Source organism: Primulina eburnea, chromosome 7 (assembly GCF_022965805.1).
Source record: "Primulina eburnea isolate SZY01 chromosome 7, ASM2296580v1, whole genome shotgun sequence".
Classification (NCBI taxonomy): Eukaryota; Viridiplantae; Streptophyta; class Magnoliopsida; order Lamiales; family Gesneriaceae; genus Primulina; species Primulina eburnea.
Window position 1 is genome coordinate 3,705,930 of NC_133107.1, and position 59,081 is coordinate 3,765,010.

The following is a 59,081-nucleotide window of genomic DNA, read 5'->3' on the forward strand; positions in this document are numbered from 1 at the left end:
ACTATCTATAAATTATTCTGTAAAAACTACACATGGATAACATTTTGTAAAAAAATTAATTTTTTTACAAAAATCATGTTTAAACAGATATTTTAAGTTTTTTCCATTTATAGAATATAAAAACATTTATAAAGTGATTGTCCGAACAGAATCTTGGTAACTTAAATAATCCTATTGACAACTGTGGTCTTTTTCCTGGACACAAGCATATTCATCTAGTTCTACCAAACACAATTCAACGATGACAAAAATTTATGTGAAACGATCTCACGTATCGTATTTTGTGAGATGGATATCTTATTTGAGTCATCTGTGAAAAATATTACTTTTAATTGTGAATATCTGTAGAGTTGACTCGTCTCACAGATAAAAATTCGTGAAACCATCCATACTCTTCAACGATTTACGTTGGCGTAATGTTGCGTTTTGTGTATAAAATAATGGATAAAATAAATTCGTATACATACTTTAATTTTTTAATAATATAAACTAAATTGAAGGAAAATAGAAATAAATAAAATAAATTTACGTAGAATTTGAAATAATTTCAGAAACAATTATTGAGCTTTATTTTTTGAAATAGTTTATCGCCTTAATAAATTGATTAAAGAATTGGGTTTACAGAATAAAAATTCCGGCAGTTATACGAGGAAGAAGTAAGTATGTTGGGCCAACAATTATCCGGACAGGTCCTTTTCATGATTAAATGACCATCAATGCTTCATTTATACACCACAATAATTCCATCTTGTTATAGAAAAGATATTATAGATGATTATTGATATTGTTACCTATTCAAGTTTGTAAATCTACTCTATAAATAGAGGTCTCCTATGATGAATAAAGTACACAAAAATCATTCTCTCTTCTCTATATTCTCTACTATTCACAACACGTTATCAGCACGAGTGCTCTTCAAGGTAAAATTTATAAATAATTTATTCTTATTCTTGTATGAATGCTCTTGAAGAAGCACAATATTTAGATTTAATATTGATGCTCCCGAAGTAGCACAAATTATAGATTTATGTTGATGCTCCTGAAGAAGCACAACTTTTAATTTTATGTTGATGCTCCTGAAGTAGCACAACACGACTTTATGTTGAAGATATTGATAGATCTATGAATAAAATATTAATGAATAAGATTTATCAATATTCCCGAAGAATCTTGATATAAAATCATAAAGATCTATCAATATCTATGAATAATATTGATATAAAATATAATGTTATCATATTCCTGAAGAATTTAGATAACTATCATATGTTTCGACAATATTCTTGAAGAATATTGATTATCAATGTATTGTTGTTTAAGATTTATATTATTTGGATTTTGATGTTTTTATCTTAGAACGATTTAATAGATTGATTTCAAGTTATCTCATCCCGATGCTATTGAAATTATTTAAATTTGTATAAAGTTCATTTGAAATTTACTTGGATTTTGTATATCTAATCAAATCTCTGTGATCAGTGACTTTGAAATTTACTTTGAAATTTGTATAAAGTTCATTTGAAATTTAGTTGGGCAGAATTCTGTGATATTTGTTTTACGTATTTAGAATTATTGTGCGTAAAAGAGTTTTATTTTCTTTAGTTTATAATGCTACAATTTGTATTTAGTGCAATTTGTAATAGATACATAAATTATTAATTGAGCACATCTCAATGTACACCTGCATCGATGTTAGTTTAACAAATAGAATAACAAAATTTCAAAATTGCATAGTAAAAGTAGTAACATGCATAATTTGTTATAATATTTATTTTCAATAATAGTAATGCAATTTTACTCTATTTATGTCATGATTCTAATTATATAATTTTTACTTTTTTTTTAAGTTGCAATGGCGAACATCACCAAACTTGAATTTGAAGCACTTGACTTGACTGGAAAAAATTATTTATCATGGATTTTGGATGCCGAGGTCCACCTTATCTCTATGAATTTAGGAGATACAATAAAAGAAGGAAATGAAATGTCCCAGCAGGACCGTGCAAAGGCACTTATTTTTCTCCGTCATCACCTCAATGATGGGTTGAAAGTCGAATATCTCACTGTGAAAGAGCCACGAGAACTTTGGAAAAATCTAAAAGAAAGATTTGACCATCAACGAACTGTAATTCTCCCAAGAGCCCGATATGAATGGATGCACCTACGGTTACAAGATTTTAAGTCCGTAAGTGACTATAACTCTGCATTATTCAAGACTAGTTCCACACTGATACTTTGTGGAGAGAAAGTCACTGATCAAGACATGTTAGAAAAAACATTCTCCACTTTTCATGCATCAAACGTGCTCCTGCAGCAGCAATATCGTGAACGTGGATTTCAAAGGTACTCTGAACTCATCTCATGCTTACTAGTTGCTGAACAAAACAATGAGCTGCTCATGAAAAATCACCAAATGCGCCCAACTGGATCCACACCATTTCCTGAAGCAAATGGAACTACATTTCCTGAAGAATATGAAATTGCATTTCCTGAAGTGAATGCTAATTCCACTAAAAATCATAACAATGAAAGTGGACGTGGACGTGGACGTGGGCGTGGGCGTGGGCGTGGCCAAAGAAGATACTATCAGCAACAAAATGGAAAGAAACATAAAACAAGCCACCAGCAATGGAATTCCAATAATGAAGAAGCAAAAGAAAAGAGTTCCAAAGTATATGAAGAAAAATGTTATAGATGTGGAATGGAAGGGCATTGGTCTCGTACCTGTCGTACGGCAAAACATCTTGTGGATCTATATCAAAAATCAATCAAGGAAAATGGAAAAATGGAGATAAATTTTGTGGACAATGATGATCCAATTGATATAACTCACTTGGACGTCTCTGATTTCTTTGCTAATCCAGATGGAAATATAGATAATTTGATTGGTGGTGGTGTGTTAGAAAATAATGAGTAATTACTTTCATTGGTCTTGTTCCTACTTTGAATTTCTATTGTTTATTAGGTTATCGTGGTCTCGTTTTTATTTTGATGTTCAGTTCATGTTTAGGATTTGTCATGGAGGTTTATTTTGTTATTCAATAAATGTTTTCATTATTCAATAAAATATTTCATTTGAAAGCTTTACACATTATTTATTGTATTTAGCTTATTGAATTATATTTTATTTTAGATTAACGATGATATGTCAGGATGAATGCTTAGTGGATAGTGGTACAACACATACCATTCTTCAAAATAAAAGGTATTTTTTGGAGTTAACATTAGCTGAAAATAATGTTACAACAATATCGGGTGCATCAAAAATTATTGAAGGTTATGGAAAGGCAAAAATTATTTTACCAAATAATACAAGTCTATATATTGAAAATGCCCTATATGCAAGCAAATCCAGTAGAAATTTGCTTAGCTTTAAAGACATCCGCCGAAATGGATACCATATTGAAACATTAAATGAAAATAATTTCGAATACCTTTGCATAACATCTATTATATCTGGCCAGAAGCAGATAAAAGAAAAATTATGTGCACTCCCTTCTGGAATGTATTTTACAACAATAAAAACAGTCGAAGCAAACATTGTCACAAACCAGAAGTTTTTTGACCAACAGAGCTTCAAATTATGGCATGATCGACTTGGTCACCCTGGGGCAACAATGATGCGCAGAATAATAATTAACTCACATGGACACCCTCTAAAGAACCAGAAGATTCTTTTACACAATGATTATCCATGTGTAGCTTGTTCACAAGGCAAACTAATTATAAGACCTTCCCCTATAAAGATTGATGTTGAAATCCCAACCTTCTTGGAGAGAATCCATGGGGATATTTGTGGGCCTATACACCCACCATGTGGACCATTTCGATACTTCATGGTATTGATTGATGCGTCTACTAGATGGTCACATGTTAGTTTGCTTTCAACTCGAAATATAGCTTTTGCTAGATTACTTGCGCAAATTATTAAATTACGAGCTCAATTCCCAGATCACTCAATCAAGACAATTCGTCTTGATAATGCTGCTGAATTTAAATCGCAGACATTTAATGACTATTGTATGTCAATAGGGATTTCAGTTGAGCATTCGGTTGCTCATGTCCATACACAAAATGGCTTAGCAGAGTCATTCATTAAGCGTTTGCAATTAATTGCTAGACCATTATTGATGAGAACCAAACTTCCATCATCTGTGTGGGGGCATGCCATATTACATGCTGCATCATTGATTCGTATAAGGCCAACTAATTATCACCAATACTCACCCTTACAACTTGCTTATGGTCGAGAGCCTGATGTTTCTCACCTTCGAGTATTTGGTTGTGCAGTACAAGTCCCTCTCCCACCTACACAGCGAACCAAAATGGGCCCACAACGTAGACTTGGGATTTATGTGGGATATGATTCACCATCTATTATTAGATTTTTGGAACCTTTAACAGGAGATTTGTTTACTGCGAGATTTGCAGATTGCCACTTCGATGAATTGGAATTTCCAAATCTAGGGGAAATAAAGTTGTGTCCCGAAGAACAACAAAAGATTTGTTGGAATGAGAAAACACTATCTCATTATGATCCTCGAAATAATCAATGTGAGCAAGAAGTTGAAAGAATCATTCACCTGCAAAGAATTGCAAATCAATTGCCCGATGCTTTTGTTAATACAAAGAATGTGACAAAGTCACATATACATGCAGAGAATACCCCTTGCAAAATTGATGTCCCCGTAGGACCAGCTATTATTCAACCTGCAAATGAATCTAAAATACGCCAGAAGCGTGGTCGACCAATTGGTTCAAAGGATATTGTACCTCGAAAAAGAAAGGTACAAGAGAAAGAAAATTCAAAAGCTCCCGAAGAAGAAATCTTGGATGATATAGTAAGAGAGATCAATGAACCAAACTTGGATAATATTATTCCTGAAGAATCAAATTCTCATGAAAATAATGAGATTTCAATAAATTATATATCATCTCGAAAATTGTGGGATCGAAATAACACAATTGTTGACACTGTCTTTGCCCTAAATGTCGCCCTTGACATCATACATGATGAAGACCCAGAACCACAATCCGTTAAGGATTGTCAACAAAGAGATGATTGGCCAAAATGGAAGAAGGCCATACAAACTGAATTAGACTCACTAGAAAAACATAAAGTGTTTGGACATGTAGTACGAACACCTAAAAATGTAATCCCAGTAGGATACAGATGGGTTTTTGTACGAAAGAGGAATGAAAATGGTGAAATTGTAAGATACAAGGCCCGACTCGTAGCCCAAGGTTTCTCGCAGAGACCTGGAATTGACTATGAGGAAACATATTCACCTGTGATGGATGCCTCTACTTTTCGATTCCTAATCAGTTTAGCAGTATCAGAAACTCTTGATATGCGACTTATGGATGTTGTAACTGCTTATCTTTATGGTTCACTTGATAGTGATATATATATGAAAGTGCCTGAAGGATTCCAACTATCGAAAGAAAATGGTGAAGCACCCAAAGCTATGTTATCAATAAAACTGCATAAATCCTTATATGGATTAAAGCAATCTGGTCGCATGTGGTACAATCGTCTTAGTGAATATTTGTTAAAAGAAGGATACACAAATAATGCTATTTGTCCATGCGCTTTTATAAAAAGAACAGATGAGGGCTTTGCAATTGTGGCAGTATATGTTGATGATCTAAATCTTATTGGCACTCCAGAAGAGCTTACTAAAACTGCCAATTACTTGAAAAATGAGTTTGGGATGAAAGATTTAGGAAAGACAAAATTTTGTCTCGGATTGCAAATTGAACATTTGCAAGAGGGAATATTTGTTCATCAATCATCATATACAGAAAAAATACTAAAGCGCTTTTACATGGACAAGGCACACCCATTAGCATCACCCATGTATGTTCGATCACTTGATGCTAACAAAGATCCTTTTCGACCACCTGAAAATGGAGAAGAAATCGTTGGTCCAGAAGTACCATATTTAAGTGCCATTGGTGCACTGTCATATCTCGCAAATTGTACTCGCCCAGATATATCATTTTCTGTTAATCTTTTAGCGAGATATAACTCATGTCCAACCCGAAGACATTGGAATGGTGTAAAACACATATTTCGTTACCTTCGGGGTACAATTGATATGGGATTATTTTATTCGACAAAATCAAAGTCTCCTTTAGTTGGATATGCAGATGCAGGATATCTTTCTGATCCACATAAAGCTAAATCCCAGACAGGTTATGTGTTTACACGAGGAGACACTGCTATATCATGGAAGTCGGTGAAGCAATCCTTAACAGCGACGTCTTCAAATCACTCTGAGATCATTGCAATGCATGAAGCAAGTCGGGAGTGTGTGTGGTTGAGATCTATGACACAACATATTCAAGAATCATGTGGACTCCCAACAGCCAAAGATGACCCAACAGTAATATTCGAAGATAATACTGCTTGCATTGCGCAGTTAAAAGGAGGCTACATCAAAGGTGATAGAACAAAGCATATTTCACCAAAGTTTTTCTATACACATGAGCTTCAAGAAAATGGTGATATTGACGTCCATCAAATTCGCTCAAGCGACAATGTAGCTGACTTATTTACAAAGGCATTACCAACTTCAACATTCAAGAAATTGGTGCACAAGATAGGGATGCATCAGTTGAAGGATCTCAGATGATTGAAATCAGGGGGAGTATCTATTGTTGTACTCTTTTTCCTTCGTTCAGGTTTTCCCATTGGGTTTTTACTGACAAGGTTTTAACGAGGCAACATTTGAACTCCCACATCTCTTAGAAGTAATTTAATGAGTCGATAATCATCTAAGGGGGAGTGTTATAGAAAAGATATTATAGATGATTATTGATATTGTTACCTATTCAAGTTTGTAAATCTACTCTATAAATAGAGGTCTCCTATGATGAATAAAGTACACAAAAATCATTCTCTCTTCTCTATATTCTCTACTATTCACAACACATCTTCTTTTTTGGCCTTTTGGAAGCATCTATGAATTTTTTTGGCAGCTGTTTTTAAATTATATTTCACGTCAATTATCTCAGCATTATTATTAGGAGAAAATATATATATTTTTCTTATTTTCGAAGTTCGCATCAATTTTATACTGTTATTTTTGTTTTTTTTAAATATTGGTATTTTTTTAATGACATTGACATGAGACCGATGACATTGATGATGTTGGCGAACATTTTTGTAAATGATAAAAATTAATTATATATATTACTAAAATTGAAAACTTTTCTTCTTTGGATCCATGGTTTATTAATTATTAAATTTTAAAATATAATAACAAATAAAATATCATTGCTTTGAGCTTATTTTGTTTAGCTTTTACAATAACATGGAGGGAGGATATACACTGATTTTTTTTATAGAGTAAGTCTATTATAAAATAAATTTACGTATCTTTATTCGTAAGATGGTACAGTAAAGTAAAATGTAGGTTTTATCATTAACATCTTATAAAATTAATATTTTTTTATAGAGTAGGTCTCTTCTGAGACGGTCTTACGAAACTTTATCTGTGAGACGGGTCAATCCTACTGATATTCACAATAAAAAGTAATACTCTTAGTATAAAAAATAATATTTTTTCATGGATGATCTAAGTAAAAGATTCTTCTCACAAAATACGATCCGTGAGACCGTCTCACATAAGTTTTTGTCTTTTTTTATGAGTGAGATCATTGAAAAAAAAAACACATAATTTTTTAGATAAATTAAATAGTCGAAGGGGTTGGTGGTTATAAAAAGTATTGGAATCACGAAAAAGAAGACATAATATGTATGATGAAAGTGATGAGTTTCTGGATAAAATTGTTGTCATGGAGCAGTAGATGGGGAAACCAATGTTCTCTACGCCGCCACTCTTCCAATCCAAGCTCTTCTGTTTCTCTTTCATCTACCTCTTCTCCGCCGTTTTCTTGGCCGGATACTCCGCCTTCTCCGCCACCAAATGCATTTTCCGCTCATCCCCTTTCGACCCAATCCAGGCTCCTCTCTTCTCCTACCCATCATCCTATGGTGAACACAAGTACGCCATTTCCACCACGCGTTCCTCCTGTGATTTCCCGGTCTACTTTTCCGGTAACAAAACAATGATTATGTACTCTTGTAGACCGAATGTTGATTTGGAATTCTGTTTTTTTTTTTGTTGATGGGCTTTCGTTTTTGTTAGATTATTGGGTGGCTTTGAAGGAAATTCAAGAATTATGTGCGAATTCGTCAGGTTTGTTGGGTAGGCATGGTCTGAAGTATACGCAGGGGAATGCAGAAACTTTTGGTGGGAATTTGAGCATTGACAAGAGATTATCTTATTTTGATAATAATCCTGACGATAGATTTGTAATCCCGTGTGGATTCTTTACACCATTTCCAATTACCAGTTCTGGTTAGTTCCATGCATTGGGATTGTCGAGACCCTTCTTTGTCTCTTCTCCTGTTTTTGACACAAAGAACAAATTTTTATCATGTATTTGATAAAATAAAATGACATAAGTTTTCATGACATGTAACTCTTACGACCCCCCACAGCCGAATTATCCGTTGGCTTATTATCAACAAGCCATTAATGCTGTATGATTGTTCTTTTACTCAACTGTTTTGGCTGCCTTTCATTTATGGTAAAGTCCTCTTCATTCATTGCATGTGAAACTATAATCTGTTCTCCATCAAGGGAATTATTCCAACCAGTATGTAAATTGTTGGGTTGTTTGATGTCTGCTAGTTTTATATGAATTATACAGTGGACGTGGAAACGCGGTACCGAGTTTGTGTGACACTGTGGAGATATATATAGTCGGGTCCTCATTGTTTTGGTTGGATTTTCAGATCGAATTTCCATGGAAAAGTGCGACGGAGTAGTAGTAGTCTCTGCTATATTCAATGACCACGACAAAATCCGGCAGCCGAAGGGCCTAGGATCCAAAACATTGAACGACGTTTGCTTTTTCATGTTCGTAGATGACACCACACACAGAAGACTAGACTTCCATAACTTGATTTCAAGAAAATCAAAGGAACACAAAATTGGTGCATGGAGAATCGTCAAGGTCTCGAATGAAGACTTATATCAAAATGCAGCCATGAATGGAATGATACCGAAGTATCTGATCCATCGCCTTTTCCCAAACTCCAAATACAGCGTTTGGGTGGACGCGAAGCTGCAGCTGGTGGTCGATCCTCTACTTCTGATCCACTCACTCGTGGTGAAGGAGAAGGTGGATATGGCGATATCGAAGCACCCCTATTTTTTGCATACGATGGAAGAGGCCATGGCAACCGCCAGATGGAGTAAATGGTGGGACGTGAATGGACTAAAGATCCAAATGGAGACATATTGCGAAAACGGCTTGCAACCATGGTCCTCAAAGAAGCCTTATCCCACAGGTATGGTGTGGATCGTTACTTCTACATGTGCACCCCGTGGTAAATCAACTGCTATATTAATTCTTACATTATTCAATACACAAACTTGCAGACGTGCCAGATAGCGCTCTGATCTTGAGGAAACACAGCTCGGCGACCAATCTTTTCTCGTGCCTCTTGTTCAATGAATTGGAAGCATTCAACCCAAGAGATCAGCTCCCCTTCGCATATGTACGGGACCGAATGAAACCAAAGCTAAAGCTGAACATGTTCGAAGTAGAAGTATTCGAACAAATTACAATGGAATACAGACACAATCTTAAGCAAGGTGGGGCCATTGCTGGAGGGCCCAAAGTAAAATGGGCAAGCTCGGATTTGTCATTATCTGTTAACGGGAGCTGCAGCAAGTGCGAGGGGTATCTTTTAAAGATGTGGGTTGAAACCCATGATTGATTTCTTTTCTTTTTTTAACAAAAAATTTAAAGGGTCTGCACAGAATTGGAGATTCATTACCAAGTTGATTGGTTTCATGGGACAGGGGAAAGCAGACAAAAGCTGACAGCTTGGCAGCTGTGGTTAGGTTTGTTGCCAGTTGCATATTAGCAAGCTGTACTTGGAATTGTTTCGATGATTGGAGATTCGAATATTTCCCATTGCAATAAATGCAAACAATTGGAAAGAGCCATATTTCACTTTTTGGTTAAAAAATATAACAATTTGGTCAAAAATAAGGGGAAAAAAATTTGTGGGTGACCTTGTTTATTTATAAATAAAATATTGAATCTCTTTTAGTTTATTTTCAGATGATCTTAGATTCTTTCCGCGAAAAAAAATATGAGCCCATTTATTTTCTTTGGTATAAAATTTATTCATCTAATCTTAAATATTTAGATTTTTTTATGATTTTAACTATTATTTTGTTCCAGATGATTTAAATTATATGGGTACGTTTTTACTTTTAAGTTTCGATGAAGCACACTTAAACTTGTAAAGATTAATTCTTAACCTCGATATTTTGGTATGTTTTGTGAGTTTTAGAATTAGTTCATTGGATGGAGCATCTACAAAATTATTAGATATTACTTTTTATACTAATAGTATTATTTTTTATTGTAAATATCGATAGAGTTGACTCGTCTCACAGATAAATGTTCGTGAGACCGTCTAACAAGAAACATACTCTTTTGGAAAATAACTCTCATTAAATATATTTGAGTATATTATTAAAAAAAGTTAAATAAATATTATTTTGCTAACTATCTCGTGATATTTGGTTTGGATTCATTTGGGTTTGGGTTTAATTCGATTTTTAGTTGTAAAAGTAAAAGCAAAGTAGGTTTGTGTTTGGGATGTGAAATTCATGGATTTTCAATTATAGTTTAATTATTTACAGTGAAATTATATATCATATCTTAAATCAACATAATATTTATTTATATATTAATAAGACAGAGTAGAGTGAATTTTTTTATTACATTATTATTGGTGAACTTGAATTCATTTTAATCAGTAATGAATGAATGAATATTAAATATATAGTCTTACTTCTCTAAACAACAAAAATACATTTAAAAATAAACAAACATGGTTTAAAACATATAGTAGTTGCTCGAGACCAATAATTAAAACAAATGCAAAACTTGTGGGAGACGGTCTCACGGGTCATATTTTGTGAGACTGATATCTTATTTGGATCATCCATAAAAAAATATTATTTTTTATGCTAAGGGTGTGTTTGGTTGAGTGGATTAAATAAAGATATATTAATAGTCCAATATTTATCGTTAAAATTTTAAGTTTTTTTAATAATCATTTTGACCCGATTTAAGATCCAATTTTATGGATAACAATTTGATTAATAAAATTGGATCTTAAACCGGGTCAAAATGATTATTAAAACATCTTAAAATTTTAACGATATATATTTGACTATTAATCTATCTTTATTTAATCCACTCAACCAAACACACCCTAAGAGTATTACTTTTTATTGTGAAGATCGGTAGGGTTGGTCCGTCTCACAAATAAAGATTCGTGAGACCTCTCACAAGAGACCTACTCTTAAAATAATAGATGAGGTTGTAAATAATTTTACGCATATTTTCACATCTAGGAAACGTATATCTAATTCTCATAGGAGAATTATTATTGGTTAAATTAAGCATATCGGTTAAAATTTTAACAGATTTAAAGGTAAAGTAAATATTCATATAGTGACAAAGTAATCCTAAATTCGAGTGTTAAAAGTCTGTTGAAAAATAATCAAATTATCATCGTTCGTCCAATTTATTTTCATTTTGATTATCCAATAAAAAAAATTGATTTACATGACATTGTGAATGATATGTTGAGATTACATTGTAGAAATTACAAAATGCATACTTATAGTCAAAAAAAATTTGCCAAAAGAAAAAATATCACAAGAATATAAATAAAGTAAAAAAGATGTAGAAATTATTAATGATGCCCAAGAACGTTCATTAATAATTGAGATTGAATATGATGAAAAAATATTTTGTTGGAGATCAATAATTGTCTCTGTTGGGAGAATAGAACTGTTGTGTTTGTGTTGTTATATAGTATAAAAGATTAAGTTGCACAATTATCATCAGCTATAAATTTTGGTAAAACGACAAACGATCGGTTCAACGATTGTTATCAGAGCCAAGGTCACGAGTTCGTTTCTTATTGATCACAAGAAGTGCAACTATTGAGATAATGATAGTCGAAATGAAATAATTGTCCTCGCTGAGAGAGCAATCGAGCTGTGGTGCTTATGCTGTTATACGATATAAATTTAAATTGCAACATTAAATAATTTTTGATAAATCGACAAACACTTGATCCTATCTACTTGTATTCATTCAATAAAAAAGGAAAAAAAATTATGTTTTTAAAAGTTAGTGATTTTTAAATGATTAATATGAATTATAAAAATATGCAATTGTTATTTTCACACTATATTAATTAATTTTTTCATTGGAATTGTCACGTGCAAATTTCAACTTACATTACATGCACTTGTATTTAATAAGAGTTGATCTTATGCGAGACGGTGTCATCGATCTATATTCATGAGATTGGTCGACTCGATCCATATTTAGAATAAAAAATAATAATTTTAGAATAAAAATAATATTTTTCATTAATTGGTAATCTCACAAACTAATTCGTGATACAGTCTCATATGAGTTTTGTGTAATTATAATTGACTTTACAATATTCATATGAATTGAGAAAACAAATTGAACAAGATGGGGAAAAATATGCATTGAAAAAATTATTATAAAAATCTATTTTTTATAATGTGAGACATGCAACTGTTTTCTTTCTGTGTATATTAGGTAAACTCACGTGCTAATACAAATAGTTTACAAATCATGCTAATCAGGTAATCCATATTGAACAAACCATGTGTGAGACTCATCTGAAAAAATATTTATAAAAAAATCAAATTTTTAACCATTGATCGATATTCACTTACTCTGTTATGCTTCAAAATGATATTTTAGATAATTGAAAAATTGAATAAAAGTTTCATTGGGATTGTCGATATATGGTAGGGTTGTGGGCAACATCAGCCCCAATATTTTCTCTAGCATGCCTGAAAAACTAACATTAGTTATAGCTATCTTCGCTAGCATAGTTAAGACTTTTTGGTTCCATTAAACATCTCGTATTTATATTAAAATTTGTTTTTTTCCCATTATTTTTTGAGAGAAACATACCCAATCTATTATAGAAAGAGTGAGTCTCATGTGAGACCGTCTCACGGACACTGATATGTGAGACGGGTCAACCCTACCCATATTCACAATAAAAATTAATACTCTAAGCATAAAAAATTATACTTTTTCATGGATGACCTAAATAAGAGATCCGTCTCACAAATTCGACCCGAGAGATCGTCTCACACAAGTTTTTGTCTTATAAAAATATGATCAGAACGAGTACATATCGGGGTGTGAATGGCATCCACAAAGTTTGGTGCCTCATCCCAAAGACAAGGATTAGCATAATACACTGCATTCTTAACCACCCAACTTTATATTCCAAAGTTTTATTTCCATTCTCTTTTCATCTACCATTTTAATTTTAAAAATCGAATTTTTTATTTAAAATTCGAAAAATAATTATTTTCTATTTTGTTTATCCAATAGGTATCGTGTGCGTCAATATCAGTTAGTATATGATAAGTGAGATGAAGTGAGAGATGAAGTTAAAAAAAAAATTACCTAGAAAAAAATATTTCATTTGTGATCATATTATTGGTCTTAGAATATCATGCATTTATCTTATGTATGTTTACCTATATAAATAACATATACTTATTCTAGTATTTTTAAATTTTTGTTTTGAAAATCATGATCATAAAATATAAAAACTCTTATGAGATCGTTTCAAGGGTCAATTTTGTGAAACATATTTTTTATTCAATACATGAAAAATATTATTTTTCACATCAAATATAGATTGAGTCGAATCTCACGTACATAGATCCGTAAGACATACTCCTTATAATATTATCAATTTTCTCATAACATAAACGGAGGAAGTTATGAAACCCAAGATCGAGTGCTCTTCACGATTACAAAGATATTCATGAATACTAGATATTAACTATATTACGTGAAAACTCATACGAGATCATCTGACGTTTAAAATTTATGTGACTGATCTTCGAATCGAATAATGAAAAAATATTATTTTTATATTAAAAATATTTCATGTAAATATGAATCAAGTCAACCCATCTAACTGATATATATCCGCAATACCGTCACCCTTGGATCTCTATCACTTTTCTATTTCTCGAAGGAGAATCATAACTGATCTAAAATTCTCTATTAATTAATGGACACATGTAATTTAACAACATATTATTTATTTATTTTTGGCTAAATAAAGCATTAGATTTAACACGAAATTGCCATAAAAGTTTATACATACTGTAAGGACGTGACATATAAAATGTGCGTGATCCATAAAAAAAAGAAGATGAAAATAGTGATTTTTTTTAACCTAAAACGAAAATTATCAATTTTGAAAAATAAAATATAGGAGATAAAGATACGATGAGAAGAAAAATATAAAAATATATAATTAAAAGGTTATAAAATATTTTTAAAATCATAATATTTTTTTTTATATATACATACGAGAAATTAGTTATGGCTGCGCATAAGAGTGGAAAAAAAATACCGAAATAGCATACCGAAAAAATCGAGATACCGAAAATTTCGATATCGGTATCGATACGGAATATATTTTTTTCGGTATTTCGGTAATTCTTTAAATTTAAGTTCGATATACCGATAAAATTTTCGGCGTCGGTACGGTACCGGTATGTACTTTTTTCATACCGAAAATTCGGTATACCGAAGGTTCGATATACCGAATTTCCAGTATCGGTATCGATATAGAAAAATTTCATACCGATATTTTCGATACGATATACAATACCGTAGTCGTACCGTACCCACCCTACCAACGATTACATTAATTTATCGGTGTACATGAATCCACCTCTCACGGCCCATCAGAGGATATTTTCGATACGATATACAATACCGTAGTCGTACCGTACCCACCCTACCAACGATTACATTAATTTATCGGTGTACATGAATCCACCTCTCACGGCCCATCGGAGGATATTTTCGTAATTACGGAGCCGTCTCTCCGTCTATAAATCCTAACCTCGACCCCTCCACGATCACTGCTCGAAATTTAACAAAAAACATATATTGTAGCAGGTGAATCGTCGAAATGTCGTCCCAGGTAATCTCGTCTCACCGCGAGAATGCGGAGGTGTACACCGGTGAGGCGATCTGCAAGCAGAAATCCAAGGAGCTGCTCGAGAAAATCCACCTCCCCAGAGGCCTGCTCCCCCTGGACGAGATCGTCGAAATCGGCTACAACGAGTCCTCCGGGTTCATATGGTTGAAGCAGAAGAAGAGCAAGACACACTACTTCAAAGGTATCAGTCGCAACGTGTGGTACGACACCGAGGTCACGGCGTTCGTGGAAGACCGTCGGATGAAGAGGCTGATAGGTGTCCAGAGCAAGGAGCTCCTGATCTGGGTCACTATCTGTGATATTTCGATCCAGGACCCCAATTCCGGGAAAATCACTTTCGGCACCCCTGCGGGGCTCTCCAGAGCGTTTCCGGTCTCGGCGTTCGAAGAGGAAGAGGAGAAGCAGAGTACTTAGGAGGCTAAATCGGGAAATCCCGCGTACGCTCCAGCCTCCAGTGAATAAATGCGGGAGTATCTTTGCGTAATATTCAAGCTGATGCCCATTAATTATATTATTATATCTATCTAAGTTCGGAAATTATATTACACACATATCTTATAAATAAATTGGTACAGCGTTAACGTATTATTTGTTGCTCATTCAAGCAACAACCAGGGCTGATAACTCTTGACATTTTTCAAAAATAATCATGTTAAAACTATAAAAATCATGAACTAATATTTTAATTTAGCCTCGGATCCTCACAATTCTTATATAATTCGTAAAATTAAACTAAAAGAAGGAAAAATATAATACAAACAAATCCTAACAAGGCCAATATGTGTAATGTCACGATCGAGATGGAGCCAATCTAAAAATTTACGAATTCTCTGTTTCTTTATGGAATCGTCCACTCCAAAATCCAAGAATCTTGTAGTCCCAAACAATCTTAGATACATCATCTTGAGGCAAACATAAACCTTGCCTTTTCACCGCTTTATTCAGCCCACAAAAGAATTTGGGGTCTTGTAAACAGATATACTCCCGCAACAACTCCTCGTGTCTAGGAACCCAATTCCTAGGAAAAGGAGTATAATCGCACGATGGAATCAAAGACATATGAGAGAACTGAACCCCCTCAATGGCGTCCACTACTCCCATTCTCAAAAGATCAGAATACTCAGGTGCTCTGTTGTTGCTACTTTCTCTCAGTGGATGGCTAAGATTGCGTGAAGCAATCTTGTACACCTTTGCGCGAGATTTCAACCTGTATCTTGCGGCGTATAGTTTAGCCAGGGAGCTGCGAACTACGTAGGCACAAAATCCAACTATTTTCTTCCGGTTATCCGCATATCTGTACCAATCTGCCATGGTTTCCAGCAACTTGTTCATCTGGGAATTTGTATGAGCTTGACCCGAATAGAGCATAGGCGTGCAAGGCAGTGGCTCCGGGTCTCTATCGCCTTTTAGGAATGCCATCTGTCTGAACTGGCGGATACAGTTCTGCACGCTGGCTGTAACTGAAAGCAAAGTTCCCACACCTTTCTCACTCACAATCTTGCCACCACTGGAAGTGTAACGAAGAGTTGGGTGTATAACTCTGCGACATATGATATGATCCAAGAACTGAATCCCTCTTGAGATATGCTCAATCTCGACTTTTGAATTGTCTAGCCTGATACCAAATTTTTTCTCACAAAACTCGATTATCTCCTTCCTAATTCCCACTGCTTCCTCTCTTGGCCCCCTGATACCAATTATAAAATGACCCGCAAACCGAATATAATCCATTTTTCGAGTCTTTTCCTTGCCACTTGAGGGCACAAACTCAGGCCAAGAAGGGTTGTGGCAGCCATCATCGATCTTATACTTCCATATTGAATCAGACTCACATGGCCTGAAGAACTCCGCTATCTTGTTCTCCATAAGATGATCAAGTTCATTAAGACAAACGTTCATCAGCAAAGGGCTTAGAATTCCACAGTATCCATAACTAGGCACCTTCGAAGCTTCTTCCGGAGCGAACCCAAAGAATGTTCTTAGCCAATACGGGTCGGGCTTAGGTTCATTATCACGCAAAATTCTCTTCTTCGTCTGCCCCTTTTTTCGTTTCCTTGCACTCAATTTCTTGCCTTTGTCTGCCACGCTCATACGATTTTCTCCTGGTCCTTTCAACCCTGATTGAATCAAGTCCAGAACTTTCTTATCTTTTATAGCTTTTTCAATACAACCCAGCACCACTTTTTCATCTGCATTTTCAAAAATCTCACTTATATCACCTCTGATAAACCACAAATACCCAGCAAAATTACTCCTGATGGTTCTAATAACAGTGTGAGGATTTCTACCCGGCCTAAAAGCATGGGACTTTGGAGAAAATCGCGGCTCAAAAACAGGTTCAATAATCATCAACAGCACTTCTTGAACAACCAGGTCTTGAAACGGAGGAGTATCAGACTTCAATATAGAATAAACTTTGCTTTTGGAGAGTAATTTAGGGATGGGTTTATCATTCGGGCTGCGTACGTATTGCTGCAACTGGGAATTCCACCTAAACTGGTTGTGAACGACGGCGTCTTTAAGTGAAAGGAGGTTGGAGAGTGTGTGAGAAGGCAGAGCGTTTTTGGAAGGGAAAGATCCGGTGGCGTGAGCGCATGCTCGCTGGTAAGCAAGCACCCAAAGATCGAGTTTGGAAAGGAAGCCGGTGAGGTTGAGGAAGGGTTTCTGTGGTTGGGAGAATGCTTTCACCCAGAGGTTTGAGAGGACTTGAACTGGGTCTTCTTTGAGCTGAGAATATGGGTCTTGTTGCAGTGCTGACACCGATGAAGAGCGGTGGTTTAAGTGATGGCAGAATCGGCGTATGGCCGCGCCGGGGAATGAAGCGCACGTTAGGTGTTTGACTTTTGTTCTCAGTGACATGTTTTCAATCACCGAAACTCGAACCTCCTGCGTCCCCACCTAGGCCATCACCAATGAAAGAGGTTGTGAAATCAGTGGCAACAGATTTCAAGTTGGTTGTTTCTAAGCTCGGAAACAAAATTGTTGACGAGTACATAATTATGACATTGAGATATATATATACAAGGTAATCACTAAAATGTTATAATTACTGCAACAAAAAATTTATTACAAAGCCTCGTAAATATACTACAATCGCATATTATATATTATGTTATATAACAAAGTGTTGTCTCTGCCTTAACATATAACTAGCATGCACACGTGCACGTGTTGTTAGCATGTACATCAACACAAATCTCGTTACAAAATTGTAGTTTTGAAGAGAAATCGAATGAGCGACTCAAATACGTACTAAAATTTGGATTTAGGGATGTTTGGTCCTCTTGTTCTTCACGCGAAACATCCACAGCCTATTCTTCATTTTATGTTTTATATGCAATTAGTAATATTTCATGTTAACAAGAGGTCGATGATTAATATATTTATTAAATCAAAGAAAAGCTTCATCCCAAGGCTAAAATTTATTTTTAAAAATTAATATTTTTGAATATATTAAATTAAATTCAAATTTCGGGGGAAAAGAGGTGTATTTGTAGTTTGTCCCTAGGCTAGAGTGGAAGAGATAAATGGGTAATTTCCGTCCGCCAAATGTATAAATACTAAAAATTCAACTCGTTGAACTAACGGCGTGGCAGGGCTGACCTTCACCCACAGGGTACGTACTTCTTGGTTCTTACCAAGAATCTGATCAGATATCAAGAATTCGCGGATCTCTGGATCCTCGGAAGCCAGAACTAGATTTTCTCTCATCGAAATTTTAATCCTCTCCATTTATTCATCTCAGTAGTCTGAGAATCGGCTCCAACCATGTCGAAATCGTTGCCTTATTCAATGAAAGATGTACAGTACGACAACGCCAAGTTTCGCCGCCGATCTCTTCTCAAGGTTCGTGTTTTCATCTTCCAACTCCCACGGATCAGTATTTCTTTCGAGAAAATGGATTTATTTATTTTCATCTTTTGGGGTTTTATTTGTTTTGTCAAGATCCCAATGAGTTCGGATTGGTGATCGTGTGATTTACTGTGATGACGTTTGACGCGTATTCTTGATTCTTTTTGTGTAATGGGTTGAAGATGTATTGATTAAGCCGAACTCGTTCGGTAGAATGGATATCCAACTGTCGGGTAAAATGTGAAAATGAATTTAGTGTTCCCGTTGTTCGTGAAGTTCTGATGTAAATTTTCTGTCAAAAACCTTTCTTTACTTTTTTTGCTAATTTAAGACATTTCTTTTAGTATTTGTATGTAACAGAGGTGAAACAGTCTTTCTTGTTTATGATAGGATGATAGCATAGATGTTCTGACTTCTGAGAAGTGTTCCTTAAGTATAGTAACGTTTGGTTTGTGGTTTTTCTATTTATGACTTTTTCGTAGTGGCACCGTTCTCACTTTGATATGAAGCTTCCAGTTATCATCCAGCATGCTTACCAAGAATGGATGAAAGTAATGGGGGAGAGGCTTGTTAAATAAAAGAAATTTAGATAATGAAATACTGGTTAACTAGCCTGTGCCTTTCCTGGTATGCCAATCGCCACATGCATGTACTGTTGATCATTTCATTTAATGGAATGATGTTATTTCCATTCCAATACATGGTTGTTTTTTAAAAACTTATTCACTCATTATTATATGTTTAATGAGCACTGTTTACTCTGCCCATTGTTATTCTATTAGAAGTTATAACACTTCTTGCCAGTATAAGTTGACTTAACTTTATCTTGTTTTCTTCCACAGGGGATCACTCAAAGCTTTTTAACCAGTAATGTGAAAAACGAATGTACAAAATGCAGTACAGGAAGGTTTCTTGTGTTATTAATGATGGGTGGTTTAGCATACGTTTTTCTGACACATACTAGCACCACCACTTCTTCGTTGCATGGTACAGCTAAGAATATTGGAACAGAGGAAGGAAATAATTTCTTCACTGATAAAAACGGTAGATTTCGAAAATTTTGGAGGAAACCACCAAGGCTTCCTCCTCGATTATCTCCTGATGAAATCGTTGCTAGGAATAAATCTATTCATAACTCTCATAAGATAGAATCTGGCCGTGATTGGAAGGCTTGCCAACAAAAGGTCAAGGCAGCATTTATTCATGCATGGTCTGGGTATCGAACTTACGCGATGGGTCATGATGAACTTATGCCAGAGAGCCGTAGAGGCGTTGATGGATTGGGGGGTTTAGGAGCCACAATTGTGGATGCCCTCGACACTGCGATGATAATGGGAATCAATGAAGTTGTGTATGAAGCTGGCTCTTGGATTGAAAAGCATCTTCCAGAGAGGATTAATGGAAGAGGCCAAGTAAATCTATTTGAAACTACTATACGTGTTCTAGGTGGTCTTTTGAGTGCTTACCATTTGAGTGGGGGCGAACATGGTAATAATGCTTCAACAAAAGGACCTGAGCCAAGGGTCTATCTTGAAAATGCTAGGAACTTGGCTGATCATCTGCTTGTTGCTTTTACATCAAGCCCCTCGGCTATCCCCTTCAGCGACGTCGTTCTACGTGATCGCTCATCACATCCTGCTCCTGATGGCTTAAGTAGCACAGCTGAAGTTTCTACTTTACAGCTTGAGTTCAATTATCTCAGTTCTTTGACTGGTAATCCAAACTACACCTTGGAGTCTATGAAGGTTTTGGAACACATGAAGACTCTACCAAAGTTCAAGGGACTTGTTCCTATTTACATAGAGTGAGGACAGAATTTTTTTTTTGCTTCTTTATTGTATTCATGGATTTGGAATTATATCGTGGAGTTCCTGTTCTTTTAAAAAAAAATGATAATCTAATCTGTTTTAAATTATGTGCTAGCTTGCCCTCGGAAAGCTGTATAATTTTCTTCTTCTCCCACCTGGTACATTAAAGAGTTCATCTTTGCATTTGCAACACGCATCGGATGATTGACAAAATAAATTTTAAAGACTAAATGCTGAGGTAAAATGCAGATTTATTGTAGCCCAGTACGACATGGGCATGGTTTTTTAACTATCTACTCCAACTAATAAATAATTGTACTATCAGTGCACTATCTGAAGCTGTCGAGGTTAAACCTGTGATTGCTGAATGTATTTCTCCAACATCTATCTTTTGTTTACTTTGAGTAGAACTAGAAAGAAAACGTAGAGAGACCACAAGTTGCATGGTATTAGGATTTCAGAAAGCCAAATCTCTCTTTCTATTACCCTTCTATCATTCACTGGAAATCTATGCATTTAATGCCGAGCATCCAACAGTTGTAATTAGGACTTACTAAAAGTCATTTCTTTTTAACGTCTATTCATCATTTTGTTACCTTTCATTGCAGCCCTCATTCTGGTGAGTTTAATGGGGAAAACATTAGACTCGGATCTCGTGGGGACAGCTACTATGAGTACCTCATCAAAGTCTGGCTTCAGAATCAAGAAAGTAACTTGACTTATTTGCATGATATGTATAAAGAATCAGTAAAAGGCATCAAGGAACTTTTAGTTAGGAAATCTACTCCCAATGGGTTGGTTTTTGTTGGAGAACTGCCTTATGGGCTGCACGGTGCTTTCAGTCCAAAAATGGATCATCTGGTATGTTGCCGCAGTATTTTAATATAGTTTACATAATTAACAGAATTGAGTGCGAATAAATTGTTTTACAAGACAGCCATTATATGTCTTTTACATGTTGGGATGTGTCCGAGAAACATGTATGCTTCTTTGTGAACAATGGCTTTCTCCATTTCCTCAATTATCAGTGCGAAGCTGTGACTTGATCATGTGTTCCACTCGTGTTTATCTAACATCATAGCACGCATATTTTGAGCTCAATATTTTCTTACTACCTCTTCTATGCAATTTTATGTGTAGGTATGTTTTCTTCCTGGTACTCTTGCTCTTGGTGCCACAAAAGGCATTGTGAAGGAAAAAGCTATGAGAGAAAGCTTGCTTAGCTTTGAGGATCTTGAAAACTTGAAGCTTGCTGAAGATTTGGCTAAGACATGTGTTGAGATGTATTCAGTAACTTCTACTGGACTGGCTCCAGAAATCGCATACTTCAATATGGAGGTCGGCTTGCTTAATAGTAATTTGTTTGTCTATTTTCTTTTTATCTTTGATGTGTCTGATAGCGGATTAGAGTAGTTGTTGCTTTATGGATATATGGGTTACCAAATCTCTCTCTTCCTGCAATCATACTGTTACAGACTTTAATATTGATAAAGGGTCCTGCAATATTGGGCCTAAACCAAACTGCAACTCAGAAGCCCTTGGAAGAATCTAGATGTGAGGAAGGGGGCATTAAGAACGGTTCTGCATGCTGTCATTTTTCATCTTGTTTTGTGAAGAATACTAGCAGTGGCTAGGGGAGCAGTTTTATTGCTTATATAGAGAATATCTCTGGGAAAACTCCTACAATATTGGTTTATTTTTGCTTTAAACAGGGAAAAGGAGAAGGTGGTTCTGGTGGTGGAAACAGAAATTCAAAATATGTGGATGACATAATTATAAAACCTGCCGATCGTCACAATCTTCTGCGTCCTGAAACTGTTGAATCACTGTTCGTCTTGTTTCGAATTACAGAAGATCCAAAGTATGTCAAGTTGTGTTGTTAAGGATAAAAATTAAAGCGTCTTCTTTTTTTCCCTCAAAAATTTTATGGTGTAACATGAACGTGTTTTTCTTCTTTATAGGTTTCTTAGTTCCTTGCCAAACTTTTTCAAATGAAGAAACCATGCCTTGTTGCCAGCTTTGTTTTAAGGAGCTACTTTTTCCTTTGAATAAAGAAACATATGATGCAGAGAACTTTTCAAAACTATTTATTTCTTTCTTGAGCTCAAAATTTCATTGTGATGTTTAAAATTGGTTTTGTTTTTCCATGCTCATAAGTCATAAGATAACATCTTGTAGAATTTCTCCGTTTCTTCATTTAGAGATCAGTTCGGAAGTGGATTTCGAAGCTATTTTACTGCATGGGTTCTTGGCCTTTTCACAGACTAGTCTGACTCTTGTCAATGCCTATTCAGGTATCGCGAATGGGGCTGGAAAATCTTTCAAGCATTTGAGAAGTATACGAAAGTTGATTCTGGTGGTTACAGCTCGCTAGATGATGTTACTGTGCTTCCTCCACGCAAAAGAGACAAGATGGAGACATTTTTCCTGGGCGAAACTCTAAAATATTTATATTTACTGTTTGGAGACAGTAATGCTATTCCTTTGGATGAGTATGTATTTAACACAGAAGCTCATCCTATTCCTATTCAACGAATTGCAAGCACGAAGTGATCTGATTCTTCTGCTAAGTTTACAATTTTAAGCGACCTGACAATATCAGGCGGCAATTCCCTATTGTTTTAGATACAGCACCTGAAAGACTATAAAGAATGGGTTGAGAAGTGCAAAGGTGGCTGAAGTTTTGCTCTCTTCTGCCCTTCTTCATCGGATTTTGTATTTATTTGTACTAAAAATCACTGAGAAAATTTTACATATTGATGCCCCAGATGATTGATTGACTTGCGAATATCTACCATTTTGTAGCTATGGTTATTCTGAGCGACATGATTAGATTGAGCTTAGGCAACCATGTAATGAGGAACCTTTTATCATGATTTCCTTTACAGTATACAATTATGGATTCAAACTATGTTTTGGTGTGACTATAGATTTGTTTTGTAATTTCTGGTTTCCCACGTGTTATAATTGTTAGTCCAAGTTATTGCACATCATTCTTTGCCTGCATCTTGACTTGGCAGAAAAAATAAATGATCACCATCTTGTATTACTCTTAGGTCATCTATTTCTGCATTCTCTGCATTTACTACCATTGTGAGCTTGTCATCCCCAAATTTTTTGCCTACAATTGCGCAAGAATGGGATGATCAGATATATCAGGTACAGTTCTAGGTACTGTAAGACTTAAACAACGCCATACCTGCTATTATGAACAGTTCTCTGAGCGAATCGGGTAGAATGATTAGCTTTGCGGGCTTGTTCTGTGGACGTTCTTCTTTCCAAACTTCAGATGTATGGTCACTCTTTTCCTGGCTGAATTTATATCATCTACTGAAGTAGGATAAATTGAATTGGTTGAGCTGACATATGTGTTACTATCGGCATGATTGGTGGCCCTGGTTGATTTCTTTTCATTTTCATGAAAGGACAGTGAGTGCACATCGATTTCACTTCTGTTGATGAATCTTGAATTGGAAATTTCTACTCTTGATTCAAACTTCGTCGTGTCTCCAAAGGGTGCGTGCTGGTCTCTGGCTTGACGATTGAGTTCTCCCGTTTCTCTGTTGGGCCAATTATCGAGGATCAAAGTCGCCTCTTGTTGGCCCTCAATATCGAAACTTCTCCGTGCTTTGAGCTTCGAAGAACCAGAAAGTAGTTTTGCGGATCAAGTGTCGATTCAAGAAAGGATATCTAAGCAATATAAAGTGCTGATGGTTATTAAGTACCTGAAAAAGATTGTTCATGACAATGCTTTCATCTACCGGATTTGCTCGAAGAATGTTGATAAATGTGGTTCTGTTCAGCCTCAGTATTTGCGAAACTTCAGTTGTTCGAACACCAAAAGGCCGAGGCATATTACATAAAATTCCTATTTCTCCGAACATTTCCCCCGTGGATGCCTTTCCCAGAATCTGTGTGTACGCATGAAAGTATTGGCTGTAATTTATATATGTAGTCAAATATATATATGGCAAATGAATTGGTTAGATGATTCTTACTTGATCTTGTCCATTGATCTTCGCAATCAAATCCTGCCAACCGCCACCATCAGAACATAAACATAAAGCAACAATTTTTGGTAATTTATATGAGATTTGGTAGCTTACCACTGCTCCCGAGACCATTATGTATGCATCTGTCGGACCTTCATTTTGTAGAATAACATCTTCATCAGGGGGGAAATACTCAGCTTCCATTTCCGGGACCTTTCAAGAAAATCCAGGATCAATATTTTTCCTTTGCTTCTTTATAAAGAAAACTGGACAATAATTTTACTGGTGAAAAAATGGTACCACTTGAAAAAGGAAGTCCTGTGAAACTCCATGAAAAATATAGGCATTTTGAACCACGGGATAAAACAAATAACGTGAGACGCTTGCCCGAATAGCATTTGGCACCCCATTTAAGGTCTCTTGCTGTTTCAATCCTTCTGTTTTAAATTTGAGACATATATGGGACAAAATTTGATCTTGAACTTGCGAAGGCAGTTGGTTTCGCTTCATGAATTCTGAAGCAGCTCTAACAGTATCTCTCTGCAGAATAGAAACAAATCTACCAAAAGTCGCTCCAAAAACACCCAAATACAGCACATATACAGATAGGGGGAACAGATCATACAAAGTTTCTAGTGCGGCTGGTCCAGGGAACTACAAGATTTGTCATGTTTCCGATGAGATAAGACGTCAATCCTAGGTTGAACAACATGAAGAAGATGGAGAACAGCATCTCTTCCGTGTTCTCAGCGTGTAAGTCTCCATAACCTGTTGTAGTTAGTGTTACTATAGACCAATACAGTGAGATGACATATCTGTCCCAATGGCTCATTTGTTTGAAATTTGGATATACTGCTCCAATCCAAGTTTTGCTAGGATCATGATATCTATGCGCTATCGAGTAGTTGAAGCATCCTGCACAATGTACCGCGAACAATGTCACCTGAATATGATCAAGAACAGTGACATTGTGTCAGTATGGGATATTTATGCTCCAGTGTGAGGATTCACTACACAGAAGTAATAGTCCCTTACAGATATGAGTTTAATGCAGCGAGTCCAGAAATAGTTGAACCGAATGTCTTTTTCAAGCCTGAATCGAGGAGAAATAGATATAACTTTAACTTCTTCTATGCTGTATCGACGATCCTAAAATTTTCAAGAAAATCGAAGGGGGCTAATTGAGAGTGGCGACCAAACCTTGCAAAAAGGGAGCTGACTCGTCTGAGACGCCAAAGTCGCAACATGCTCAACAGTTTATAGCCCAGTCCACCATTTTGATCTGTGAATAGAGCACTGAGAGATTGAAATGGTATGGTTGAGCAGACATCAAAAACGAACCAGGTCGACAGATACCTGTTAGTCATACAAAACGTGTGAACAATTATAGTTACAGATTTCTGGTCTCCATATTCACTATTTTGCGTGATGGATGCATGCTTATCTACCTTGCTGCTATTTTACCAGGATCATCAACGAGGAGATACGACTGGCTATCCAGGTATGCCACGAAGAAGGCGAGTACAATATCAACAGCGAAGAAACCATTGACAATGTTGTCAAATACGAGATGGGCATCTCTTTTGTAAGATACAAATGCAAAGTCAAATGGAGAAATCCAGGCCGAATAAATGACCAAAAGAATCAGAAACATTTCCCAGGTCCTGGAAAATAAGCAACAAACGGTATAGGAAATAAGTGTTAATGAATTCAAGCTTATTATATTCATATAAAACTCTCTTTTCCGAGGATTGAGAAATGAAGCAAGATATTCACCGATAACATGGATCGAATGGGGACACGATGTATCTTCGAAGTATGGTAGCTCTGTTGCTTCTATCTCCAAGGGATGGAAGGAGATCGCAAGAGAAGAAACCACTTTGGGTTCCTGTGCTGGATTGATAGTCCTCTACACAGAACCGTCTTATGAAGTTTTTCAAGTACGAAAATGACATTGTATTACGTGTAAGCTACAGAAGACGAAGACGATCTCTCAAAGCTTTCACACATGGCAAGAATTCTGATGAGATGTTTATATATAGCAAAAACAGTAGAGGGATGATTCCCACGAAGGCTCCTTTTCTCCTACTTTCCATTATAGGAAGTAGTCTTTTCCAAGATGCAGTGAGCTCACTTGGAATGTTGCTGCTGCCGCTGCTGCTGCAATGATTACAAGAGATATTAATAAAAAGGCGCAAAAGTAGGGATGTAATCGAGTCGAGCCGAGTCGAACTCTTGAATGTTTGAGCTTGGTTCGTTTATAATCGAGCCGAACTCGAGCTTTATTTAACGAATATATGCATGGCTCACGAGCTTATTCAAGCCTTTATCGAACCTAAACAAGCTTAATAAATATGAATTATACATTTAAATTTTCATTAAATTAATTAAAAAATAAATTATATATTTAAAGAAAAATATATTATTCTTATTAAAATTTATAAATTTAATAGATTTTTCTATATATTTCATAAATAACATGCAAAATCAATAAATCAAATATCAAAACTATTATTTTTTCATCTAAAAAAATTACTCTTGAACTTACCAACGAACATGTTCACGAGCTAACGAGCCGAATACTGTAAAGCTTGAGTTTGGTTTGTTTATCTTAACGAGCCTCATTAAACGAGCTCAAACGAGCTTTTATTGAATCGAGCTTCGAATAACTCACAAACAGTTTGGTTCGTTTACATCCATACGCAAAGGGTGTAAAACAAACATGTGAAATCCCAACATGTCGAAATGGTGGACAACATGTGTTCTTGGCTAAGGTTTAGAGCTGCAGCCTTCGTAGACGTACGTATAAATAGCAGTAGGGGTAGATGGATGATGGACTCAAGTAATCAAATGCTATATTCTCTATCATATTGGTCAGATATCTGATCTCAAATTTTACGCATTTATTGGACATTAGACTAACAATTTTATTATAAAGTCATGTACTTTAGATGGAAATGGGAAAATTCAATGCTGTCCTGCAGCATCAACGACCCCAATTGATTCGAGCCCGTAAGGTCTATACATTATCAAATGACTCGAGGCCGTTGGATCCGGAGTCAGTCCTAAGGCCAACGTCGAATTTCTCCGAGGAAATGTTGCAATAGAGTTCAGGGGATGGTCCTTGTTGATTGATGGTGGTGGCAAATCCAACTGGTGGGAACTCCATAACATGTACTAACACACACATGTGGATGAGTAGGAAATCTTAAATTGGACTAACCACCATGGTTGAGGATTGATGATCGGATGCTCCATAGACCATCATTAATTTAACGGACGATCAATTTCCTTTTTATATAGTGACGGACCAAAGGGGATACAAATGTATTCATTTTTATAATAATAATAATTCATTATTACATTATTGCTAATATTAATTTAAGGAGTATATATGTCTCTTGTGAGACGGGTCAATCCAACCGATATTCATAATAAAGAGTAATACTCTTAACATAAAAAGTAATATTTTTCATGGATGATCGAAATATGAGATCTGTCTCACAAAATACGACCCGTGAGATCGTCTCACATATGTCTCCTATAGTAACTAATTCGTATTCGTCCTCGCTTTACGGAAATGATTAACCCAAGTTGCTATAGAAATCCATTATAAGTCATTATAAACTCATTTTAAATCTTTTATTTTTAAGATGTGAGACAAAGATATTACAACATAAGTTTTTGTCTAATTTAAAATGTGGGAAAGGTAAGATTAGTTAATTTAAGGTGAAAAAAATTGGAGGGGTCAACTCTGACGATCCCAAATATCTTGGGAAAGTCGAGAGAAAAATTGTTGGTTTATTACACTCCAACACATGTTATGACTTCTTTGAAATGTCGACTTCGTACACTCTAGACTTACGTCAAATTAGAATAGATAATTGACTCGGTACTCTCAAATAATCGTGGATTAATTTTCTAATATACAAGCACATTTTACTATTATAAGATTTAATGTTTGTCGTTTTACGAAAAATTACTGTGATAAGTAAACATTTCGATCGTTCTCTCAGCATAGATAAGATCATCATATTTCGTCGCCTTATCAAATTTACCATATCTCATCATTTGAAACCCAAATTACAGCGATACAGTAACGTTTCAATAAGTTTTTAACAATCTATGTATAGGAGTATACTCCTTTTGCTGGAAGAAGATAAGGTAAAAAGAAGGTCACCAAAATCATAGATATGCATAATGATGTACGGCATGTTTGGACATAGATTCTACATGCACAAAGGGTTTCAAACTTTTTTTAAAAAAATAAAAATTGATGCAAAAAGGGCATGTTTTAAATGTGCACAAAAGGAATCGATCAGTGATTTTACTACTTGGTGGATGTGGTGCATTCCGTTAGTGCACAATTAATTATACTCTTGGTGGGGGCCTCCCTTGGCCAGTTGCCCTTACATTTATCTTATTTTAGTACCCATTTTAATCAAATTATCCAATTACATTCAAAACTATTGGAAAGTTTAATTAGATTCTTGCATGCTTCAACTATACAAGATATTTAGTTAATTTTTACGGTTGAGTTATGTTCAGATATCAATCTCTAGTTTTGGAGAATGCAACAATATACATAAATTCTATCACATTAAAACCAATATGTCACTATATTAAATTTACAAATTTTAAAAAATAACAAAAGATTTCTTATGTAAACATAAATTCCTAGAGAAAAAACATGAAAAGAACGAGCTTGTACCTATTTATCCCTCCACCAAATATATAAATATATATATGCAAAGATATCACATCTTACCCCAAATCAAGTGACCAGTGATATTCCCATCCAACTACTTCAAAAAAAAGCTATTGAGACAAGACATTTATAATATCCTTGAATTGATCTCATTAATCCATGTGCTCTATTGAATTTCTTTTCGAAGGGTCTCTTATTATTCTTATCCAAAGTTAAATCAAAATCAGACAAAATTTAGACTACTGATACGATCAAATGCTTGTAGGGTTGATTATGAGAATATTGTCCAAAAGAAGGCACTCGAATTACTTTTATAAATTTTGTTTTACAAACAAAAAACGAAATTAATGTCATATATTAAATTCACCGCATATAAATATTTGTTGCACAGCACAATTTATTCTTTTATTTCATGGACTCGTGCACTAATTGGGGTCGTGACCCTGTTTCCTAATGGTTGCGTGCCTTAAATTTATTGATTATATAATAAGAGCAAATATTTGCTTGGGATAAAAAAGGAATTCATGAAACGTGGAATTTGTTTTCATCGAAAGAGATTTTGGGATAGTTTCAGTTGGCGATAAAATCTATTTCTTGTTGGATAAACAATAATGGATAATAGGTAGAGTCCAATGTGGGAGTGGATAATTTCAAATAATAAATGATGATTCTCATCAACATTCCGAATTCATGAACAAATTGCCGACTCAAACACTTGATGCAGGCAGATCTAATTAATATCATATATATCCCACATGAACTACCAACGGAAATTATCTTTTGGTAGAATAAGATGAATCGACCCGATTTATATTTGTCATAAAAAATAATTTTTTTGACATAAAAAATATTTTTTTTAACATGAATCGGACTGAGTCGGAAATCCATTGAACAAAATGGACCAGTAAAATAATTCTAAAATAGTGTTTTTTTAAATTATCATTCTCCAGCTTATATAATATTTACATGATAAAGTCACTACTGATCCCAACTAAAATCCTAGTCAATCGCCATATGATTCAAAGGTAACTGGTAGATGGACAGTACTGTTGACCACGACCAACCACCAAGAAATGAAATAAAGACGGCAGATATAGCACGTTGCATAGGCGTTTATGATCAACTTGTCTCATAGATGTCACATAATTAAAATGCCTACTTATTTTTGCTTTATAAAAGATGATCGACCGAGGAAAAACAAAAAATGTAAAGTCCATCGATATTTTTTATTTAACATTAAGATAATCCACCGATCATCTTATACAAACATAACGAGAGTAACATAAACTCACCCACATATGAAAAGCCTGAAAAACCAGGCCAGTGATTTCCGACATCACTAAACTACGATCAATCAGTCGGATTAAGACAATATCCACCACTAAAGTATCAACAGCCAGGAGTAGCCTAAGGTTTTTGTAATGGAAGGCAACATGGAGTTCAACATACAAAAATGTAGAAAATGCGGTCCGAGTGACTTTAATTTTGCCATACAAATAATACAAATTGCATATGAAATTTGAGAACTATTTTACACAGGACCAACCTAAATTATGGTCAGCAGCTGTTGATGTCAAATTCAATATATACGCTACATAAAGGAAGAAAGATATACAGCACATGAGCAATAGAAAAAAAAAATTATATAATTAATTTGTAAAACAAGAAAAGTACGGAGCAACCAAAGATACAGTTAATTTTATTCTCCATGTTCCATGAGGAGAATATGATGTCACCAGAAGGAAAGATGTCCAAAATAATAAACTCCGGTATCCTATTTTCTTTGTTGGCTGTAGGAGTGTTTAAGTCAAACTTTATTTTGTATCTTCTAATTTAAAGAGCTAACGATATGGAGATCATCTCTGATATATTATTCCTTCTTATCATCAACCCAGCTTCATCTTAAAGCTTCCTTAATATTTTACATCATCTCTAATCAAAATCTGTTTAAACATCAACCATTATTTTGGAATCTAAGATAAGAACCTTGTGATGTTTAAAGCTACTGTGTTAAAACGAACAGAAAACTTTTATAAACATGCTAATATATATGTTCTACAAAGAAAAAACTAAATCTAACTGCTAACCTTTTGTTTCTATCAATGCATCACCAAATCGTGAGCACACCATCAATCAGTCATTCTCTTTAAGGACAAAATATTCATTTCTTGTATAATTTTATGTTCCTCCTCCCTAGAATCACGAAGTCACAACTCAATCAAAATTTTCTGTATGAAGCAAATCAGACCCTAAATTTTTTGGCAGAGGTATCTAGTTACTTCAATAGAATCAACACAAAAAAAATGACAAATATTAAAAAAAATTCAGGAAGCTCATTGAGTAACAACCTATTCCTGAATTTTCAGATTGATATTTATCCTGGTTATTTTTTTCAACTGGCATTCGGCTTATAAAGAAACTTTTAGAACTGAAAACCCCAAAAACCCTTCAGAAAATACTGATAACGATTCAAAAGAACAATCGTCTACAGTGAATAACATTCCAAAGATGTTAAGAGAGCGCCATCAAGAATGACCATACAAAGCATCAAAACCATTTCACAAATTATCAAGTACTACTCACCACTCGGTCATTTAATGGATGCAGATTGAAGTTCAATTATCATTAGTCACCTACAAAATGATAGTTCATTGCAAAGACAGTTATTCTAAAAAAAAACATCAAGTAAAATTTCACACCTAAACCCATCAATGTGGCAGCCACCATATCATGCCTGCTGATTCAGGCAAATCATACCTTGCCTTTTCCAGCTTGTAGAGATTGAAGTTTTTGTTGTACTTTAAATATCTGCATATTGAAAAGATGTAGAATGCATTAATGCCATCTAGTTCACGAGGGGAAAAACGAAACAAACTGAACAAAATAAGAGATGAATTAAAAATTTGGATTACATGAGCTCTGTCGTAATAAACTAGGTTTATTCAGCAACAGTTCAAAACATCAATGCAAATAACATTGAAGTAAAATTACAATGGGCTTACGAGGATACATACATGCATGCTACGTGAACTACATGTGATTTTGAATCGATAAATACAAAATTAACGATGTTAAATTTATGTGTTTACAAGTTACAACGAATTTTTGCGGGTAATTTGGGATGAAAAATTATGATTTTAAAATAAAATTTTTTTTGAACATATTTAATCTAGTCGAATTTCTTATTCACTCTTTACTAAACTACTTATTTTTTAAGCACTTGGGATAATCTTCGAATGCATCAGACGACTGCATCAGTATTTTGTACAAGCCCCAACAACAATGAAATACCAAGGTTCAATCAAACTCCAGATTAGAAAGAAGCCAAATCACATGTGACAAAAGGAAAATGATGTAAAACCACTCCTATAGAACTCAAATTAATTTGAAAAGGTACAAGGGTTACGAACGGCTTCTTTCTTGCTGTTTTGCTTTTCTTCTAAATCTTGGAGAGTAGAATCGAAGCGCTTCCTGCTCGAAGAACAGAAATTTAAAACCAAAAGTAGACAAAACAAGAGCAACAAACAACAGAGAAGAAAAAACCCGGCAAGAAATCTCTTGAGGCTCCAACTTTATTCGGGTGCAAATGCTCAAGTAACAATTGACTTGTACATCATGTGACTACTTCACAAGGACAAAAACAAATACGCAATTGATAGCCATGAATGACACTCACAGTCAACGCATCTCTGGTCAAGCATAACTTATAAACATAAAAGGAAATTATCCTCCATAAGGGAGACTTCAAAAAGTAAACATTTTCTTATCGCAAGAAAGTAATACCCTTCAACGGTAACACTTCAATAGTGCACAAAGAAGTTGTCCTCCATAAGGGAAACGGAAACTACAAAAAGTAAACATTTTCTTATCGCAAACAATTAATACCCTTCAACGGTAACACTTCAATAGTGCACAAAGAAAGTCAATATCCTCAGCACTTAAACCTCTACCACTCTGAAAAATCCAAAATTATGAGCAAAGGTGACAGCTTCCCTTCATCTTTAGTTTGTATCAGTAATATGACAGGAGATGTCCCCCTAATAAATTGACAAATGATAAGCTTTGCTTTATCCGAGCGAACTAAGGGATTCTTGTCCTCACATTATTTCACAACTCATTTGTTGTTATTCATTGGCCTCTTCAAAATTGAGTTATATGTCACCCAAAAATTTCGTCAAGCTAATGACACAAATTTGGGAGAAATCAAAACTGAATTTTCAAAAGAACGCTCTTTGAACTCATAGAAAGAGAAAAAAAAATAATATCTGCCATAAATGTGCATGTTAATCCCTAAATTTAAGCAAAAATTCAAGACACGGCTAGATTTTACACTTAGCCAGAGTTCTCCATTATCTATCACATGAAAATAGCGAGTAGGATAACAGATAGCACCTATAAAGTGATACTCATAAGCTTATTAAGCAACATAAAACAATCTCGAAGAAAAAAGTATAGCAAGGCATTTCAAACCAGTGTAATATTGCAAATGCCAAAGAAGCGTCAATAACTGAAATCAAGCATACAGCTCAGCAGAGATGTATTCAATCCGCTTGCGAACATTAGCATTTGCCTCGGCCAAGTCCTGCTTCACTAGCACCGGACCAATCAATTTGTACACATTGGCTTCGGCAGTCAACAGATCCAGTTCCTTTGCAAAGTGAGCGATAAATCAACAAACGAACATTAGTTGGAAACAAAATTCAAACGCGTGGTATCCATTAATTCCCAACACAGTGAGACGATAAAAAGTGGACCTACCTTGAGGACTAGCTCGTTTTCGCCTAGCTGGATAGTGTATTTCTTTCTAATTTGGTGATTCTTTGAAATGTCTGGACAATTGAACAAAGATAGTTGAAGCAAACAACCTCAATACGGATTGAACATTCGTACAAACGATAAACAAGATATGAAAAACAAAAGAGCAGGAACAAAAAATGGAAAAAAAGAAGACCTTTCTGAATTTTGTTGAGATCGTTGGCCTTGTTCTCGAGGTCTCTCTGCAACTCTTTCGCAGCAACCGGAGATCCCATCGGTTCGCCGCCTTAAAAATCCTGTAATCACTTCTACTTCCCGGCGGTTACAAAGCCCCTGATTGGCGTGATTAACACAAACCTCGTCTTCTTCGCATTCCTATTTGGACTTTTGCATTTTTATTTGGAATTTAGAGATGAATATAATACCTTTCTTGGCCCATTTTGGGTTCAGTCGATAAGCCCAACTATTTAATGAACTCTTATTGGGCCAGGTAATACTTTTGCTTTTATGATGCAAGAAATGGTTAAACCGGAGATCATATGGACCCCATCGCATCTATTGTTATGTATGCATTGCTTCCAAAAGGTGAAATCGCTCAACTTAGGTGCCCCTCACCCCCGAACCGACAGGATTGTGAGAGGAGGTAAATCATGGTGACTCAGCCAACCAACAGCAGCTAGACCTTATGCTACGCTGCGCACAAGGAGCTCCCCCTCATTGGAGGGAATTTAACTCACACACTGTCGCTTGCGAGACTCGATCCCTGATCATTGCTCCAAAATTCACTACTGCTGACCAACTGAGCTAAGCTCATGCGAGCATTGTTATGCATGCATGCATGTATGGTGATGTTGTTGAAATCTAAGATGGTAGATAGGAGGCCGACACGGGGAGGTCGGCCATCATTTATGGCATTTTACTCATATATTGAATATTATAATGTTCATATTTTCATAACCAACAAGATAAAAAAAATTCATTTTACTGATATATTGGATATTATGATGTTCATATTATCTTATAATTATCTGTATATATATATATATATATATATAATATATATATATATATATATATATATATATATTATATATATATATATATATATATATATTATATATATATATATATATATATATGTTAAAACAATATATTTATTTTATTTTATGTACATCTATCAAAGTTTTATGTGAATTACTTATGGCAAACAATGTAAATATAATACAAATCGACCACAAAACTCTTATGAGATCGTCTCACAAATTAATTTTGTGAAAGAAATCTTTTAACTGACCCGACCCATAAAAATTATTATTTTTATATCAAAATATTTGGTTTTCACTTTAAATATGAATCAAGTCGACTCATCTCACATGAGACCAACTCCATATCGACACATTCTTGTAGAACATGTCAATCTTGTTTTTTTTTTAAAAATGTGTATAATCTCCTCATGAAAGCATGATATATATTGTTTCAACGCAAATTTGTTTTTTTTTTCCTTCACAATATTGGAAACATTATCAAATCAAATCGGGAATAATAACATTTGAAATCGAAGTAGGGGAGAATAAGTGAACGTTTGACGAATGATTGTGATTTCAATTTCTGCTATCAACACCTTATCGAAGAACTTATCACACAATACTTATACGATATGATTTACCTAACTAGTGTGATTTGTAGGTTATTACGTTAGCTTGAATATACTCAATGAGCTTCAAAAGAAAGCCGTTGCGAGTGTGGTTTCCACGAGCCACATCATCCAAACAAAAAGAAAACAAAAAGAGGTATAGGAAGAACCCAGCCAACAAATAGATTCACAATAATTTATCGTTTCTATCAAATATAGTAAAAAAATAACCTATTTGAGTATGTATGATAAATTTACAAAGATGTAATGTTATTATTCATACATTAGGAACCTAGAATTTCTTTCCTTTTTCTTTGTCTCATTTTACAACAAATAATACTTTGTCTATGACCACACGCTGCGAAATCATGAATATTTGCTTGCCATTACACACAATGTTGGCTCGATCTACACATTGAACGTACTACACATAATATGATTTTATATAAGAACATCGATTGATGTACTGAATTCAAATAAAAAAATATTCTAGAGTCTAAAGAACATCAATTGATGATCTTAATGAAAGCAAAAAATATATCAAGTGTAGCATAGGCTGATCTTAAAACATTGGTCGTTTTTTTCCGTTTATTTTCTCTCTTTTTACATTGCAAGATTATTTTTTAAAATATATATATATATATATATTTATTAAAAGGATGTTATTAATTATTAATATCTTTTGAATATAAATAACTCCTAATTATTTATATATAAAAGAATTAGTACACATCAACGTAATACACGTGGAAAACTATTTTTAAAAACAACACATTGAAAATGTCAATTGACTAATTTCCGTGATAAAAATATGTAAATAACTACAATGTACATTTATAAAACGAGTGTGGAGAATGAGAGGAATAGCACCATTAAAATATTATCTAGTAAGGTCCTCCCACGCCCAATTGAATTAATTCCTGGCAGCTTTATATGGTCCCAAATTTTGAATCAAAAAAAAAAAAAAATTAAATAATTAAACTTTTCAGTTTAGACCAAATTTGCTAAGCTCAATTTGTTTACATGATTTGAATATTCTTGTGTAGCAATAGGACAAGGGATTGCATAAAAATGCAAATGCAGGTACTCCAATGCATTCTGACAAAATAGTAGGGGCACTAATTTAAAGTTTTCAAGAATTGGGGTGTCAATTTGAGAATAATATGAACATGGAGTGAAATTATTTTGGTATATGAATTATTGATAAATAAGTAATTTGGTATATGAACTATTGTAAGTGGTGATTAGTTATAAATTGAAAAATTAGTATATTATCAAGCTAAAAAGTCAATTTTACCATTAATCTTCTAATTATCATTAATAAATTCAATTAGGCACACACTTTCACACTTTTTATTTCAAGATTTTTTAAGTTATTTTAATGAATAAAATTTTAAAAGATATATTTTTTTAAAAAAATTATATTATGATAAATAATTATTAATTCAAATATACAACTAAGTTTTTTTTTTATCATATTGATAAAAAGATATTAAATAAATATTTGTCATCAGAGTCCAGAGGTATCGTTTTCGGACGACCAAAAAATAATAATCATCATTTTAATTTTTCAAAATCTGGTACTGAAATGTGGAATTCAAAAAAATATTCAACTCATAAAAAAAACAAATCTTTTGAAAAAAAACAATGGCGCATGACGAACAAAAGTTCTTGCAATTGATTTAGACATTTTTATTAAACTTTCGATCAGTGCAATTACGTAAATCGAGAATGAGTGAGATATTTCTGATAAATGTTCTCGCCACTTAAAACACATAGGTTGAGCTTGTAATTTCCACGACGGGCTGACCCATCTTATTAACATGTTTTGACATATCTAATTATTGTACATAGTAAAAAGAGTTGAGTTACAACCTTGGACATCGTCTATAATTTGCAACTTCTAAATATTTTAGACGAACGGGCTACAACTCCTCCAAGCATGCTCATTCCAAACAGGTTCAATTTTTTCCCAATCATTTTCATGAAGCATTTACTACATGTAGATGCAGTGGTTGACCATATCTCGTTCTCTTATCCAAAAAGTGAAGGAAAAAAGTAATAAAGTAAACGTTATTGCAGGCCTTCAGCCGTCACATGTTTGATTCGATAGTAAAAAACATCAAGCTCCCATTCAAATATAGCAATAGGGATGTGTTTGTCTTTTGGGAACAAGTTAGACCGTTAAGAGTCGTCCACTTCATTTCCACGCCTGCCCAGCTGGATTTCAACCCCACACATTTCCCATGAAAATTTGAGTTATAGTTCCCATTATTCAAATTAAATTCTCTCATTTGGGGAAAAAAATAAGAGGCTGCCCGATGTGGGGTTCGCTTGATTTCATGTTGGGAATTTAGGAAAATGGATCTTCTATTCTATTTTAGGAGTCTGTTTATACTATACTTGGATCACACTCCCCTATATTTGTATAGAACATGTTTTTTCAAATTCATTTGATAATATCGGAATCGTAAATACAGTGTTTCTATTTCTGAATAAATAGTCTGATTTGGAAATTCTTTACTTTTTACACTAGTTGTTTTCAATTATATGATTGTCCATCCACTAACGGAAACACAGTGAGAGTCCCCTGTTTCATAGAGGTGAGTAAATATGGTGTAAAAACAAAAACCAAGTAAAGAGTGGACTGCGGTACAACCTTAGAAATCCTGAATTCTCTTACCCCTCTTGTGCTTCCCGCTTCCGCCTCATATTTACCAACTCATTATTGCACACTCGCACTTTGAACTGCTCTTGGTTTTCCTCAAAATAATACACCCACCTAAGGGTTCACTGGAATTTCTGTCTCCGTCACCAGAGCTCCATTGGTGGTTCCGAAGAGAGTGAACTTGGAGCATAGATGGGATTTCCATGGAGTATAGTTGCAGCCTGTATTCCGTACCTAATCTCCTTCACAGCTCTTATCCTGCTTTTTGAACAGATCTCTTATCTGAAGAAGAAGCGATTCTTGCCTGGCCCGCCTCTTGTTCTTCCCTTCATCGGCAACGCCATCAGCTTGGTCACAAACCCAACACAATTCTGGGACCTCCAATCGTCCTACGCCAAGTCCACGCCTTTAGGAATATCCGCAAACTATATCATCGGGCGTTACATTGTTTACATTTACTCCACTGATCTCTCCCACAAAGTCTTCGCCAACGTACGTGATGATGCCTTCCATCTCGTTGGGCACCCTTTTGGCAAGAAACTCTTTGGTGAGCATAATCTAATCTACATGTCGGGCCAAGAGCATAAAGATTGGCGCCGCAGGATAGCACCCAATTTCACCCTCAAAGCTCTCCAAACATATACTGATATACAGCAACGGATTATTATCAAACACCTGGAGTCATGGTGCGATAAATCTCAAAACAAGTCGATCCCACTCCGCATCCTCTGCCGCGACATGAATTTAGAAACCTCGCAAACTGTCTTCGTGGGGCCTTACCTGGATCAAGAGGCGCGTAAGCGGTTTAATGTGGATTACAATTTGTTCAATGTTGGACTGATGAAACTGCCTTTCGACCTACCGGGATTCGCCTTCAGAAACGCGCGGTTTGCTGTGCAGAGACTGGCGGAGACGCTCGCTGGTTGCGCGGAGGAAAGCGAGAGGAAAATGAAATCCGGAGAGGGACCCACTTGTTTGATAGACTTCTGGATGCAAGAAAATTTGAGGGAGGCATCAGAAAGTTCATTCGAGTACAGCTGCAAAGAAATCGGCTGCCATTTATTCGATTTCCTTTTCGCTGCACAGGACGCATCGACCTCGTCCCTGTTGTGGGCGGTGACGTATTTGGATTCACACCCTCAGGTTCTGAACAGAGTACGCGAGGAGGTAGCCAACCACTGGGTACCAGAAAAAGGTGGCCTTATCACGGGAGAAAATCTGAGAGAAATGGAGTACACAGAAGCGGTAGCGCGTGAGGTCGCGAGGATCAGAGCACCGGCTACTCTGGTGCCCCACATCGCCGGAGTAGACTTCCCTCTAACAGAGAATTACACCATTCCAAAGGGTACCATCGTCTTTCCATCCGTCTTTGACTCTTCTTTTCAAGGTTTCAGCGAACCGGAACGGTTCGACCCCGATCGATTTTTGTCGGATCGACAAGAGGACCAGATTTATAAAAAGAACTATTTAGTATTTGGGGCCGGTGCCCACCAGTGTGTGGGCCAGAGATACGCCATAAATCATTTGAAGCTCTTTATCGCGTTGTTTGCCACGTTGATTGATGCGAGGAGGGACAGTACCGACGGCTGCGATGAAATCTCGTACGTACCGACAATTGTTCCTAAGGACGAGTGCAGGGTGTTCCTTTCGCGGAGATGTACAGTATTACCGGAGATGAAACGTCAATGGGAAAGCACATAATAAATGTGTCAGGTGGCGTCGCTTTCGAGCTCTGTTTTGGGGATTGATACATTGAAATCCTACCGGTAAATTCATTACAGCAAACTCAAACTGTCCCTTGAAATTGACGAATTTACCTTCTTTTTCTTCTTCATTCTAATTTCATACATTTCTCTCCACTATCAGGGGTGTCCGAAATCTAACATTCTGGAAAAATCCACGAGCACTAGCTCCTCATTTATCGTTGAACAAGAGAGTCGCTGTCACAATATTTCAGCAAACACTGTCTTTACCCCGAGCTCACTATCAAGTCAAACTCGATTAATAACCAAAGTATATTCACTGTAATGGTTTTGTCATTACACAGCAGAAGGAGATGGCGGACTCATAATCAAGCATCCACGCATTTGTGAGTAGGTGTAAATGGTGTAGTTGCAAAAATGGTGGTGATGTGGTGTTATCGGGATTTTTTTAAAAGTACCATCGAATTTCTTTTCATACCAAATTTTACAAGTTTTATAGTCTCTTTTTGTCACTATATTTTTTTAGGCGCGAAGTCTACAAAATTCATATGATCATATGAGAAGCTCCATTGGAATGCTCGATTTTTCCAACAACATACTCAATTTGTGTTGATTGCTACATATTTACAATTATGAAACCTTGATACAACCGTGGTTTTTGTTCTTGATCCTATATTTTAAAACCCCACTTAAATCAACATCTTAAAATGCTCAAGCAATAAGGGAGCTATGTTGTCATGCAGATAATCTGTTTTGCCAAGTATATGAAGTATACTGTGTTGTGCTTAAGAAACAACTACGGCTCGACTTCCATACAAATGTTACGATAGCAACACAACAGAAAGACACGATAACAAACAACGCATGATGTCAATATTTCAAACGTACATCACACAGAAAATGTATCAAGAAATAGACAATATAATTTCGGTCTCAAGAACGATAGAGTGCAATATGAAGGTCATAATATCATGCCTTATACTAAAATTTCATAAAATATGTCAAATTAATAAACATTTAATAAACGAGGCATTTAACAAAATCAAACAAACCACATAATCAGATTAACACCCATAACGATATATAAAATATATATATATATATATATATATATATATATATATATATATATATATATATATATATATATATATATATATATATACACACACACACTCACGGATATTAATCTGTGAGACGGGTCAACTCTACGGATATTCACAATAAAAAATAATATTTTTTTATGGATGACCCAAATAAAAGATCTGTTTCACAAATACGATCCGTGAGACCGTCTCCCACAAGTTTTTGTGTATATACTAATGGTGGTTTAGTTCAACCTTATCATTGGGATATATTCGATAAGTTCCATAATTTCTGACGAGACATATTTAGTTTATAATGCAGTAAAATATGATTTGATGTTGGACTAACAGATAATCTCGTACAATGACGACGTGATAAGCTAGCTCCTCATTGTTTGGTGTGCATGATAAGAGGTGATTGATTTTTAATCTTTCACTTATCATGTATGGTATGCATGATTAATATTGTGTTAGGCTCGTTCAGCCCGCATCCGACCTGCACTATATTCATTTTTATCCTCTTGTTGATTATATAATCTTTTGAGGGAGAAGAGATGATGTTTGATTAATTTAAATTTTCCTTTAATATCTTAAAGTTTAAAATAATTATAAATTCAAAAAATTTAATAATATTTAAATATAATTTTTAATTTGACTAATATTATATATTATTTAATTATTATTGATCATATTTTTATTATTGTATTATTTTTAAACATAATATTATAATTGTTATTAACCATTATTTACTATTCAAATTTTTATTAATATTTTAATAATCACAAAAAATGCATATTTATGTTATTATCAAAATTTAATTATTTTCTATAATATTAATCGATTTTTTAGTGTTTTTCGAAAATTGAAATTAATGAATTTTTTTAATAATTAATATACTATTTTAATTTTATTTATAAAATTTTAAATCGATCGATTCTATAAATTTTATTTATTTATTCAATCGTTTTAAAAATATATTACTAATTAATATATGATGAGAGCATTATACTAAATAATTAACAAAAATAATCAAGTAAATTAAAATTATGTAAAATATCATATAATTTATAATAATTTATTGTGTATCCTTACTTTTATTTTCTAATCACTCTTATTATATATCATTTACTCATCTTATCACGAATTAAACGGTGCCTTAATTATTTAATTAATTTATTTATAGTGTGCGAGAATGTAATTAAGAACCAGAAAGAAAAATATATTTGATTTAAGTAAGTTTATTAAATAACTAATTTTAAAATATGTTTTCTTATAATTAGAATTAGACTTGGCCACGGTTATGGTGTGACCCAGACCTGAACAGGATAACCGGGTCCATGGATTTGACCCGAAATCGTGATTGTGACCGTCATATACGTTTGATTACGATTTTCGGATTTGAAAGCCATCATCTCGCCGGGTTCATAATTTATTTATTTTTTTAAAAATAAAATGAATGTCTAATTCCTCATTGATAGCCGAGGTTTATGAATTTAAATTGACGAAACACGTGAAAAAAATATTAAAAAATATACGAGAAATTGGCCTTCAGTCCCCAGCCGTCGATTTTTTTTGTGTTCAGTCTCTGGGTACTTTTTTAGTACCACATTTCCACATGAAGTGTATCACATTTTGTATGACATAGTTCCACAATTTTGTGGGTAGGGAGTGAACCCAAATAAATGTTTTGATTGAGGATTTTTCACCAACTTCCCCAAAAATATACACATTAACAATATTGTTTTGTGATAATCAAGGAAGATCGACAAGAAAGACCCGAGACATCAAAATGTATATTGGATTTTTTTATAAGTTTTATTATATATATATAAATGTTTCCAATATTTGGACTTAATAATTAAAAGTGTTTTCACTTGTTTTATACAAGTATTTTTTTTAAAATTAAAAATCTGGCAAAAAACCGGACCAGACTCGGACCTGGCTCTTGATGGGACTTTCCCGACCTTCCCGCAGGCGCAGGCTCTTATTTTCGGGCTAGGATTAACAAAAACCCCAATCGAATTTATTTGGGCCAGCTTATTAGTCATTTGCACTAAATTATTGTAAACGAAATCCCCCAATAGCCACTTTCTTTCCATCACACAAGCAGGGAAAATGGGCGAAGGGGGAGGATCGGAATCGAAGGCGTCGTGGAAGAGGACGGCGGTGGAGTCTCTGGGATGGCTAACGGAATCTTCCATCATGCCGCGCAAGCATCGTACAATCGAAGGCGTCGGACCGTCCTCCATTCTCGAGCTCAAGGCTCAGTTGTACAAGTCCCAGGAGGACTCTAAACGCCACCCCAAGGAGTCCGTTCAATCCGCCGACGCTAACTACGCTCAACATCTTGAGATGCACCGTGCCAAGAAGAAGATATTTACGAAGGATCATTTTTCCGTCAAGAACTCCGGCGTGGATGCCCGTGAAGAGAAGTATGGTTGCTTTTTCTGGCCTTCTCCTTTCAATTGAGTAATGTTTTATTGAGATAATGATTATTGTTTGGCGGTTTTATTGTTATTCTTTATGTGTTGGTGATTACAATATTTAATTGAAGTTATGGTGAATGAATAGGGTTCTAGGGTTTGGCCGCACATGGAATCATGATATGCAATCAGTTGGTGATCTCCTATTTATTTACATTTTGTTCCTTTAAGTGGCTGATGATGTACGAGATCTTTGTTGGAACTTATGGTTTTGCGTGTCTGCATGTCCTTAGGATTCTGAAGAACGTGAATTGTAATCGATATAACTTGTTTGAATGTGATATATTGTGAGTTATAGTTTTGTTGTGTACTTGTGTAAGACTATGTATACCTAAGATAACGTGTTATGGTAAATTGCACTCTGGTTCTGTTATCCGATAAAAAGAATCTATTTTTGTCTTGTCTCAGGGATAAGCTCGAGTTAAAAGCTGTCAATGATGGATCAGCAAGTTATGCAGCACTAGAGAGGAAAGCAGAGATGTATAATAAGCTTGTCAGAGGTGAACTTTCTGATGAGGAAGACTCAGAGAAGTATTGTGTTGACTTCTTTCGGAAGGGTATTGAGCAGAATGAGTCTGTGATGTCTCGGGACCAACATATATCTCCACAAGAACTAAAAGATAAGAACGGTGATGACAATGATGATTCAGTATTGCAACAAACAAAAGCTGCAGGGCTTGGCCAAACAACTACTACAGTAGACAGAAGTGAACACAAGCGTTTTGTGATGTAAGATCTTCGACATTAATAAAATTTATCATTTTTTTTTATAATTTTTGTTCACGAATTTAATGATACTTGGTATATCAGTTGTCCCATGCTGTATGAATCAATAATTTATTCATTCCCGCCCCAATAAGTGGATCTGATACAAGCAATGCCTGGAGATGGCATGCGCATACTATTTCCCGTTGGACTCTGATTTTGAAATTGTATGACTTTCACGTAAACGTGCATAAATAACGAGTGAAATGGGTTCATGTCTGTTTGAGGCAAATCTAATATTGAGTGCATGAGAGAGTCTATCTTCTTAGTGTTAAACTTTTTTCCCGACTATTGCTTCCTTTCTCAGGGAAGTTCATGAAGAAGCAAATCAAGCAAGAGAGAAAGTGTCCGAGCTCAAAATGCGCAGACAAGAGCAGGCTGCCGCTCGCAGAGAGAAACTAAAGCAGGCCTACCTGCGGAAGCAGTTTGAGAAATTGAAAGCATCCAAAGCTCAACCTGAGTGAGAGGTGACTGTCCTGTGCATCCTGTATTATCCTAGTTATAAGTTTATATGTATGCTCTAACATCTTCTTTCTACAGCTTTGATGTTGATCAAATGTTTGTTTCTTATGAACACAGATGGTCATTTTCACAAGAACTCAAGAAGCTTTCAAGGTGAAGCTAAACTGCTCCAGATGTTGTCTACTTCACTGTCTGATCTGCGAACAAGTTGAACTGTGTGATTTGATTGATTGTTAGATTGGAGAAAAAAGAGGTAACCATCAAAAGGAATCTAACCTCGAACAAAGCCCATCAGGGGAGAGGTACCAAGAAATTAACTGCTGAAAGCTTCAGTACTGAACCACTGGAAACACTAGGTGATACGAGATAAAATAGTGGTCGATATCTGTGGTTAAAAATTTACCATTATCCGGTAATTTTTTAAAAAACAACAGTTCTAAGCTCGTAAATTAGAAAACGGAATACCTCCAATTATCATATCTTTTGATATTTCTTCTCTAAAAAATTCACATAACCTGAGACCGGCCAATTAATGGTCTTGTCATATGTCCTAATAATGACTCAAGTTGGAGATTTATTCCCGAGTGTAGGGGATAAAAAAAAAATTTCGTATCACCCATCTCTACTTGGAGCGTCGTGACGATTTTGTCAAAAACTACATCCTCTAGTATGATTTATTTCTTATACTCAGGCGTCTATGTATAGGGAGATAATTACACGAGAGAAATATGACCATTGAATTCATCGAACACAAACATGCGATCCAATGCAAGTTGAAGATCCTTATTACCAAACACAAAACCATAGTTCAAACAAGAATAACAACCACAAATAAAAAATTTGTGGTCACAAATTTACCAGTACTAAATCAACATGTGACGTTAACACTCAGACAAAATACGGACCATCGAACTGTCGGTATCCGGCATTCAAATAACATAAATATAGAACTTATAAATTCACTGGTCTTACAAATTTTCACTCTCACAAAAAGGTTTGACGTCGAATTAATTACCATCAGCAAAGTTGATTTGTTTAATGCTTCCAGCTCCACCGTTGCCTTCAAATAACTCCATGTTTTTGATTACATGAGGCAGAATCTTCGGGTAAAGTTGTGGGAGTCTTTGATCGAGGCTTTGAAGATTCATTTTGGAGAAACTTCGTAAGCATGCTGTTCTGTGAAGGTAAGAACACCCATTTTTTGGCTAGTACTGGTTCTGAGCTCGAATGGATGGGCGAGAAGATTATGGCGATGGCGTGCTATTTATGGCCATATTTCTCGCATGCTAAAAGTTGTAAACATAGATATATAGCTATGTGCCATGACTTGGGGCCTGGGTAGACATATATATATATAGCTATATATATATAGACACACACACACACATACTTGTTTTTGTTCGGTATACTTGGGGCCTGGGGAGACATACTACCGTGTACTTGAGATTCACCGGTGCATAACAAAAAGTAGTCCTTTACAGATAATGATGATCATTAACAATCTGGAATTGGAACAAAATTTACTGATAAATATATAAAAGCACGGCTATACTCAAAATATTAATAGTTATTTAATAATTATTCTGTAAAATCCATATATGAATTGTTTAATATTTACTTATGTGAATAATTATATGGGAAAACTCTATTTTTGTTTGGTAATTTTGTCACTTGGTGATTTTAAATGTCTATATCATTAAATTTCAATTTTAGTAATGTATTTTATGATTTTGTTTAAGTTCTTTTTCATTGAAAGTAATGACGTCACATCAGTACTGAATATGTGCCATGACAACACCAAGTCCCTAAAAAAAAAAACTAAAATGAACATCCATATATCGATCGCACTATTATATATTAGGCAAAAACTTGTGTGAGACGGTCTCACGGGTCGTATTTGTGAGACGGATCTCTTATTTGGGTCACCCATGAAAAAATATTACCTTTTATGCTAAAAGTATTACTTTTTATTGTGAATATGAGTAGGGTTAACCAATCTCACAGATTATGATCCTTGAGACGATCTCAAATAAGACTCATTATATATATATTATTATAGGATAAAGCTAAGATTAAGCATGAAAAAATACTTATTCAAACGATCGTAGGTTTGTGTCCATAGAAATTGAAAAACAAAGTGAGTATATATTGCACCTGATTGGCATCACCGGAATTTCCAATATTGTTGATTCCATGCTGCAGTGAGTCCTCAGAAGCATTTATGGTGTACTCGTGCATAAGCCACGAGGTCTTCTCACCCTTGGAGGGACTTCCCTCTCCAGTACTCCAACCCTTCGACGAGTCCGCCATTGTAGATTACGGCTTTGTTAGCCATATTAGCCCTCCAATATCCATCTCCGGCTGTTCTTTTGGCTCTTTTTCTGTTTTTGCTTGCTTCTCGTACGCTGAAAAAGTACCATTGGTGTAAATCTTATATATAAAGAAAGATGAAATTATTAGTTACAAACTCGATCGGCTTGTGACTTAAATAGTTGATTAATTTTATAAAATTATATATGTAAAGTTGCAAACAATGTTATATAACTACACGTAAAACCCTTATTTTATCAAACTGTTTTCATAATCCACCAAAGCAACAAACTATTTATCACAAACATATATGCTAGTATCAAATTCAAACTGCATAAATATAACCAAACATCAAATTTATCCTTACCTAATTATATCATTATATATTTTTAAAAGAAATGACAACCAAGAATACTCATATTTACATACATGTCACTACAACAAAAATGACTTTTCGCAGCATGCAAATTCTCTTGCCGCGGCGCACATTGCACGCTACACAACTGCAAGATGTTAAAAGTTCAATATTATCTGTGGCGTACATGTGCACGCTGTTAATACTATTATAATTTAATAATTTTTTTTAAAAAACTTACAACTCATGATTTTAACTAACACTTAAAAATTAACCAAAAATTGAAACGAAAAAAATGTACCCTAAATCGAAACTAAAACCGTGTAAGAGAAAAAAAATTTAAGTGTTGTGAAGTGGTGTTGAAGAAAATAGATCGAAAATACGGATATTTATAAACAATTTACGACGGTTTCGGTATAAAGGTATTGTAGAAAACCGCCGCTAATAGCGACGGTTGTATATTAAACCGTCGTTAAAAGGTTGCCACTATGGCTATTAGTGACAGTTGAGTTAAAACCGTCGTCGATTTAAATTTAGAAGCGATTAATGTACACCGTTATTTTTCGCAGCGTGCTAATATGCATGCCGTGAATAATAATATTTACGGCATGAAATTAATGTATGTCGTTAATTTCTAGACACAATTTTTTTAAAATATGATTTACTATTAACAACATACATAAACATGCACACTGTTAATAATACTATTTACGGTGTGCTTTTATTGTGCGCTGCGAAAATTGCATAGGTTATTAACAGCTCACATATAACTGCATGCGGTCGTTTATATAATTTATTAACAGCACAGATAAATGGATGATGCAGATATTACTATCCGCAACGTGCTCTTACTGCGCACGCCGTTATTTCTGTCAAGTACAACAATATTAACAGGGCACATATGAGTGCACGCCGTTAAAAGTAATATTCGTATCGTGCTTTTAATGCACTATGTTGATGATGTGCTGCGGAAAATCATTTTTCTTGTAGTGTGTAATCGTTTCGGGATCGGATTCATAAACATTGGCATCTTTGATGAATTCGTAGGAATTATATTGTGGGTTAATGTTATTTATCTTTGTCCTCAAATTATGAACAATTCATCATCATCTGGCATGAACCGAAATTCGGGTGGCAAATAATTCATCCTCTACATAGTATCAAACTTACTATTTTCTCAAGAAGTGAATTTACGTGCATTTGGTTCAAGAACAAACAACATGCAAATAATTGACTAAATTAAATGCCGCAAGACATTCAAGAGAATATCGATCAATTACATAAAATAAAACAAAATATGAAATTAACCAGTACACAAAAAAATATCAATAGTTTGGTTTATCGTGACACCAATAAAAATAAAACTACTTAAATGAAATCAATCTAGATGCTAATCCCATGTTTGAATTCATAAGGATAAAAAAAATAAATAAGAAGAGGAGAAATCTGAGGGATGTTTCTTTTTTACTTTGACTATAGGAAAATCTCTGTATAAAAGAACATTTGATTTTTTTTTTTTAAACATTTGAAAATGTTAATTTGCTGTAAAATATGAGATAGAGAGAGGGAAACATTTATTTTCGAATGTCATTTTCAATTTTAAGCCTTTATAATTTGAACAATTTTTTTATTCTTGAAAAGATGCTTATACAATATAATTAGATTTTTTTTTTTTTTTTTTGCGGAGATTTCATCGGCAAATTTAACATGAGTTCAAAATTGTTGGTTTTTCGGTCTTAAATATTATCAAATTTATTTGTTTTTATCATGAATCTTGTCAATTTCATGACTAGAAAAACAACTTGATAGTTTTATTAATGATTAATATTGTTCAAAGATAAGCTCACAATTTCAACCAATCCGATGGAATTGGAGATTCATTTCCCTCTTCCAAACAAGAAACCCTAACATGACTTGAACCCTCCCCCGATCCCAGACCCTGCCGATTGATTCTCCCCGACACCTGTTCTCGGAGACTTTCCAGTTTCTTCTTCATCTCTTTCAGTGTAGCCAAATCGAAGGAGTCCAGATCCTCCGTAAAAGCTCGGCACGAAAAGCTCTCGAGACCCTCTTCAATCTCCTTGCCCTTCCTTTTCTTGATCTCCAGCTCCTCATTTATTTTATCACACCGATCTTTCAACTGCTGCATGTTCATCCCACGATCGAAACTCTGCGGATTTTGCATCGGAAACTGATTCAAGAACTGGTCTGTCACATAGTCGACGTTAGGGCTTCCGAATGAATATGCTCTCTTACACGGGGAGAAGACGATTATGGCGATCTTGGCCCCGCATAACGTAGAAAGCTCGGTTGCCTTCTTGAACAGACCGTTTCGGCGTTTCGAGAACGTGACAACGCGAGCATTCTCGTCTGCTATCAATTTCATTTCGATTTTTCTTCGTCCCAGTGATTTCCTATTCCCTTTTGGAGGAGCCATGGAGGAAGAATTTGGGGTGATTTTGTGAAGAAAAGAGTGTGGAATAGTTCCAAATTTATAGGGCAGCGCGTTTTGGTGCATGTTGAGTAAAGGCGATAATAATTGATGGAATCAAATCCAGGTTGGATTACCATAATACAACTCGGATTTTTGGAAGATTTTCCATAAATTCTTGGAAAGCTTTCCAAAAACTTGATGATGGCTATGATTTAACTTTCAAGCCAAATCTCATTTTTTTTTTCTCAAAAAGAAAATATATTGTTGTTCATTTTTGGGTTAGTTTGTAGAGAAGGTCTCTTGTGAGACGGTCTCACGAATCTTTATTTGTGAGACGAGTCAACCATACCGATATTCACAATAAAAAGTAATACTCTTAGCATAAAAAGTAATACTTTTTTATGGATGACCCAAATAAAAGACACGTCTCACAAAATACGACCTATGAGACCGTCTCACACAAGTTTTTCCCTAGTATCTAAGACATATTTAAATAAAATATGTGTTGGAACTCTGTTTTACCTCATTTTAAAAAACAATATGTTTTTAAATAATTAAAATACAGGTACTATAGGTAAGAGATAAATTGACAAAAAATATTAATAAATTTAAATTTGGCAAAAACTTGTGTAAGACGGTCTCACGGGTCGTATTTTGTGATACAAATATCTTATTTGGGTCATCTATGAAAAAATAATACTTTTATGCTAGGATTATTACTTTTTATTGTGAATATCAGTAAGGTTGACCCGTCTCACAGATAAATATTCATGATATCGTCTCACAAGAGACCTACTATTTAAATTTTTATATGTAGGTTACACCAATCTTGTATCATAGATATTATGCTATTAATTATGATTTAGCGTTTAAAATAGTAAGGGAAAAAAACGTAAATAGGTAATTCGTCTATCAATTTTCCTCCACGTGTAATTTTGACGACTAGACAGAGTGGATCCCACCAGCGACTACACCTTAGGACTAGTCCATCCAAGGCCATGTCATTATCAAGGTTTTAAAAAGCGTGAAGCGCCCCGAAGCGCGGATGTCGAGCTCCAAGCTTTTCAAGCTTAAGCGAGATTAACACAGGTTTAAGCATTAAAAAACGTTTTTTTATCTTTAATGTAATTGTAATTATCTCAAACCAATAAATAGATAAAATAATACATAAATATGATAAATTTAAGTCTAATGCATTAATTCGCATATTTATAAAAACATAAAAAATCTCAAAATTATAATCTTTATTTGTTTTTGCAGCTAGACCATATTAAAAAATGATAATATTTGTCAAATCATTATCGGACATGCTTCATCATAACTAAAATTAAAAAAATAAACATCTAAATTATAAACCTAATTTATTATTTTAGTATAAAAAGACATACCTTGACAATAAAAAAAATTAAAAATAAATATATGCCATTAATTGTGGTTAAGCAAACTTAATTAAACGCCTTAAATACACTTAATTCGGTCTACAGTTTAACCGTTTTCCCGTTTTTCTCCAAAGTGGGGCGTTTTTGTTGAGCTTCAAGCTTAAGCGGACTTTTTAGAACACTAGTCATTACACGTGAAACGTTACTCCCGTTGTAAGATAGGTCCTCCCAGCCATTAGTTGGATGGTAATACACGAACACACCAGAATAGGGAAGAGGAAATTAATGTAAAGGACCATGTTTAATTATTTGGTTGAATTGAGAATATTTGTTAAAAATTCCCTAATATGGTACACTATTTTTTCATTTTTTTTATTTATGCTGATTAATTAATGTCTCAACAATTACTTAAAATTTAGGATGTTCCACAAATGCCTTTAAAATATGTCAGTAAATATCATTTTTCTAACCATATATTTTTATGAAACTAGACATTGAAAGCAGATGGATTCTTTATAAATTATTAAATGTTTATTAGACATACATTTTGATTAATTTGATTTATTTTCAAATTTTTTCAAAGTTAGAAATTGATGACAAAATTTAAAAAATAAAAATTATTTTTAATTTGAATTCAATATATTGGATAATTCTTATAATATATATGAATTATAGTGATTTTTGTTAGTATTTGTTAGAGATTAAAACTTTTACTTGTGATATTTTCATTTGATTATTTAATATATTTATTTTTTAAATATGTTTTTTATTGCACATATTTATTTGATTCTTATTATTTTAGAAATTTATTTCACAATAATAATCATCAATATTAATTTATAAAAAGTTATTGAGATATAAAATTAACTATCTATAATATGTAATTCTAAAAAAACGTAAACAAGATCCCTAAAAAGTTAAAAATTTAGCAAAAACCTAATTTTTTATTGAAATTAATAACAATTTTAGTAGTTTTTAACATTACTGTGGTAATTTTATTAACTAAGAGAATTTTATTTGATAATAGTTTGTAATTATGTGTGCTTTGTTTTAAGTAAAATTTGGTTTGAGTATTGTTAAAATCCATTATTCTTTTAAATTATTTTTGAATATGTCTTCATTTAGATGGTCTCACAGATAAACGGGTCGACCAATTTTATATATATAATGAAAATTAATATTTTTTTATATAAAAATTAATAATTCATTGGTCGGGTCGAAAACTTATCTCATAAAATTAATATGTAAAACGATTTCACATGAGTTGTCACATATATAAAACAATTATATATATATATAAAAAAACATATCTTTCTTATTTGATAGAGTTGTCATTATCTCAAAATCACACAAGAAACGAATCGAAAAATGACATGGATAAATGAACACATATGACCTAGAATCATAATGTTTTTTTTTTAATCTTGATATGTTTAAATCGATAAATATCAATAAATATGATGTTATTCAAATGATTTGAAACATTATGTAAATTTCGTATTAAAATTTTCACATGTTAGTCACTCACGTACAACATATGTTTATTTTCCTAACACACATACACATGCACATATATGAGTTGACATTTACACTTCATCTTGTTTTAAATAACGGTCCAATTAATATGTAAAATAAGAATTTTATGTAGTCCTTGACCCATACTTGCTTGGCTGCGAAATTGGTTGAACCAACAATTTGCAGTGTACCGGTCGCTGCCCTTTGCATCGCAAGTGACCAATCCAATAACAACGAATTAACGTCCGGTCTCAAAATAAAGCTCGGGTTTTGTCGAATCGAAATTGTATCAAGAAAATACATATATAATTGACAGAGACAAAGGTTCTGTTTTTCTCTCTACCCAAGTTTGATCCATCCACCTGAATTATCAATCTATACCATTCCAAGGAGACCAAGTGATCCGCAAGACTGCTTGTCCTAAGAACTTGGTCTTTGTGTTTGTACAGTATTCTGGATTATGTGGGCTCTTCCGCATGTATTCTCCAACAATTTGAGTTGTAAGAAATTAAACCTCCTAATCTTCCATGAAACATAGAGAAACTCGATTACCCGAACTATTGGAGTTGCTCTTAGTTTCATAAGCCCCTGTTCTCGTTTTCGACATGCCAGCTTGTGGAACATGAACGAGCAGCTAAAAGTACAATTTTCATACAGAACGTCGAGAGATTTATCACAGAAAGACATGTACATTTGCATGACAATAAAAATGAAAACTTGGTAGAGACCACTCGACAAAATAAAGAATCTTGCTTTGGTTCAGTCAAAGTGACTTGAGACAGTTTTATTACCTCGTACAAGTAATATAGAACTCTGTCGAAACAAAATGGTCAGCAGGTGCAACATAGAAAGCAGACCGAACTCAGAAGTGCGACAAACAAAATCGAATTACAGAACTTTGTTCCCGACTAATTTAAAATCCTCTGGTGGCCATACCTGCAGAAATGAATATAGATAATTAAAAATCAAACTATGGAATATCAAACTCCCAGTCAAAAAAATTGAAGGCCTATGTCCCTCAACATTCACAGGGGTTGATTAATAAAAGTAGGCTGAAGATCACACTTGATTTACATTCATCAAAGATGAATTGCAGAGTTTCAGGAGACGATTACAGGACTCCATATTCGGTCTACCAAATATTCAACAGTAGAATGGTTGAAGAGCCATTACCTATCTTGTACTCGATAACCACAAAATGATCTACTGGTGATGGAATTCAACATAAATTCATTTATCTTCCTCACACTCCGCCTTTGGGGTTAATAGTCTCTTAACACACTGAGTGCTAAGTAGTCGTTCGTGATAGGCAAATGGGAAGATCAAGAGTTATATTTCATCAATATGATTTTGATTTTATGGCCTACAAAGCATGCATCTACATACACGTGACTGCATGATAGGAGTAGACCTGTAAAGATTATGGCTTACTTTAAGTATTTAAGTGTCACAGATTCCATCTGACTCTACTAATATTCCTACGCTATTGTAGACTAGAATGCACACTAAATTCAGTTTTATGTGATATTCACCATCAAACACATTACAGAAAAATTCGACAGATAACTCAATTAGTTGATTGTTATGAGACTAACTAGTATGCTTGATATGTATGAAAACGCATATGGGGATCAAAGACTTGTACAAAATCAAAAAAGTTGAAAAACTCACAATGCACAAAACTTTGGCTTGTAGAAGGGCATAAGGAACCGGGCCGAACTTTCTTGAGTCGTTGCTTTTGTAAATATTATCCCCCTCTATCCAAATATGCCCCTTTGGCACCTAAAAACATTGAGCCTTAATTCCTTCAATCTTTCGTCTCAAATTTTGAAGTAAACAACGCAATACTTTAACATCAGACTATGTTCTTCTACAGGAAAAAACAACTTAGGCTGTATGATTATATCTATACACTATTTAATAAATCATGAAGCCCTTTAGTAAAATCGAACTTCCAATTTTCAATTGTCGTATCAACTTATCATTTTCTTACAAGTGCATCATCCAGCACACTTTTGATAATGAAGAATCAAACTTTTTTGTATTGATCAACAAGAAAATAATTCACCTAAATAACAGAAGTCAAATAATACATAAAACTAGAGCAGAAATAAGTTGCGGTAATTTACAACAACGGTTCGTTGCTCGTCATTCTTGTTGGGATCAACAAAGAACGAAACGACGTCGCCTTCAACACCCTTAACCCTCTTGGTGACAACCTTTCTGGGGTTGTCGGGGCTCCGGATCAGCACCACGTCTCCCGACCCAACTTTCCCGAGCCGGGTCGTCAATCTTTCAGCCAACACTAGATTCCCTTGTAGATTAAACGTCGGCAGCATACTCGGACCCACGGTCTGCAAAAGAACAAAATCAAGAAAACAGCTTTTGGCTAATAGAGGAGCACTCAGAGGTACGAGAGGAGAAAGCCCACGTAAGCGAAGGTGCAGAGGTAAGCATTGGTGACATGGACGCAGCAGAAGAACTTGGCCACTCTCAGAGATTGCTGCAGTCCTTCCTTCACAAAAGGTGCCAACTCTGTGATTCGTTCAAGTCCCATTTTATTCTTTTGCTGTATGTTAGGGATGGTACTCTTGGGGCTAATATTAATAGCGACTTTTTATGCATCTAAAAACGTTGATGCGCCTTCTTACCATTTTAATATTCTGACTGAGCTTTGAGTAGGGGACAATTGTAAATTGTAATTTCCTTGCTATTTTCAATTGAATAACTTTTCAAAGTTGTAATTTTAATACTGTGAGTTAGGTATTTATTCTTATTTTTAGTTATATCTGTAATGATATTACATTAGAAATTAACTATCTGATATCAAAATCACATACATGATATAGATATTGTTGATACACCTCGATACAAAAAAATCTAAAATAGAAGAAGTACTACTTTAAATGATTAAAAATACAATTTAAAAAACTTTTATCAGTCTCTCAATTTTTGAAGAAAAATTACAACTATTAACAAGAAGATTCAGATGACATCGATGCACTTCTGAGTGAAGAATGTGATGAATACGATGACAACTACGATGATGATACGGTGAGCACAGCACGAACAGAAGCAGTCTATAAGTGTGACTCTCCTGATTCATGCTTCAACTATGAGTCACTTTCCATGAAAAGTAGAGCCCATTTATTAAAATTTCCTGAAAGTCGTTGCAACGGAAAGAAGCATCACAGGACAAGAAAGATGGTCAACACATTGAGAGGAATATTTCCTGGTACCAACCGCATGAGTTCTGTAGCTGTTCTTGATGAAGCTGTTCTTACCTCAAGGCACACAGAGTAGAAGGGCAGCAGCTGGGAACCGGAAGTTCTGAAGGCTGAATCCGGAATCGTCATTTGTATTTATGATGCCTCGTCCTGCACCTTTCTGTTTTTAACATTTCAGCCGAAGGTTCTCTTGTACGAGGTTCGGTACTATGTATCTGCATAAGCTCACATACCTTATTTGAGTTTTGATATTAAGTATGCATTATTTGGGTTCAAATTGCTCACATGTATTTTTAATGTAATTCAATGGCTTTTTACTGTTTTTTGATTATTGAGCATTGTCCCGATGCTCATCTCTCTGCATGATCCAATAAAGGGTGAATATTACTCGAACAGCAACTCAGATTTTTCTCTTTCACTAGGAATGAACACGTGCGATGCACGTAGGTGACTGATAATGAAAAATAAAGATTTAAATAATTTTTAAAATCGTTTGAATAACATATTGTTTATAAGTATTTATTAATCTAAATATATCAAAACACAATAAATAAAAATACATGGTGACGATAAATCAAATATATTCATTTATTTATATAATATTTTTCAATTCGTGTGATTATAACATAATGATAGCTCTATCAAATTAACAAAGATATTTTTCATCCAAATATTATTCACAATGGAAAACAATAAAAATAAAATTAATAGAATAATGAATATTACTAAAAACCAAAATCACAATATTTTTAAATGAAGTGCATATAGCGATTGTCAAATAAAATTCTCTTAAGTAACAAAATTATCATAATGATGTTAAAATAAAACCCCTAAACTTATTATTAAGTTAAATATCAATTTTTTTTTTGCTAACTTTTAACTCCTTGCGAATTTTGTTTAACTTTCTCCTTTTTCAAATATATATTATACATAGTTAATTTATATCATAATAGATCATTTGAAAATTAATATTGATGATTGATAATTTCATGTTAAATAAAATTTTAAAATAATATCAATCAAATAAATATGTGTAGTAAAACACATATACGTAACATTCAGTTTAAAAATACCATATATAAAAAATTTAATTTCTAACCAATGATAATAAACTATAATTCATACTTATTATAAGGATTATCTTAATTTAAAAAATTATAAAGATTATTTCATAAATTTAATGCAAATGTATAAAGTAATTTTCATTCTTTTTAATTTCACATTAATTTCTTTTTCTATGAATAAAGTTGAAATAACTCAAAATAATCAAATTATATTGCAAATAAAATATTAAAAAAATTGCAAAAGAGCATATAGAATCTGCATGCTCTCAATATCCATTTTAATTGAAAAAAAACCATAAGAAAAATGACATTTTCTATGGTTGTAAAATTTGTAGTTCATTCAACTAAAATAATGAAATAAAATTATTTTTACTTTCAATATCAATCTTTAGATCAGAAAATTGAAAAATCACATAAATAAATAAATAAAACATTAATGAAGTAATGGTGAGTGAAATGATAACTAAGTAAATTAACAATTCTAACTCATATCTCACTTAAATTAACAAATAAATAAAACATCCATGAAGTAATTATGAGTTAAAGGGTAACTAAGTAAAAAATTTAAAAAATTAGTGAAGTAATGATGAGTGAAAGGGTAACTAAGTAAATTCATAATTCAAACTCACATATTTATAGATAGTATAGATTTTCATCCTTCTCATGCTAATTAAAAAATGGGATCATCTATCCAGCTTCTTTGAAGCAACCCCCATAGATGGCAACCCAACATTGAGGAAAAAATACTCTGTTTAATGATTTTTTTCATGTGTATTGTTTGAATTTGGTGGATCCGACCCAATTCTGATGGATGTGAGCGTACGCTAGGAAAATTGCTACAATAACAGGATGTGAACTGCCAGCTATTTGTCTGTTAAACTTGTCGACAAGAACACAAAGACGTTAACATTAATTGGATTCCATCAAAGTCTTTATCTTGGAATTATTCTATCTATATATTCTCAATGGTTGGTGACATATGATGAACTGAAGTTGTATGTCGCTACTTTTTTGTGGTCGGGTTGCCATGAAACCCCTTGTGAAATATTTTGTTGTCTGGTTTTACAAGTTTCATGCAAGCTGCATGGATAGCTATTTTCTTGTAGCCTATCAGAGTTTAACAAGTGTGCGGTTGGATTAAAAACAGATTTTCGTAGATTCTGGATATCTTGTGTGCTGTCTAACTTTGTCGCTTTACAGTGTGGCTCAGCTTCACGTGTACAGTCGGTCATACCATACAAGTACATAATAGATAAATAATTATATTTCCCATGTTTGTTTGTGTGCAAAAGTTCTGTACTTCTGTATACTGTAAATTGTTGGTTGGGGCATTTAAGAATGCATGAAGAAATTTATTGATACGAATAGCTACCAGCAACCCAACTGGTTTACACGATTGTTATCGTAGGATGCAAAAATCAGCAGTGAATTTTGCGTGGCAACTGCCTATAGATAATCATAGACATAAGCTATCTCAGTGAGAATGGATCCGAAGATATTATAATGTTTTTCCGCCATAGTGTATTACATTTGGACAACTAGGAATTTTAGGATGTTCGATGGTATTGTTCCAGACATGGATAGGTCATTCTTCCGGATAAAACTGCAAGTTTATTTATGATTTTATACTCTCTGTATTACACGAATGAAGATGCTCTGACTATGTTGTAGTTTGGTTGTAGATTTCATTGTTTCCAGTTTGAATTGTATCGACTCCCAAATTTAATTGACCTCAATA

At 34.3% G+C, this 59,081-nt stretch overlaps 10 protein-coding genes and 1 pseudogene across 24 annotated transcripts; 6 read left to right on the forward strand and 5 right to left on the reverse strand.

Moving 5' to 3' along the window:
- Positions 1 to 1,852: 1,852 nt before the first annotated feature.
- LOC140837383 (uncharacterized) lies at positions 1,853 to 2,917 on the forward strand. The gene has a single exon (XM_073203518.1). It carries the CDS (start codon positions 1,853 to 1,855, stop codon positions 2,915 to 2,917), a length of 1,065 nt encoding a protein of 354 aa, XP_073059619.1.
- Positions 2,918 to 7,721: 4,804 nt separating this feature from the next.
- LOC140836715 (alkaline ceramidase TOD1-like) lies at positions 7,722 to 10,148 on the forward strand. Its single transcript, XM_073202434.1, has 4 exons — positions 7,722 to 8,065; positions 8,157 to 8,369; positions 8,810 to 9,367; positions 9,459 to 10,148. The coding sequence occupies exons 1-4, from the start codon at positions 7,816 to 7,818 to the stop codon at positions 9,797 to 9,799; spliced, it is 1,362 nt and encodes a 453-aa protein (XP_073058535.1). The 5' UTR covers positions 7,722 to 7,815; the 3' UTR covers positions 9,800 to 10,148.
- Positions 10,149 to 15,042: 4,894 nt separating this feature from the next.
- LOC140836717 (uncharacterized) lies at positions 15,043 to 15,730 on the forward strand. Its single transcript, XM_073202436.1, has one exon. The coding sequence runs from the start codon at positions 15,116 to 15,118 to the stop codon at positions 15,557 to 15,559; it is 444 nt and encodes a 147-aa protein (XP_073058537.1). The 5' UTR covers positions 15,043 to 15,115; the 3' UTR covers positions 15,560 to 15,730.
- An 80-nt stretch (positions 15,731 to 15,810) lies between these two features.
- Positions 15,811 to 18,207, reverse strand: LOC140836716 (nuclear intron maturase 1, mitochondrial). The gene has a single exon (XM_073202435.1). The coding sequence runs from the start codon at positions 18,002 to 18,004 to the stop codon at positions 15,965 to 15,967; it is 2,040 nt and encodes a 679-aa protein (XP_073058536.1). The 5' UTR covers positions 18,005 to 18,207; the 3' UTR covers positions 15,811 to 15,964.
- A 427-nt stretch (positions 18,208 to 18,634) lies between these two features.
- Positions 18,635 to 23,569, forward strand: LOC140836719 (mannosyl-oligosaccharide 1,2-alpha-mannosidase MNS3). 3 transcript variants are annotated; one of them, XM_073202439.1, is made up of 7 exons: positions 18,635 to 18,761; positions 18,891 to 18,991; positions 19,840 to 20,801; positions 21,414 to 21,666; positions 21,946 to 22,143; positions 22,518 to 22,666; positions 23,100 to 23,569. In XM_073202439.1, the coding sequence occupies exons 2-7, from the start codon at positions 18,914 to 18,916 to the stop codon at positions 23,356 to 23,358; spliced, it is 1,899 nt and encodes a 632-aa protein (XP_073058540.1). In that variant the 5' UTR covers positions 18,635 to 18,761; positions 18,891 to 18,913; the 3' UTR covers positions 23,359 to 23,569. The 3 variants fall into 3 exon arrangements, with proteins under 3 accessions (XP_073058540.1, XP_073058539.1, XP_073058541.1); XM_073202438.1 differs by having other exon boundaries at positions 18,682 to 18,991; XM_073202440.1 differs by lacking the exons at positions 18,635 to 18,761; positions 18,891 to 18,991 and adding an exon at positions 19,016 to 19,624.
- Positions 23,570 to 23,764: 195 nt separating this feature from the next.
- Positions 23,765 to 26,943, reverse strand: LOC140836718 (potassium channel KAT3-like; annotated as a pseudogene).
- A 4,163-nt stretch (positions 26,944 to 31,106) lies between these two features.
- On the reverse strand, positions 31,107 to 34,649 carry LOC140836720 (prefoldin subunit 6). Of its 9 annotated transcripts, XR_012119169.1 has the most exons (8): positions 34,457 to 34,649; positions 34,264 to 34,334; positions 34,029 to 34,153; positions 32,916 to 32,976; positions 32,263 to 32,313; positions 32,089 to 32,138; positions 31,565 to 31,698; positions 31,107 to 31,532 (listed from the first exon to the last, which is right to left on the reverse strand). XR_012119169.1 is itself a non-coding variant. In XM_073202442.1 (7 exons), the coding sequence occupies exons 1-6, from the start codon at positions 34,533 to 34,535 to the stop codon at positions 32,121 to 32,123; spliced, it is 405 nt and encodes a 134-aa protein (XP_073058543.1). In that variant the 5' UTR covers positions 34,536 to 34,649; the 3' UTR covers positions 31,107 to 31,698; positions 32,089 to 32,120. The 9 variants fall into 9 exon arrangements, 7 of the variants coding, with proteins under 7 accessions (XP_073058543.1, XP_073058544.1, XP_073058542.1 ...); XM_073202442.1 differs by having other exon boundaries at positions 31,107 to 31,698; XM_073202443.1 differs by lacking the exon at positions 32,089 to 32,138 and having other exon boundaries at positions 31,108 to 31,698.
- Positions 34,650 to 38,252: 3,603 nt separating this feature from the next.
- Positions 38,253 to 40,754, forward strand: LOC140836721 (cytochrome P450 710A11-like). The gene is made up of 2 exons (XM_073202449.1): positions 38,253 to 40,327; positions 40,428 to 40,754. Exon 1 carries the CDS (start codon positions 38,754 to 38,756, stop codon positions 40,260 to 40,262), a length of 1,509 nt encoding a protein of 502 aa, XP_073058550.1. The 5' UTR covers positions 38,253 to 38,753; the 3' UTR covers positions 40,263 to 40,327; positions 40,428 to 40,754.
- Positions 40,755 to 43,332: 2,578 nt separating this feature from the next.
- Positions 43,333 to 46,343, forward strand: LOC140836722 (uncharacterized protein At4g18257-like). Of its 4 annotated transcripts, none has more exons than XM_073202453.1 (4): positions 43,333 to 43,781; positions 44,241 to 44,561; positions 44,905 to 45,064; positions 46,108 to 46,343. In XM_073202453.1, exons 1-3 carry the CDS (start codon positions 43,465 to 43,467, stop codon positions 45,059 to 45,061), a joined length of 795 nt encoding a protein of 264 aa, XP_073058554.1. In that variant the 5' UTR covers positions 43,333 to 43,464; the 3' UTR covers positions 45,062 to 45,064; positions 46,108 to 46,343. The 4 variants fall into 4 exon arrangements, with proteins under 4 accessions (XP_073058554.1, XP_073058553.1, XP_073058551.1 ...); XM_073202452.1 differs by lacking the exon at positions 46,108 to 46,343 and adding an exon at positions 45,138 to 45,617; XM_073202450.1 differs by lacking the exon at positions 46,108 to 46,343 and adding an exon at positions 45,177 to 45,612 and having other exon boundaries at positions 44,905 to 45,057.
- Positions 46,344 to 49,567: 3,224 nt separating this feature from the next.
- Positions 49,568 to 50,242, reverse strand: LOC140837384 (agamous-like MADS-box protein AGL29). The gene has a single exon (XM_073203519.1). The coding sequence runs from the start codon at positions 50,240 to 50,242 to the stop codon at positions 49,568 to 49,570; it is 675 nt and encodes a 224-aa protein (XP_073059620.1).
- Positions 50,243 to 53,216: 2,974 nt separating this feature from the next.
- On the reverse strand, positions 53,217 to 55,657 carry LOC140836723 (mitochondrial ATP-independent inner membrane protease subunit 1a). 2 transcript variants are annotated; one of them, XR_012119171.1, is made up of 5 exons: positions 55,484 to 55,657; positions 55,182 to 55,406; positions 54,724 to 54,834; positions 53,844 to 53,988; positions 53,217 to 53,686 (listed from the first exon to the last, which is right to left on the reverse strand). XR_012119171.1 is itself a non-coding variant. In XM_073202454.1 (4 exons), exons 1-4 carry the CDS (start codon positions 55,607 to 55,609, stop codon positions 53,941 to 53,943), a joined length of 510 nt encoding a protein of 169 aa, XP_073058555.1. In that variant the 5' UTR covers positions 55,610 to 55,657; the 3' UTR covers positions 53,682 to 53,940. The 2 variants fall into 2 exon arrangements, 1 of the variants encoding a protein (XP_073058555.1); XM_073202454.1 differs by having other exon boundaries at positions 53,682 to 53,988.
- Between the last annotated feature and the right edge of the window lie 3,424 nt (positions 55,658 to 59,081).

Excerpts from the sequence above, each read along its gene's own strand:
- LOC140837383 (XM_073203518.1), top strand. The coding sequence starts at position 1,853 with ATGGCGAACATCACCAAACTTGAATTTGAAGCACTTGACTTGACTGGA.
- LOC140836722 (XM_073202450.1), top strand. The coding sequence starts at position 43,465 with ATGGGCGAAGGGGGAGGATCGGAATCGAAGGCGTCGTGGAAGAGGACG. Across the intron at positions 44,562-44,904 it reads GAACACAAGCGTTTTGTGAT|GGAAGTTCATGAAGAAGCAA; the intron begins GTAAGATCTTCG and ends TTCCTTTCTCAG. Across the intron at positions 45,058-45,176 it reads GCATCCAAAGCTCAACCTGA|ATGGTCATTTTCACAAGAAC; the intron begins GTGAGAGGTGAC and ends TTATGAACACAG.
- LOC140837384 (XM_073203519.1), bottom strand. The coding sequence starts at position 50,242 with ATGCACCAAAACGCGCTGCCCTATAAATTTGGAACTATTCCACACTCT.
- LOC140836716 (XM_073202435.1), bottom strand. The coding sequence starts at position 18,004 with ATGTCACTGAGAACAAAAGTCAAACACCTAACGTGCGCTTCATTCCCC.
- LOC140836715 (XM_073202434.1), top strand. The coding sequence starts at position 7,816 with ATGGGGAAACCAATGTTCTCTACGCCGCCACTCTTCCAATCCAAGCTC. Across the intron at positions 8,066-8,156 it reads TTTCCCGGTCTACTTTTCCG|ATTATTGGGTGGCTTTGAAG; the intron begins GTAACAAAACAA and ends CGTTTTTGTTAG. Across the intron at positions 8,370-8,809 it reads ATTTCCAATTACCAGTTCTG|ATCGAATTTCCATGGAAAAG; the intron begins GTTAGTTCCATG and ends TTGGATTTTCAG.
- LOC140836717 (XM_073202436.1), top strand. The coding sequence starts at position 15,116 with ATGTCGTCCCAGGTAATCTCGTCTCACCGCGAGAATGCGGAGGTGTAC.
- LOC140836723 (XM_073202454.1), bottom strand. The coding sequence starts at position 55,609 with ATGGGACTTGAACGAATCACAGAGTTGGCACCTTTTGTGAAGGAAGGA. Across the intron at positions 55,407-55,483 it reads ACCTCTGCACCTTCGCTTAC|ACCGTGGGTCCGAGTATGCT; the intron begins GTGGGCTTTCTC and ends GTTCTTTTGCAG. Across the intron at positions 54,835-55,181 it reads ACGAGCAACGAACCGTTGTT|GTGCCAAAGGGGCATATTTG; the intron begins GTAAATTACCGC and ends CAATGTTTTTAG.
- LOC140836720 (XM_073202442.1), bottom strand. The coding sequence starts at position 34,535 with ATGGGATCTCCGGTTGCTGCGAAAGAGTTGCAGAGAGACCTCGAGAAC. Across the intron at positions 34,335-34,456 it reads TCTCAACAAAATTCAGAAAG|ACATTTCAAAGAATCACCAA; the intron begins GTCTTCTTTTTT and ends TCAATTGTCCAG. Across the intron at positions 34,154-34,263 it reads AAAACGAGCTAGTCCTCAAG|GAACTGGATCTGTTGACTGC; the intron begins GTAGGTCCACTT and ends CACTTTGCAAAG.
- LOC140836721 (XM_073202449.1), top strand. The coding sequence starts at position 38,754 with ATGGGATTTCCATGGAGTATAGTTGCAGCCTGTATTCCGTACCTAATC.
- LOC140836719 (XM_073202439.1), top strand. The coding sequence starts at position 18,914 with ATGTCGAAATCGTTGCCTTATTCAATGAAAGATGTACAGTACGACAAC. Across the intron at positions 20,802-21,413 it reads CTTGTTCCTATTTACATAGA|CCCTCATTCTGGTGAGTTTA; the intron begins GTGAGGACAGAA and ends CTTTCATTGCAG. Across the intron at positions 22,667-23,099 it reads CGAATTACAGAAGATCCAAA|GTATCGCGAATGGGGCTGGA; the intron begins GTATGTCAAGTT and ends ATGCCTATTCAG.